Source organism: Gossypium arboreum, chromosome 10 (assembly GCF_025698485.1).
Source record: "Gossypium arboreum isolate Shixiya-1 chromosome 10, ASM2569848v2, whole genome shotgun sequence".
NCBI lineage: Eukaryota > Viridiplantae > Streptophyta > Magnoliopsida > Malvales > Malvaceae > Gossypium > Gossypium arboreum.
In genome coordinates, this window is record NC_069079.1 from 51214758 (window position 1) to 51286846 (window position 72089).

The 72089-nt window shown below is 34.2% G+C and overlaps 1 protein-coding gene and 1 non-coding gene across 6 annotated transcripts; one reads left to right on the forward strand and one right to left on the reverse strand.

Annotated features, from left to right (window-relative positions):
* Window positions 1-20597: 20597 nt before the first annotated feature.
* Window positions 20598-28001, reverse strand: LOC108489536 (transcriptional corepressor LEUNIG_HOMOLOG-like). 5 transcript variants are annotated; one of them, XM_053019971.1, is made up of 20 exons: window positions 27707-28001; window positions 27512-27602; window positions 27324-27383; window positions 27143-27240; window positions 26664-26773; window positions 26287-26570; window positions 26139-26193; window positions 25904-26012; window positions 25316-25365; window positions 24958-25230; window positions 24563-24631; window positions 24154-24381; window positions 22938-23079; window positions 22750-22859; window positions 22381-22530; window positions 21924-22079; window positions 21705-21821; window positions 21394-21591; window positions 21050-21213; window positions 20598-20906 (listed from the first exon to the last, which is right to left on the reverse strand). In XM_053019971.1, the coding sequence occupies exons 3-19, from the start codon at window positions 27353-27355 to the stop codon at window positions 21070-21072; spliced, it is 2325 nt and encodes a 774-aa protein (XP_052875931.1). In that variant the 5' UTR covers window positions 27356-27383; window positions 27512-27602; window positions 27707-28001; the 3' UTR covers window positions 20598-20906; window positions 21050-21069. The 5 variants fall into 5 exon arrangements, with proteins under 5 accessions (XP_052875931.1, XP_052875930.1, XP_052875929.1 ...); XM_053019970.1 differs by having other exon boundaries at window positions 20598-20961; XM_053019969.1 differs by having other exon boundaries at window positions 24563-24634.
* Window positions 28002-54020: 26019 nt separating this feature from the next.
* LOC128282947 (small nucleolar RNA R71) lies at window positions 54021-54127 on the forward strand. The gene has a single exon (XR_008273296.1). It is a non-coding gene; the product is annotated as a small nucleolar RNA R71 (small nucleolar RNA).
* The last annotated feature ends 17962 nt before the right edge of the window (window positions 54128-72089 follow it).

Sequence of the window (72089 nt, forward strand, 5' to 3'; positions counted from 1 at the left end):
CTGTAGTTGTCAAGGGTGAGTGGTAAGTGTTGGTTTAAGATAAAGTATTTATGAACCCTTTCGATTAGGAAATTGACAAGTATGCATCGATGGATTGTATGTTGATCGCACGTGGGTTAATCTGCTTCTCGCTAAACAGATGTGTAACCGTATACCATGTTCGCTAATCGGCTGAAAAGCCAAAATTGTGTGTGTAATCACACCCTTCCCTACTGTAGGTCGGCAAAAGCCCAAAAGCTGAAACTTCGGCATTCGAGGCCTCACGAGCGTCCGAACGCTCGTATGGTGAACCAGGCCTACAAAGCATGGGCGATAGGCTGTAGAAGCCGCCACAAGCGCTCTCGTGGACTTGAGCCTCAATGGGCCGAATGGGCCCGATGGGCCCTTGGGCCCGCATGTGTAAATCTAACTGTAGGTGGGAAATAGTTGGGCTTGTCATGCCATGTACATGGCATAGGCCATTCTGGACCATGTTGGGCCAAAATAGGCCATATGGGCCCATTGGGCTCGTGGGCCCCACACAGAGTAAATCCATGGTAGGTGATAAATATTGGACTGGGCTATGTGGGTCACATAGCCGTAACTGAGTTTAGGCTAAACGGGCTATACGAGCGTGTGAGCCCACTTGGACTGAGTAATGGGCCTTGGGCCCATATACACCGTTATGATCATTTAGGTTATCTATGTCACTCGAAACGACTGTAGACCTTCAAAGAGGTCGTTATCTGAGCTGGAACCCCAAAATAGGTAAAATGACCGTTATACCCTCGAAGGGCAAAATGGCTAAAATGCCCCCACATGTTATATGATTGTTAATGTATGCCATTTATGATGTGTTTGCATTCATGTGATATTATGCTGCATGGGGGACCGGATCATTGATTTGGAGGAAGTATATGATTTGTTAGGGTCGCATGGTTGCTTGACGACTGTGGATCCACCGACGGCTTAAAGCCATTATGTGATTGGCAGCTTTGCTGCGAAATTGGTTAGTGTCGCAACCGATGCTACATCAGGAGTGTAGGGTGGGTGGGTCGATTAAATCCCCATAGGAGTGTAGGGTTGGACGGGATACGGAGTGCAGGGTTGGTTTGGTAATTGTCCATTGCATAATCCGGTTCTGATTGTGACATGGGCTCATGCCCAACTGAGGCTACTATGGGCTAAAGCCCAAGTGCCACCGTTATTGTAATGGGCTTAGGCCCAAGTTGATTTGATTCATGCTTTATGATCGATGAGGGTTGTTTACACTGAGTTTTCGTAAACTCACCTCCTTCTTTTAAATTTTCAGGTAATCCTCAGTAGGTGGTTCGACGTATGGGAGCACTCGGTGGTGGCCACACTACGAACAGCTTTAAATTTTTGCATTTTCTTTTACATTACTTAAATTACTTTCTCTTTGGGTTTTTGATGTAATAAGGCCTTTTCTCTAATTTTCTAGCTTTTAATTTAGGGGTTTTAACTATTATGATTTATTTCTATTAAAAGTAGAACGCAATTTTCCAAAATGATATCTATTTTTATAACATCACATTTTCGCAACATTGTTGAAATGCTTCCGCAACAAACATGTTTTTTAAAAGTAAGGCTGGTTTAAAATGGTTAACAAATAATTAAGTTGACTTCAAAATTAAACAAGGGGCTTTTCCCTTTCAAGTGAGATTTATTAAAAAGATAAAGTTTTTTGAAAAAGCATTTTAATGTGACACACCAGATTCGGTCATAATGTTTTGGCCGGATTTGGGGTGTTACACCTTTGGTTAGTGGAAATTTAATATTAAGCATTAAGGGTATTTTAGTAAATGTGAAATTAAGGTTAATTAAAACAAATAAACAAAATTTGATTCATCATTTTTGTGTTCTTCCACCACCAAATATTAGAGAAAGAATAGGGTTTTGAGCTTTCATTCATTCAGCCCTTGTTCATCTTGATTGAGGTATGAAATTTGTTTGATTTTTGATGATTTCTATGTTTTTTGTAATCAATGCTTTGAGTACTAGCTAGCCCATACCCTAAATTTTGAGTTTGTTGGTGATTTTGTAAAATGCCATTGATGAATCCATGAGTTTTGTGATAGTTAATGATGAAAAATGAATATTTATTGATAGTTATACAAGTTTTGTAAAGTGATTTTTGACAAAAATGTCAAATAGGGATTTATTTGAGAAAATTTGAAAATGTGTGGTTAAATGTGTGAATAAATGATAAATATGGGCTGATATGTGTACTAGGAAAATTCGAGTAGCTTGGGAAGGTATTAAATTGCATGAATTTTTTGTATATGTGAAATAGGGACTAAATTGAATAAATGTGAAACTTTAGGGGCTAAAGTGTAAAAATGCCAAAATAGGTATGTTTCAATGAAATTGAATGAATAGGTGATTAAATGAGCTAAATTTGATTTCATATAGATCAAGAAAGAAAGAAATTGGATTTAGATCGGGGAAAATCGAAAGTTGTCGAGAAGTCGATCCAATCCGTTCATAGTATATACGAGGGAAGTTCATATGCAAATAAATACCTTTAAATTGATTTATAAATGTTTATTTGTCATTGAATTCCTATGAATGTTGAACGAGCAAATACAAGCAAGAATCGACGAAGTTATGATATCCGAAAGTCCCATATGAACCCTAGGAATAGCATAGGATACGAATGTCATGACATTAGGATTACCGAGATGTGATTACATGTAAGACCATGTCTGGGACATTGGCTTTGTAGTGTGATTGCGTGTAAGACCATGTTTGGGACGTTGGCATCGTTATATGAATTCGTATGTAACAGCCCGATTTAGAGCCTATTCGGAACAGTGGTTTCGGGACCACGAATCCAAGTCAGAAAAATATTTAAAAATTATTTTTTGTGTTTCTTATGTGTGAATTTATATGTGTTAATTTTTCGTGTTTTAATTTTACTGTTCGGATGCCCGATTTAATAAAATGGCTTAATCGCGTAAAATGAAAAAGTTTGTAGTTAAATGTGAAAGTGCCTAATTGTTGTTGTCTTTATAATATGAAGTATTTATGTTGCAATTAGACCATAATTATAAATGATGGACGGTTAAGGACATGAATATAATGTTTGTATAATTATTTCATTAAGGTTATATTAGTAATTAAAGTAATAACATATGATTTCATAAAAAATAAAATAAATAAAAGCCATGCATTCATATTCTCAAATGGTCGAATGTTGTAAGAAAGAAAAGAAATAAAGAGTTAAGGGTTCAGTCATATGCATGCTTAATTAAGGTATGTAATTTAGCTCGGTTTTTTATAATTTTTAGGTTTTTGAGATCGTTGTAGTGTAATGTACAAAGCCCATGCTTGAATTTCTGATTTTGATGAATATTTTGAGTTATGCCATTGATGACTAATTGATTTTTGTGATGTTAGTTGATGAATTATGAAATATATGTTTTGGATTAATATGTTTTGTAGGGGTGAGCAAAACTCGATTCGACTCGAAAAAATCGAAAAAAATTCGAATTTCGAGTTAAACGAATCGAGTTATTCGAGTCAACTCAATTTTTTTTTGAATTTTGAGTTTGAATCGAGTTGAGTTTTTGAATTCGAATAACTCGAATAATTTGAATAATTCGAATATCAAACTATAATATTTTACATTTTTACCCCAAACTCCCAAACCTTTTTACTTTTCCCTCAAAACTTTTACTTTTTCCCACTTTCCCCCCAAAACTTTTACTCCCCTTCCATCCCAACCCCTAATCTACCCAAAATCCATTTCCCACAAAAAATTTACTCTCTCATATACTTTTTCTCAAAATTTTACTCCCAAAAACCCTCAAAACTTTTTATTTTCTCCCAAAATTTTTACTCCCTCCCACTTTCCCCCTAAAATTTTTACTTCCTTCTCATCCACCTCTCATCTACCCCAAACCCATTCCCCCCCCCCCAATTTTTTTAATATTTTCCCTTCAAAATTTTACTCCCTCTATTTACTTTCCCTTAAACTATTCCCCAAAACTTTTTATTTTCCCCATAAACTTTTACCTCTCACCCTTTACTCTCAAATAAAAAATCAAAATTATCCAAAAAAATCACTAAACATCAATAGAAATAGTTTTATTTATATCTACTATTTATATTATTAAATTAAATTTCAAATTTTATATTATTTATACTATTGAATTGTTTAGTCATATTGAATATTTATATTAAAATTGATTTATTAATTATGCCATTAAATATTCATGTTAAAATTTTATATTGGTAACAATTTCAAATTTTATCTTTAAAATAACTTTTATTAAAAATCACATTTTACATTTAATATATTTTTAATTCCAAAATACATAGTGACAAGAATCAAGATAATTGAAACAACTAAGCAAGCAAAGAAGCTAACCCGTATATAAAAGATTAATAAATAAATTATGAGGTGATGAAAGTTAATAAAAATTTTGATTAAGGTAGACAAATTTTATTACGATGGGTGACAGTGGTTATAAGGACCTAAAATTATTTTTTAAAATTTAACTCGAATAAATATATTCGATTCGATTCGATTCGATTCGAATTCCATCTCACTCGACTCGATTCGAGAAAATTTCAAATCAAATTAGGATGATAAAATATGATTCGTGAACTTGATTAACTCAAAATTTTTTCATTTGATTCGATCAAACGCTCACCCCTAATGTTTTGTATTGGAATTTTCGATGATTTTGAGTAATTAGGGCTAAATTGAAAAAATAATAAATTGAGGGACTAAAATGTGAAATAAATGAAATGTATGGACTTGCATGAACATGGGTAGCATTCAGCCTAAGCATGGTGTGTGTAAATTTTGCATGTTTTGTGTTTTGTGCAATTTGGACTAAATTGTAAAAAGTGTAAAATGTCAGGGGTAAAATGGTAATTTGTGCATTTATGTATTTTTGGACTAAATTGAATGAATTATGTTTGAATGAGTTAATTTGAATATTTTTAGATCAAGAACCAAAGAAATCGGACTTGGATCAGGGAAAAACTAAAGTTGTCGAATAATCGTTCTGTTCCGATTACTATTGTCCGAGGTAAGTTTATAGGCAAATAGATGTTGTAAATTTCAATATATGTATATTAAAAATGCTGAATTGAATTGTTATAATTGTTTTGAGAATGTGCCAAAATGATATATGTTTGAGAGCAATGGTTACGAGTTCGATTCGATCGAGTTACGACATCCGAAAGCCCCGTAGAAGCCTTAGGAATAGATAGGATATATATGTCATGACATAGGATTCCGATATGTGATGTGCTGATAAAATTTAAAAATATAATGATATAGAATATAATATAAATGAAATGGAATTACTGATAAAAGTTCTATATCTCTGTAGAAAAGTTGGATATATCTATATAATCAATCTATATAATAATAATAAAATTTAGAATCTATATATCTATGGATTAATAATACTCTATGTAGATAAATAATAATTTATATAACATAATCTATATAACAAAGTAAAAAAGGCTTTTTCAAGCCTTTCTTTTTATGTCTTTGTAACATAGTAATTATCTTTTCTCAATTAGGAGAGATGGTGAGTGGACTAAAGCGTCGGATTGCTAATCACAGTGCGAGTTATTCGTAACGAGGGTTCGAATCCTCTTTTCCGTTTCGATTTTTGGTAGTGGAATAGATCAAATCCTAATACCATTTCTAAAATGAAGGAAGGAACTCTCCTTTTTATTCTTCGCGTCGAGATTACGTCCGGATCATTAGATAGGAATCAAGATGAAGAGAGAAACAAAGAATATTACTACGGTATAAACAAAGAGTTTAAGAGTAAGCATTACACAATCTCCAAGAGCATTTTTTGGAAAAAGAAAAGAATAGATTCCCCGTTTTTATACCACATATGCTATTTTGTTTTGATTTTGACACCAAGAAATAAAGTGATTTCTAGAATTTCCAGAAATCCAAAAGAATTTTCAGAAATTCACTTGTAATAAGAGTTGAGTTTTTCATTACAAAAAAAATTCTTTCATACCAACAATTATATATTGTGGCGGACTCTAATCTAAATAGGGTTCTTTGGCGAAAAGGGTCAAAATGAGGAAATGGGATGATCCCAATTTATCAGGGCTATCCAAGAATTTCAATCTTCGAATTGAGGGTTCGTTCATAGTGTAAGACTTATCTGATCTTTTCAATTGTTATAATTTTTTTCTTGAATCACTTATGAATTTTTCTAGGACAAGATATTAAGGATCTCATCGAAAACTTACAGCAGACTTGCCAAACAAAGGCTAAGAGAAAAAGAGAACAGTATTATCGAATAAAATCTACGATTGGATTCAAAAAGCATAGGCCTCGGGCAATTTGGCGAATAAAAACTACTTGAAAAAAGGGCAGAATTAAAACAGATACAGATCAAATTAAAGATATTAAGCATAACAAAGAGTAAGACCATGGCATCGATATATGTGTGCGAGTAAGACCACGTTTAATATGCTGGCATCGATATTTGATTCCAATATATGTGTGCAAGTAAGACCATGTTTAATACGTTGGCATTGATATGTGATTTCGATTTATGTGTGCGAGTAAAACCCTGCCTGGGAAGTGGCATCGATATGTGATTACATGTAAGACCATGTCTGGGACGTTAGCATTGTACGATATGTGTGATTATCCGAGTACCCTATTCAATTCTAAATGGTTCAACGGGCAATGATAAGTAGTGATCGAATGTGTAAAATGACCTAAGTGATCAGGTATGAAATAGTTGATTACTTACTTGAAAATAAGGTAAGTTGGGTATTTGAAATGTGATGCAAATTATACATTATGCTAATGTAAATATATATTTGTATTTGTGAAGTATATTTGGCGACAAGATAAGTATAAGTATGAGATATTAAAGTTTGATTCATACTTTATGCTTGTGAGTGTGTATATTCGGTTATATAATGGTACTATGGTTTAGAAATTGAATATTACTTTGATAATAGGTACATGTAAATTCGGCCAAAATAAAATTATATATGGAAGTATATGTTATATATGAAATTGTGTATTTGAAATTAAATGTGACTATGAAAGCATAAATTGATTTAGTTAAATTGAGTTGATTTCTCATTGAGATATTTATTTGCTTATGGCTTACTAAGCTATGATAAGTGTATTTATGTTTACCTCTGTTTTGTAGACTAGTTACAAGCTCGAGGATCGTCAGCGAAGTTTATTGCACTATCTACTGTTTTAGTATTTTTATAAAGTTGAACTTAAACCTATGGCATGTATAGGCTAGCTTATGTTTATACTTGATTTTGGGTTATGTAAATATGAGCCATGCGAAAATGGCTTATTATTTTGTTAAGTTTGGATTTTATGTCTTGATCAAATTATGGTTATGTTTGGTTGTGGTTTTGATGATTCGGTTATGGTTTATACATAGATAAATATATGTGAATTTGATTGATATGCTTTGCTAAGGTTTTGCTATGTGAGTTGGTATTTGGCTATATGGTTTGGCTTGATTGTAACATCCTGAATTTGGGGCCTAGAAGAGTTGGGTTTTGAGTCTGGGATCCGGATAGAAGAAAACCTGAATAATTAAGAAGTTTTAATTATTATCGTTTAAGAAAGAATTTTTACTACTAGGAAATTCTTACTATATTTATTATTACGGATATTTTAAATTTTTATGAAATTTTAATTAGTATTATGAGATAAAATTATTATTATTAGAAAATTTTACTGTATCTATTTTTATTGATTTATGGAAATTATAATTATTATTAGGAAAAAAAATATATATATTATCGTATTTGAAATTTTCATTATTATGGTTATTATTATTATTATTGTTTTAGTTTTAAATAAATTACAATGGATTTAAAGTGTGGGAAAAATTCAGACGAAGACTCTAGCAAAAAAATTATTATTTTTGCTTCTTTAGGGGATCTGGACATTAAGGTTTATTAATAAGTTAGGCTAAAATTAGACATAAAGAGGAGTCTGGCCCAGTGGTTAGGAGTGTTGGGCAGCAGAAAGGGAACTGAGGTTCGATACCCAGCGTGCCCAAATTGGGTTTTTTTTTAGTATACAGGTTGCGGTTGGAATAGGCCTTAAAGGAAGTTACGAATGAAGTTTGACATAAAGAGAGCCTGTGGTGCAGTGACAAGCAACGTATGTGTGTGTTAAAGAGGTCGCAGGTTCGATTCCGTACGTGAGCGAATCCTGTTTTATTTTTAAAGTGGGCCAGAACTGAAGCAGGTAAGGTTTATAATTTATTGTGACCATATATTAGCAAGGAAGGAAGCCTGGTGCAGTGGCCAGCAGCATGGGCGTGGGCGCTAGGCGGACGGAGGTCTGGGGTTCGAGTCCAGGCGAAGGTATGTTTTAATGTTATATTTTTAAAATGAACGGGACTTCAGCAGGTAACCTTTAAGATAAAAGGTGACGGTATATTATTGAAAACAAATGCCCGTCCCAGTGGCCAGCAGCGTGCTGGGCAACCTGGGGGTCCTAAGTTCGATCAGCGCTATGCGCAAAAGGGTGATTCTTTTTGCTGAACATGCGTGGGAAGGACCGTATGGAATTGAAACGGTACCAGCTGCAGGAGGAGTCGGCTGAGTGGGGGACTGCTGCTCAGTAGTGGGAGTTTGAATTAAATTCAAACTTTGATTATGGCCATGAATTAAGGAGATAAGGAAGGAATTAAAATTGGAAAAGGATTTTATTTTATTCTAATCTTAATCTTATTTCTTTTTGCTCTTATTCTTTTCTATTTTTCCCAAAAGCTGAACAATTTTCTCATTTTTTTTTTAATTATTTTCTTTCCTTCTCTCATCTATTCCCCTCTTTTCTTTTCTTTCTCCTCTTGCCAATTGTTCTTAAGCTAATCCCTCTATTTTCTCTTTCGTTATTTCTTCCACAAACTCTCTACCTCTCATTCTTCCTCTCTTTCATTTATAGTAAAATCTGAACCGATATTCTTTTCATTGCTAACTGAATATCAACAAGCCGAAATCCTAGATACCTGACAGCAATTCTACTTCAAGGTTATAGCCCCACATTATCGTCTTCTTCACCACCCAAAAGCCGAAAGTACCACGGGTTTAGGGGCTTGTAGCGGAACTTCTTCAAACTCCGGATTCGGTTTTACCATTGTTCTAAGGATAAATCTGCACCGGATTGTGAGGAAATCAAGTAGGAGTAAAGGGTAAGTACTTATCATCTCGGATCTGTTCTTATTTTTCAAAGTTAAGAAAAGTCGAAATCCCTAAAATATAGGGAGGCTGTCGAATTGGGCATGTGGCTCTAAGGGTTTTTAACTGACGTTTTCATCAATGATTAGTGTCTTCTTAAGTGTTGGATTGAAAGCGTGAATCATTGGAACAATCGAATTGAGCTAGCTATCGATTGTGGCAAAAGGTAACGTTTCAAAGGCTTTTAGGGACATGGTTCGATCATGAGTGAGTAAGTTTTGGAATTTAGTGATTATGGTTTGTAAATAATAATTGTGCTAATCAATTGTAGGATATCGAAAGAGATCTCAGTAGCAGTCGTCGCGAATCAGGTGTGTACCGAACACCCTTTCTTAGTTCAATTCGGCAAAAGCCGAAATGCCAAAATTCTGGCATTTCATGGTCATGTAAGTATGCATATGCTCTCAAGTCAAAGAGTAATTGTTAGATCTGGCACCGCAAGGTGGTAAGCACGTTCGCGTGACATTTTAGCGTATTTCGGAAAAAGGGGCTCGATGGGCCAAAACTGGGCTCAATGGGCTTACGGACCAACATGGGTAAGAGATGGGCAAATTAGCCTGTTAGGTAGATGGTGGAGTCAAATTGCATAAAACCGATAAAAATTACTGAATTAGCTTGTGTAGTAGCATAGATCACGTAATTACCCTAAAGAACAAAATTACCAATATACCCCTAGGGTTTAAATTGGTGAATCGCATGATTGATTACTCTTGTATTTTGCATGATATGCATTTATTAATATCTGTTGCATGGGATTGGGGTATTAATGGAGGAAATCTCGAAAGTGGTTCATCCACGTCTTGGAGGCTTTGCCTCAACCGACTGAAATTTGAGTGCCGTTCTTTTAACTGTGTGTGTGTAAATTTGGGTGGGTTGAGATATTCCCACATGGTGTGTAGGGTTGGTGTGCAGGCGATGTAGCGGTTGGTGGGTTGAGTAGTCTCCCGGATGGGCTTGCATTCATTATTACTGTTGATACTCATGTTCTTGAACGGGCCTATGGGCCACACTGTTATGTAAAAAGGGCTAAGGCCTTGCTCAGATTCGAAAAGGGCTTGACCTCTGTGTCTTGTTATCTGAATAGGGCTTAGGCCCAATGGGCTCGAGCTGAATTGGGCTTTGGATGGGTTTCAGTATACACGAGTTTTCCCAAACTCACCCCCTTCCTCTTCCATCCTTGCGGTGAGCCCTAGAATTGGTGGACTTGGAGTGGGCGGGATTCAGAGTGGCCATGAAGATTGATTGCCAATTTTAAATAAGTTTAATATTTATTTTGGATTATTTTATTATGCTTAAAGTTGTAATAAGGTCGCTCTTTTTAATTACTTATATTTTGGGGATTATTAAACCTGCTAGCACTAGGGTTCGTTTTATAAAATCTACTTGTTTTTAAAAAGATCACGATGACGCAAAAGTTTCCATAAAGTAAATGTTTTCCCAAGAAAATAAATATTTTAAGCAAACGATTTGCAACCTTAATCATTTTCTTAAGTGGTCATAATCAAACGGTTTTCTCAAAATTATACGAGATGTTAGAGTGTGGCAATGGCGGTGTGCATGTCTAGGATTGGATCCAAGAGAGAGCTTGGTACTTAAGCGGTCCGACGGACTCACCTCCTCTTCTTCCCGGTTTCCTACAGTGCGCAGCTTCCATTCACTTTAACCTACTTTTAAAAGTGTCTTTTACAACACCAACTCAGCTTTTCCAAACTAAGTAATACGGAATGTTTTGAACGCATCAATGTGGCGCATCAGATCCGGTCATAACGTCCAGACCAGGTTTGGGGTGTTACATTTAGTGGTATCAGAGCCTAGGTTGCAACAACTCGGCTGTGGATCGGGTCCGAAAATCTTTTCAAAAACTTGGGCCTAAGAAGGGTATTTTTGGAAATGGTAAGATTTTCGAAGATGTTCAAGTTTTTCTATTTGTTAAACGGGGTTAAATCAATAGTTTTAAAATAAAAGTATCTTCAAAGCAAATCTTTTTTCGGAAAGCATGGGGTTTTTATGGACTGATCAGGAAGTGGCACACTGAATCCCCGGCACCAAGTCTGTAAGTATTTCTGTTCCTCATATTACACTGTATTAAGATATTATTGTAGATAGAACTGAGACCATATCATGACATTATAACTAGGGCAACCCTAAAAACTCTAGAATCCGAGGTCAGTAGCTAGGCTATGATTCTGTGAAAATAGAAACTTGAAAATACTATCTCTGCATAAGACATGTGAATAAATAGTAAAATATTTGAGACCTTTGTAGTTATTTGATATGTGTACTGGTAATGTAGAGCATTGATATGGATTCTGCGGGTAAGCAAAGTCGCCAACTTTGGGTAGCGGTAACTCGAGCTTAGTCTTGAGGCACTGGCCGAGTTAGTAAGGAAAGTGGTAGAGGAAGTATTGGATACAAAAATTAAGGAAATTAGGGAAGCGCTTCAAGCAGGGTGCTTGGAGTGTAAGAAAAGGAAGGGTTCTAGTTCTCAGAAAACCAAGCCTCGTTCTGTGAAACATGTTAAGGCACGACCAAACTATCCAATCTGCAAAGACTGCAATGGACGTCATCCGGGTGAATGCCATAGGAAGACAAGAGCATGTCGTAGATGTGGGTCCAAGGAGCATCGAGCTCAGGATTGCCAAGTTTATTTTATTTAAATATATGTTACGAGTTGTATGCGTGCACGATAAACGTTTCTTTATTTGATAATTGGATGTTCGGGTCGTACTAAGAATTATTTTTAATCGAGTCTTGTGTGAAAGCATAGTGGTTTGACTTGAGTAATACGGTTAGTTGATAGTTTGAAATTTCGAGGACGAAATTTTTTTAAGGAGGGTAGAGTTGTAACATCCTGAATTTGGGGCCTAGAAGAGTTGGGTTTTGAGTCTGGGATCCGGATAGAAGAAAACCTGAATAATTAAGAAGTTTTAATTATTATCGTTTAAGAAAGAATTTTTACTACTAGGAAATTCTTACTATATTTATTATTACGGATATTTTAAATTTTTATGAAATTTTAATTAGTATTATGAGATAAAATTATTATTATTAGAAAATTTTACTGTATCTATTTTTATTGATTTATGGAAATTATAATTATTATTAGGAAAAATATATATATATATTATCGTATTTGAAATTTTCATTATTATGGTTATTATTATTATTATTGTTTTAGTTTTTAAATAAATTACAATGGATTTAAAGTGTGGGAAAAAATTCAGACCAAGACTCTAGCAAAAAAATTATTATTTTTGCTTCTTTAGGGGATCTGGACATTAAGGTTTATTAATAAGTTAGGCTAAAATTAGACATAAGGAGGAGTTTGGCCCAGTGGTTAGGAGTGTTGGGCAGCAGAAAGGGAATTGAGGTTCGATACCCAGCGTGCCCAAATTGGGTTTTTTTTTAGTATACAGGTTGCGGTTGGAATAGGCCTTAAAGGAAGTTACGAATGAAGTTTGACATAAAGAGAGCCTGTGGTGCAGTGACAAGTAACGTATGTGTGTGTTAAAGAGGTCGCAGGTTCGATTCCGTACGTGAACGAATCCTGTTTTATTTTTAAAGTGGGCCAGAACTGAAGCAGGTAAGGTTTATAATTTATTGTGACCATATATTAGCAAGGAAGGAAGCCTGGTGCAGTGGCCAGCAGCATGGGCGTGGGCGCTAGGCGGACGGAGGTCTGGGGTTCGAGTCTAGGCGAAGGTATGTTTTAATGTTATATTTTTAAAATGAACGGGACTTCAGCAGGTAACATTTAAGAAAAAAGGTGACGGTATATTATTGAAAACAAATGCCCGTCCCAGTGGCCAGCAGCGTGCTGGGCAACCTGGGGGTCCTAAGTTCGATCAGCGCTATGCGCAAAAGGGTGATTCTTTTTGCTGAGCGTGCGTGGGAAGGACCGTATGGAATTGAAACGGTACCAGCTGCAGGAGGAGTCAGCTGAGTGGGGGACTGCTGCTCAGCAGTGGGAGTTTGAATTAAATTCAAACTTTGATTATGGCCATGAATTAAGGAGATAAGGAAGGAATTAAAATTGGAAAAGGATTTTATTTTATTCTAATCTTAATCTTATTTCTTTTTGCTCTTATTCTTTTCTATTTTTCCCAAAACCTGAACAATTTTCTCATTTTTTTTTTAATTATTTTCTTTCCTTCTCTTATCTATTCCCCTCTTTTCTTTTCTTTCTCCTCTTGCCAATTGTTCTTAAGCTAATCCCTCTATTTTCTCTTTTGTTATTTCTTCCACAAACTCTCTACCTCTCATTCTTCCTCTCGTTCATTTATAGTAAAAGCTGAACCAATATTCTTTTCATTGCTAACCGAATATCAACAAGCCGAAATCCTGTGATCACTGCTTGTGCCGATTTCTTCAAAGCCAGGTTCTCCTATGTTCTTTTGTTTTTATTTACAATTATCTTTTCTTAATCCTAGATACCTGACAGCAATTCTACTTCAAGGTTATAGCCCCACATTATCATCTTCTTCACCACCCAAAAGCCGAAAGTACCACGGGTTTAGGGGCTTGTAGCCGGAACTTCTTCAAACTCCTGGATTCGGGTTTTACCATTGTTCTAAGGATAAATCTGCACCGGATTGTGAGGAAATCAAGTAGGAGTAAAGGGTAAGTACTTATCATCTCAGATCTGTTCTTATTTTTCAAAGTTAAGAAAAGTCGAAATCCCTAAAATATAGGGAGGCTGTCGAATTGGGCATGTGGCTCTAAGGGTTTTTAACTGACGTTTTCTGTCAATGATTAGTGTCTTCTTAAGTGTTGGATTGAAAGCGTGAATCATTGGAACAATCGAATTCGGAGCTAGCTATCGACTGTGGCAAAAAGGTAACGTTTCAAAGGCTTTTAGGGACATGGTTCGATCATGGGTGAGTAAGTTTTGGAATTTAGTGATTATGGTTTGTAAATAAGAATTGTGCTAATCAATTGTAGGATATCGAAAGAGATCTCGATGCGATCGTCATGAATCGGTGTGTCTGAACACCCTTTCTTAGTTCAATTCGGCAAAAGCCGAAATGCCGAAATTCCGGCATTTCATGGTCATGTGAGTATGCGTATGCTCTCAAGTCATAGAGTAATTGTTAGATCTGGCACCGCAAGGTGGTAAGCACGTTCGCGTGACGTTTTAGCGTATTTCGGAAAAAGGGGCTCGATGGGCCAAAACTGGGCCCAATGGGCTTACTGGACCAACATGGGTAAGAGATGGGCAAATTAGCTCATTAGGTAGATGGTGGAGTCAAATTGCATAAAACCGATAAAATTACTGAATTAGCTTGTGTAGTAGCATAGATCACGTAATTACCCTAAAGAACAAAATTACCAATATACCCCTAGGGTTTAAATTGGTGAACGCATGATTGATTACTCATGTATTTTGCATGATATGCATTTATTAATATCTGTTGCATGGGATTGGGGTATTAATGGAGGAAATCTTGAAAGTGGTTCATCCACGTCTTGGAGGCTTTGCCTCAATGACTGAATTTGAGCAACATTCTTTATGCAATCTGTGGTGTGTGAAATTTGGGTGGGTTGAGATATTCCCCACATGGTGTGTAGGGTTGGTCTTGGGCGGTGTAGCGGTTGGTGGGTTGAGTAGTCTCCCGGATGGGCTTGCATTCATTATTACTGTTGATACTCATGTTCTTGAACGGGCCTATGGGCCACACTGTTATGTAAAAGGGGCTAAGGCCTTGCTCTCATATTCGAAAAGGGCTTGACCTCTGTGTCTTATTATCTGAATAGAGCTTAGGCCCAATGGGCTCGAGCTGAATTGGGCTTTGGATGGGTTTCAGATACACCGAGTTTTCCCAAACTCACCCCCTTCCTCTTCCATCCTTGCGGTGAGCCCTAGAATTGGTGGACTTGGAGTGGGCGGGATTCAGAGTGGCCATGAAGATTGATTGCCAATTTTAAATAAGTTTAATATTTATTTTGGATTATTTTATTATGCTTAAAGTTGTAATAAGGTCGCTCTTTTTAATTACTTATATTTTGGGGATTATTAAACTGGCTAGCACTAGGGTTCGTTTTATAAAATCTACTTGTTTTTAAAAGATCACGATGACGCAAAAGTTTCCTCAAAGTAAATGTTTTCCCAAGAAAAATAAATATTTTAAGCAAACGATTTGCAACCTTAATCATTTTCTTAAGTGGTCATAATCAAACGGTTTTCTCAAAATTATACGAGATGTTAGAGTGTGGCAATGGCGGTGTGCATGTCTAGGATTGGATCCAAGAGAGAGCTTGGTACTTAAGGTCAAGCAGTCTCACCTCCTCTTCTTCTGGTTTCCTACCAGTGCGCAGCTTCCATTCACTTTAACCTACTTTTAAAAGTGTCTTTTACAACACCAACTCAGCTTTTCCAAACTAAGTAATCTGGAATGTTTTGAACGCATCAATGTGGCGCATCAGATCCGGTCATAACGTCCAGGCCGGGTTTGGGGTGTTACATTGATTATTAGGTTAATTATTGATTTAGTAATTTGACATGGGAAAAGCATATTTTGGTAAGTATATTCTTGGTAAATATGTTTGTGATGTTTAGTTAAATGATTCGGCAATGAGAAGTGGTAATTATAATATATAATATTTCTAATAATTAGCTCATATTGGTAAGTTTGTTTGATGGCATAGTTTGCATTTGTGGATAGTTATGAATCGGTTTGTGTGATGTTAATGTAATGATGGATGTGGTTTCGATTGTGGCAAGTTTATATAAGTTATATTATGAATATATTATTTCTTTTGTAATTGGTCTTTTTGGTACGGTCTGTGATAGTAAAATATGACTATGTTCTATGGATGATGAGTCGGTCATTTGAGCAAGTATAATGTATCTAGTTAATAATGTTAATTAACTACGAAATGATATACTTAGTTGAGATTTCGTTGTGATAATAGTATGATCTATTGAGGTTAAATTTGATGACCAAATATATATATGGCTAATTGATTGGTTGAGTATATGTATTTTGGTATGAAAAAAATTAACATGCGATTTAGATGTTCTTTGATTTGTTATTTATGTTCCAAAATGTTAATGTTGCTATAGTGCAATAAGTATAACTTGGTAATAATGATAATTATATTTGACCATTTGTTGATGTTTGATAATGACTCTTAATTGGATAATTAATAAGTTGTATAATATGGCTTATTTTTTATTTGATATGCAGTGTTCATAAGCATGCAAAATAAATGTACTTTTAGTTGATATTTGTACTCAAAATGGTTCATTTTGTTTGGTAATATGGTATAATATACAAATGTATATTGATTATATTTTTAAAACCAATGTCGCATATGTTAATATTAAATAAACTTTGGTTATATGATATGCTTGGTTATTAAACACATGTTTATAAATGAGTTGTAAAATACTGAAATTCTTTAAGGTATTAGGTTTCTTTAATGATAATAATAACACATGAATTTTGTATGTATTTGAAAGTAGATTATATATATGACTTTGGGTTTTCATTGATAATTGTGTTATGATTTAAATTATGTATTTAATGTTTAAACGGATTTATGTTTTAGTTATGTGAATATAACATATGTGTATATGTAAATGTTTAGAATTTGTGTCTCGTCCGGTAATGCCTCGTAACCCCTTTCTGGCGACGATACGGGTTAGGGGTGTTACATCGTATAAGACCCTGTCAGGGACGATGGCATCAATATGTGATAACATGTAAGACCATATCTGGGATATGCATTGTATGAGCTTTATGTATGTGATAACATGTAAGACCATATCTGGGATATGGCATTGTATGAGCTTTATGTAATTTTCGAGTATCCTTAACGATTCCAAACGGTTCAACAGGCAAAGCCAAGTCGAGAAAGAATATGTGAATGAGTTAAGTGACTTAGGTATGTACAAGATTCATACAAGTATTGAAAAGGGAAGTATTTGATGAATACAATTATGATATTGAATATGTGTAAAATGAGAAAGGTTTGTGAACTTATATGGGTTTACTTATAGTTGCCTATTGATGGAAATGATATTGATTCATGTGGTAATTTTATTAGTATATGGTTTAGTAAGCTTTTAAAGCTTACTTTGTGTGTTCTTTCCCTTGTTTTATAGATAATCGAGGCTAACTCGGACATCGGGGATCATCAGGAACCGTCATCACACTATCGACTACTTGTTGGTACTTTTGATGCTTTGTAAATATGGTATATGGCATGTATAGGCTAGTGATATGATAATATATTTTGAGTTATGGTATTATCCATAAGATTTGGCTTGTAAATGTTGATGTGTATTTGGCCATATAAATTGGCTTAAACCATAAGTTTGATAAGTGATATATGATGTATATATATTGCCTTGTGTTTTGGCATGTTTGGTATGGTTGTTGTGATGGTTATATGGTTGCTCAATTAGCAAATTATCAATTGGTGTATTATTTCTTGAAAAATGACACGTTGTGGTATAGTTTTAAGATGATGATTTGGTATGTTTTATGACATGAAATAGTTAATAAGATGGTGAGAAAATGCATATGGAAGTTAAGGTTATAGCATATTGATTTGGCATGATTTTGGTTGTGGATTTGAGTAGTGAAATGGACGAAATTTTAATGGCATGAAATGTACATGAAATGTTCATTTTTGGTTGTCTATTGTATGTGAAAATGATGCCACATGAATGCTTTTAGATACATGAAAGATAGGTGGGAAAAATGGCTTAAATCAAGCCTATTTTCATGCCACACGGATGAGCACACGGGCATGTGACTCGACCGTGTGACCCCTGAATCCTAGTTAAAACAAGTCAAAGAGTTACATGGCTTAGACACACGGACGTGTCTATTGGCCGTGTGTGGCACAGGGCTGGCACATGGGCGTGTGACCAAGTCAGTATACCCTTTAGATTTTACACTGCCGTGGCACACGGGCGTGTCTCCGGCCGTGTGATACAAGTCAGCATGTATGCCCTATTTCCACATGGCCTGTGACACGAGTGTGTCTAGTGGCTGTGTGAGGCACACAACCTATTCACACGGGCATGTGAACCCTATATGTATGAAATTTTTTAAGTTTCCCAATGATTTCAAACGTTATCGGTTTAGTCCCGAACCTTTTACAAGCATGTTTTAAGGTCCCATAGAGCCTTGTAAGGGATAATGTGATTATGTCTGATTGATGATTATGTGATATTGGATTCATGTATGAGAAATGTATGTTGTATGTTGTAATTGATCGGTAATGCCTCGTAGCTTTATTCCAGCGATGGCTACAAGTTAGGGGTGTTACAAATAGATTGAGAACTGATCGATATAACGGCTCAATCAAAAGGGCTAAATCGATTGACTCAAAAACTACTAGAAATAGGTAAAAATAAAAAATTGAGACAAAAATTAACAGTGAACATGTTGAACCGGTTTAATAATTTTATTTTTTTTGAAAATTTTTACGATTATTTATTTATTTATTTTTTGTCTAATGATTGAACTAGTCGAATTTTGAGTTGAGTATCGATGGTCTGAATTGTTCAACTACCGGTTCGGTTATTGAAACACTGAATGTGATCATGTGGCACAATCTTAGAGTGTCATATCATCAAACTTTTATATCTTTGAGTAAACTACACCACAGGTCACCCAACTATGGGCCCATTTCCTTTTTGGACACCAACTATTAAGTTTTTAAAAAAAAAAATTAGTCCCTCAACTAATGAAGATTTTTCTTTGTCCATTTTCATCAAGTGTTGTTAAGTGTCTAACGAGAGGGTAATGTGGTAATCAAAAAATGATATAATAACAAATTTAACTCTCAACTTTTACATATTATATCGATTTAATTATAATTTTAAAAAAGTTATTCCTCAAAATTTACAAATAATCTCAATTTTATCCTAACTCTAAAAAATTTAAAATATATATAATACATAAATATTTTCAAAAAATATAAAAAACCAAACAAAATTCATAACCCAGATCTGCAAAGGTTTCAAGTAGCTACAGAGGTGACAGTTTAGTAGTAGATCCAATAGTAGATGAAATGGTGGCTGTGGAGGGAAACTTAGTTCCAGACGCATGTTGTGGTTTCATTTTGGCGGATGGGAGATTTTTAAGAGGCCTACATAGTAATTTTTTCATTTCAGGTTCAAGATCCTTACTTGCTCTCTTTAAATTCGTCTTTGGTGGAGGCAAAGATGGTAGTGGGGTGGAAGAAACGGAGGAAGAAGGTAAATGTTTAATATTTTTATATATTTTGAAATATACGTGTATTTTATATATTTTTAATTTTTAAATATTGTTCTTTTTTTCAAAACCTTTTCTTAAAACTTTTGTATATTCTTTGAATTTATTATATTTAAAAAAAACTATTTATGTATTTTTATAGTTAGAATTAGGATCAAATTAAAATTATTTGTAAATTTTGAGAATTAATTTTATTTAAAATTATGACTAAATTGATATAATAAGTAAAAATTGAAGATTGAATTTATTATTATACCAATTTTTTAACTGCCATGTCACCCTTTGCCACATTTATCGACACGTAATGAAATGGACAAAACAATCTTGATTAATTGGATAACCAATTTAAAAAATTCATAATAGGATGACTAAGTTTAAGCAGCAAAATGAATAAAAAAAGAGTACTAAAGTAAAATTAATTACTAAGTTCAGAGACAAAATTATATTATCGTTTATATTTTTTATTTTTATTTTTATTTTAACATTTGTAATAGCTTTTGCAAAACCTAACTTTTGGCATAACTTTAATAGTATTTAGAAGTATTGATTTTTTTTACTGACCTTTTACATAATTTTGATGTGCATTTACTTGGTATTTCGGAGATGTATTTTATTATTTCACAAATATCCTTAAAAATTAATAAATATTTTTCTAATATTTATTTTTAAATATTTTACTATATCCTTATAAGATATTGTCAACCCTAACTCTACTTATTTAGTCTAACAATGTATCAAATAATTTTTAAATTTTAATACCCTCCATATAATTTTGGTAAACCTTATAACCTTTTGTATAACTTTGCAGACCTTAGATATTTTTCACATGGTTTTATTAAACGTTGATATAACTTTGGTACCATGCCTAAAAGTTCTAATAACATTTAATATATAATATAATACCAAAATAAAAATCATCTAAATATATAGATAAACCAACAGGTAAATAATGAATTAAATATATGAAATTAAATGACAGTGGCATTTGTCATCCACAGGCAAAACATGAAATAACAAAAGGCAATTAATAAAAAGAAATTCTATAAAAAAATTTAATAAATAGATAGGGTTACTTTGAATTATCGAAAGGGTACAAACAGCAAATACTAAAAACAGAAAAGAAAGAAATGCAAGGGATTATGGATATAAATGTAATCCACAATTGATAATAATGCCTTAAGCTGATGTCTCTCTGTGTGTATAAAGTGCCAAAGCCAACCATTTTGTCTATCATTTAACACAATATTTTCATTTCTCAAATTAAGTCACACTTTGAAAGATTTTATTCTTCGATAATAAGTAAACTCTATCGCCTAAATAAATGTACATATTAAAATGTCCCAAAACCTCTTCTATATCAGAGCAATCCCCAAGCCACAACAAAAATTACCTGTGTCTCTGATGTTTGAACAAATTCAGAATATATAGCACTCCCACAATGCAACACTGCAAACCCGCCATTGATGAGTTACGAAAAACTAACAATCCACCTTATTAAAACCTTGTGAAAGAAATTAGCCCAAAATAAATCAACTGAAAATATCAAACTAAAAGAAATGGAAGAGTTGCTAATGGAAGATTGGATCCACCTAAAAGCTGGCTGACACAGTTATTTCCATATTTTGACGGATTTGTCGTAACTGGCAGAGGCAACCATCCCTGTAACTTGAGACTGAGTCAGGGCTGATATGACACAGTCATGGGCCGGAATTGTCATACACTTGTTCTCAGCTGTGTTCCAAAGCTCCAGTGACTGCAAAAGATAGAAGCTTAGGAGATAGTCACAGAATAATCAAGGTAAAAAATACCGTATCCGAAATAATACAGACAGCTATCCATGAAATGGAAATAGAGCCATCAATCATCAACTGCAAGGAGTCGAAGAGTGGGTGAAACAAATGGCAAATGATAACTTAAGAATACGAAACGGCACCTGATAACCACCAACAACCAAGAGAGCAGGAAAGCTAGGATGAAAAACACAAGAATGAAACTTGTTCCCACTAGAATTGAGCTCATGAATGCACTCTCCCGAAGCCAGCGACCACACTCTAACAGAATCCTGACTGACAGATGCTAAAAAGTCTCCATTTGTGTCCCAACAAATAGAGTGAACCTCTGTATTGTGCCCCTGAGTAAATAAAATTCTCCAGATGAAACCATACTGTGTCGAAATTGGTTTCACTATAAATGAGGTAATATACTCTTCCTTTAAAAAATTTACATATTTAATAATATTTCTACCTGCAATAACTGTGTTCTTCTGTCAGTCTCAACATCCACAATAGACACTACAGTCTCCGCTGCCGCAGCTAGAAATTGTCCTATTCTTGGTTGAAATCTGACATTACTGCAGCCTCCCTGCTTCAATCAGTGGAAGTAACTTAGATCAAAAACATCGGATCCAAAAGAACCTGCTGCACTATTAAAATATAACAAAGCTTAAGGATCTAGAAGGCTAGCCTTGGAGATACGAGTGCAAGAATACTGATTGATGTTCCAAAAGCGAATCTCACTGTTACCATCACAAGAGCAGAAAAGATCATTCTTCTTAGGGTGAAAATCAAGGGACATAACTTGTGCCGTATGCCCTGTATATTTCCACATGCAATAACTTGGCTGCAAAAATAACAGAAAACAAGCATCCCTGATATGAAAACCATAAAATTCACCAGCATTGAACAAATTAGAATTGGTAAGTCTTTTCTGTGACTATAACAACTTTGTGTTTTGTCTTCAATCAAACAATGTCAGAACTAATGGTGTAAGCGTTAATTCAGCATAGACAATAGCAGAATGTGTAGTAGTCTAAAATCTAAATGTGAAACCGGAAGGAAGACTACCACAAAAGAAACGGGCGAAAGGGGCCAGAAGAGAGAATTACACACAAATGCAAAAAGAAAGGAGCTAGAGGATATACTTGTGCAGCATCCCAAACTCGCACTGTTGTATCAAAAGAAGATGTTGCCAGCTGAGTGGAATTTGGTCTGAAGCGAATATCAGTAATAATATGAGTGTGTTCCTCAGGTGTGCATTCAGTTTCCAGAGTTTCCGTGTTCCAAAGAACAGCCTACTGACAGGAAATTGACAAGCATGAACATCATTATTCCACACTATCATTTAAGTAAATATTCCCATAAATATTCTGCAAGGATCCAAGAAGTTTAGCATCACATAGCTACATCATTTATGGAAATAAAACAGTCAATGACAAAATAATTGATAATCCTAACTTATGCTGCATGCTACATATGAAACTTCGTTCCTTATATGCTACAATGCTTTATACCTTCTTGTCATGCCCAGCACTGGCCAATAGCTTTCCATCAGAAGAGAAATGACAACAGGTGACTTTGCCATTGCTTTTACGTATTGAACCAACTTCATTGAAGCCAAAACCTGAAATGTATAAAACAAGCCATTGCTGTGGTCAATTTGAAGAATAAAGAGTGCTGAAAGCATGAACTCATTTGTTACCCTTTGAAGTCTCAGTAGCATGTTCAGAAGGATTTCGTTTTAGGGTGCCAAACAAATTTCCCCCATCTCCATCATCATGTGAGAGAAAAGACTCCACATTGTCGTCTAAGGAGCCAACATCTCCAAAGTGTTCCATGTCGTCCTGCAATTGCAAATTACATCATAAGCAGGCTTTTGAAATGACTTGTTCAAGGCTAGGTTTGAAATCTGTACTTACATAACAAAGGATTAGGAAACAAAACCCTAATGAAAACAGGCTAAGAACAAAGTTTCATGTAGATATGTTCAATCTTGCCACATTCTTCAAAGAGAGTGTATCAAGATCTCTCAATAGCCTCAAAAGTCAAAACCATTAAGAAATCAAAATATTCACTTAGGAACAAAATATAGCCTTCCGTTAAGCCATAACCAGAGTCCAACCGAAAGGATAGAGAAACCCTGATATTTTCTATACTACAGAATGAGCAGCACCAGAATAAACTCTGGCATGAATAACATAAAAATGCTGTACTACAATAACAATATTCATCCTTAGTCATGTAAATAAAAACAAAAAATTAAGAGAACTAAAAAGAAGAAAGTTATGCAAGATTCTGAACAAGTTCCGTATTGCTAAAGGATGATGTGTCTCCAATGTCACAGCTATGGCATCAATATTTTAGTCAAGAAACATAAGGAATACTTAAACATTGAAAGCAAAATAAACCACATCAGTCTCAAGATATTCACAAAACTTAATGGTGACCAACATTACGGGCCAAAATTTTCAGTTGTAGGGCCCTAAATGCAATGAAAGGGCATCATAGATCCAAGTTTCGGTTATTGGAACCAGAAATGTATTCCAGCTTATATTATCCAAACCACAAACAGTTAAGAAGTTTTTTATCACGTATTTGTTATTTTTGGAAAAGTGGGTTGGTGGTTATTTAACTTCGACAAAAAGAACTAGATGAGAACGGTCATGCCTGGTACATTGACAAGAACGCACATAATCATGGTCATAAGATGGGAACTATCAATTTTAGAACTTCATGACTATTCAAGGCCAAATGACAATTTGCCAACATGCTACAACACCGAATACTCCATACCAATTTTGCATTCAAAAGTTTTCAGCAAGCTACATAAATGTTGGAATGCTTTGTGGTTCATACTATTGCAGGTTCAAAGCATTTACTACAAACCCTTAGGTTGGAAATAAATTAGGATTACATACCAGCTGGTTGGTTGATGATGCAATACCACCTGTTCCATCAGATCCATACATCATCAAATTTTTGGACATGCTACTACCGTGCTGCATATTGCTAACTGCAGCTACTGCATCACCAGGTGTATGGGTTGATGGGGTTGATGGCTGAGAGTTAGAAGGACCCACAGTGTTTCCAGTACCGGTGCTATTAGCAGCACCAGAAGATGAGGCCCCTTTTCTTTTCCGGTTATTCTAACACACCATACAAGTAATAGTTGTCAATCTAAGCAACAAGAAAAAATAGAGGATAGTGTTGAGAAATGTTCCCATTACAAATTCATGAAATTCATAAGACTACCAGCTTGCAGCCTACTGTATGTCTTTAACGACAAACATTGTGATAACCAAGAAACAAGACAGAAGCAATCTCAACCTGTTGCACATGTTGCGACTGCAATGGGTCTTGTTGAGAGGAAGATTGTCTCATCGGTGGCATGTTCATCTGCTGAAACGCCACAAAGAGGTTCAGATGAAATTAAGCAAAAAGTTGACCACTTCTAATCAATTTTATAATAATTAGAACTTGTTAAGAACAACTGAACTAGTACAACCACCATTACCAAATAATAATGTTAGCCGTAAATTTAACGAGAAAGTATAAGATATATAAAGCAGATGGTATGACAACTGTAACAAGCATATATAGAGACAATTTAGTTATTTATTTCTCTTAAACAAGAATTTGAAAGACAAATGAAAACTATAAAGGTATATTTGACAATAGGAAATAATACAACAGTTATAACTAATTCTGAAGGGAAACCTTACTTTTGATGAAGTTGATTGCATTGGAGAACCTATAGATCCATCATTGACAATTGGCTGGCCTTCTTTTGCATTTAAGGCACCTCGAGATAGTCCTGAAAATCTTTGAGGATCCATATCTCCATACATAGGGGAACTACCCATATTTCCTTGTGTCTGGACTTGTGCTAAGACCTGCTGTTGCTGCTGCTGTGGCAGAAGCTGAAACTGGTTTGCATTCTGTATGAATGGCTTTTGCACTTGAGCACCTAAATTTGGCCGAATTTGATCGATGCCCTGTAAATAGGACAAAATCAGTTAAGGACAATAACCCAGATATGGAAAATAAAAATTAAGGACACAAGTTTAGTTTAAAGCTTACGGTTAATGGCCAACCCTTCAACGGAAGGCTACCAACTCCAGGGTTCAAACCTTAAAGAAGAAAAGTAAGCATGGAAGTATAAGAATATATACAGGAATGCCTCGATTTAATAAACTACAGAACCAAAAGTTATTATATATGGTGCCTTCATTTCAAAAGAGAAATGAACCAGACAAAATAGAAACAGCTACTTCATGCAGTATTTTTTTAGAGTAGCTAGATTTAGCAAACGACAGTGCCAAACTAGAGAATCACCCAATTATCTTAAGTTACAGCACACTAAGCATATTTTGCAGTAGCCCACAAGCAAACACCTAACCTACTAGCTTTTCTTTTGAAACTTTTGGGATCATATTGGCCAAATTTAGAAGCACGTGAGTTGAATAAGGTAGGAAAGATAAGATGGACTGTGATGAAACCACATATAAAAATTTTTGTAGAGGCTGAATGGAAATGACATAATGTTATATTAAATCAATAAATCCATGACAAGATAACTAGAAGTTAGGTTATGGAAATGAAACTCATTAGTATGCAGCAAGGTGAATAGTGCAAAGTGAATATAACACCAGTAGTTACAAAGAGTACCTGTATTTCCCATTCCAGGTTTTGACTGCATGATTCCCTGTCCATAAATTGAGGGATCCATGGGCATGGCTCTCTGTGGACCGCCCAAATTCACGTCACCTTTAATGTCCTGCAAGGATATATATATATATATATATTAGTTCAAGAAAACAGAAAGAGATTGATTGCAATATGTTGCGGCAAATACAGAAAGAACTTTTTCCAAGTAGCAAAAAAAAGTTAGTAGAATCAATGCCTGAATTTGTTGCAATGCTGCAGTTACACTTCCTTGATTTCCTTGAACCAACTGACTGCATCAGAGACAATTTTGATTTGTCATTAACCAGAAAAATGTTAATCGCAATAGACAAAATACCTTACCTAAAATGTACAAGTATATTTACCCAGGATGATTTGTAGCTGATTTTAAGAGGGCCATCCTAGCATCAAGAAGTGGCTGGGATGTCTCTGAATTCATCGCATTTGGGTGTTTCATGCGCTCTTCATACATTTTTGCTGCCAATGCACTTGCATTTGACTGCCCTAGCATTCCTTCAGAGCCAGTTGCATTTACAGGACCACCTAAAGAAGGATGATTAGGATCCCTGCGTTGCATCTGAGCTTGACGCATCAGTTGCAACTGCTGCATCTGCAACTGTTGTTGCTCCTTTGCCTTGATTTGTTGTGCCTGTAAGTAAATCCATAATGGTTCAAATCATTCGGTATAAATTGAAGAAATGACAAGGTACTTACAATAATACTTGCTAAAGTTGTAAGTCACCTCTATGTATGCTGCAGCAGCCTCTGAATGCTTGTCATTAGTTCTCGATATAAATATGTCCCAAAAGACAGACCACCACTCAAAAAGAAACCCACCGGGAGCATCAATCGCTGGGTAAACAAGCAAGTCCTCAATAAATCACTTGTAAAACCAGATTCCCTCAACCAACAATATGCTACACAATTACAACATAACCAAGCAAAGTATAACCTTTAATTCCAAAGAAAAATTAACCCCTCCATTACGACCATTAATTTGGCATTTCTTATATTAATGTTAAGAATCTAAATGGCATACCCATTTAAATTTAAAATGCCCAAGAAAAAGTAAGACAAGGTACTTTTAGGTAAATTCAAAAGTCAATGTAACTTAGGTACAAAAAGATTCATATAAGAACTCCATTTCTGCATAAAATCTTCAGTCACACAATGTCATGAATTAACTAACAGAAATTGTACATAGTCAAACCCAATTCTTACCTACTGGATCCGGGGCGACTTTCCCTTCTGTCATGAAGGACTTTGCAGTGACATGCAGTTTTTTCTTTACCAAATAATCATATATATAAACATCAAGCCTGCCAACCAAAAATTAAATAGAAGTAAAGGAATCAAATTAAACTAAAAATAATATTCATTTTCTGAAATATCATATAGATACATCTTATCTGCTTCCCAATTACTCTGCGCCATCGTTTCAGCTCAAAAACAAATTAATTAACTGTTCAAAACAAAGCAAAGCAAAATTGATGTAGAGTTAAATTAGAAATTCGATTTACCAAAAAAGTTACAAATTTAGTACAAGATATTATAATTGTAAAACATGAAACAACGTTGATCAAAATTAACCTTAAAGGGAGCAATTCAAGGGATCAAGTCAATGGATCAAAGCCTGCATTACCACTCTTGACCTTGTGAAGAAGCGATCTAATATTGGTTTCTGCATTCAATAAGAAACAATTTAAAAAAAAAAAATCATAAATTTCCATAAAGCATCTTAATAAAAGATGAGATTAAATTAAAGTAAAAGGAAAAAGGTTAGACCTTATGAACTCAGAAAAGGAAGCTATAAATGGAAAGAATGACTGAATTAGGGTTTTCCTTTTAATAAGTTGATTTGATATCTTTGAAGCTTCGAAGCTCAGGTTTATTTATGTAGTTAACATAAGTGAAAATGGCCAAAAGGGAGAGTTTGAATAAGATCCAAACCAGAGATTCGGGTACTCGGGATCTGACTCAACAAACCTCAGGTTTGGAGTCCTTGAAGTTCAGAATAGTTAGTTCGGACTTTCTCAGCTCTCACACACCACGTCAGCTAAAGGACCCCCCACATGCTTTTATATATGCTTCTAAGTTTTTTCTTTTCATTTTCTTGTTTTATATAAATAGGTAATTTAATATGAAAAAGAATTCCTAATCTCACTACACTTCCCTAATTTCTTAGACTGCATTTCGAGAAAAATTTTAAATTTTAGAATATTTTTAAAATGTTTGTATTTGTGATTATTATGAATGAATAAATTTTAAAAGAAAATTTAGATTAATGAATTTTAATAAATTAAAAATAATTATAAAAAATTAATGATATAAAAATAAATAAGATAAACCTTAAAAAATAACTAATATAAAAATATGCACGATTTATAAAAATATATAAACATTTTTAGGGTAAATTACGTCAATAATCTTCAAATTTATTTAAAATTATATTTCAATCACCTAATTTTTAAAAATTACATAATATTTACTAATGTTATCAATTTGTTATATTTTTGTCACTGATTGCTAACTTTTTTAAAAAAAGTAATGTTGCAAATTAATTCAAAAGTTAATAGTTAATTTAGTTTCTCAGTTATAATTAAAAATAATATTAATATTTTTAAAATTTTCTTGTAAACAAATTTTAAAAAATATTAGACTAAAAATAATTAAAAATCATAATTTTAAAAAATAAAAAATATTTTTAAATTTGTATAAATCTAAAATTTCTTAAAATTAAAACTAAAAAAAAGTAAACTAATAATTCTTCTAAGTTTTTATTTTATAAAAATCTAAAAATTTTCAAACTAAAACTCTTTTGTTTTTCACCTTTAATGAATACCTTTAATCACATCAACAACTTCATGTTGTTTTATACTAAATTTTGTTTGCAAATTTTTTTTTTTGAAATTTTAAGAACCATTTTTGTTATTGTGACTAATTCTTTTTGAGGGTACTTTTGAATAAATTAATGACTAATCATAAAATGTACTTAATTTTTATGGACGGAGATCAAACCGTTAACATTATAATTAAGAAATAAAGTGAAAAATTACCACATCATACTTCATAATTTAAAATTTTAAAATCTCACTAAAATAAAAATTTTCTTCCAAATCTCTCATCTAAACTTATATGCATATTCATTTTACGGTTTATGTTTAGGGTTTTAATTATCCTTTCAATAATATTATTTTAAAATTCAAACTTAAATTCTCTTTTAAAAATATAATGTGACTTACCATTATACTCAATACTTGTTGATGTCTTTCTAACTTTTTATACAGTAATAAAATCAAAGGAAAATCAACTGACAACAGAAAACGTATCGACATGGAAACTAAATTACAAAACCTTACACTGACATTTTCAATGACAGTTCAAATTAAAGAAAAAATAGGAACTACAGTATATTTAATACATTAGATAATAAATTCCATATATTATAATCATCCTCAGTCCATAAATTTCAATCCGGGACATAACCTCAAATCAAAACTCAGGAATTTCATCGGTAAGAGATTATTGAAAGTATGAGTTGAATGTCAATTTCTTTTTATTTGTAAAATACTACCTTTTTAACTTTTTTAACATCTATTCTAAATAGGGGTGAGTATTCGATCGAGTCGAGTCGGATCGAGTCAAAAAATTTCGAGTTAGTCGAGTTGACAAATCCTATTTTAGCAACCGAACTCAATTTGAATTTTTTTCGAATCGGATCGAATCGAGTCAAAAAAATTTCGAGTCAAGTCGAGTCGAGTTAACGAATCCTATTATCTGTACTCAATGTTGCGCTTACATGAACCGATTATTTAACTAGAAAACGAAGTATAAAATTATTTAACAACATAAACAATATAATTATTTAACAACATAAACAATATAATGGTTTTGCCTTTTAACTTAATCAGTAAACATTTATCAAAACAACATAGTTTTACCTTTTAACTTAATGGTTTTGACTTTTAGCTTTTGAAAAGGTAAACATTTATCAAAATGACGTAGTTTTGCCTTTTCTTATTCATATTTTCGGATAACTCGAATTATGTAATTCACATTCGAGTTAAACCGAAAAACTTATTTTTTTATTCGAGTTGACCCAAATAACTTGATTAACTCAAATAACTTGAACTATTTAATTCAAAATTTGAAAATTTTATCGAGTTTTTAGAATCGAATTAGATTTTGTTCACCTCTAATTCTAAATACACTAAAAATGTTCCTGCTATTTTTAAGTTTTTTTTGGGGGAAAGTAATGTAATTTATTTATGAAAAATTAGCATAGACTACTAGACTCCTATACGTAACTTTAACACCCTTCACTTATTTTGGTCGTTGGATTCGAGTTATAAGATACTACAATAATGGATCAAATCACGTATAATTCCAGGTTTAGACAATCAATTAAACAATAAAAACATTTCATAATCAATGCATAATATGATTTACAAACAAATCTGAGTCTCAATCGAGCTTATGAAAGCTCTTAAGTTGACCTAAGAACAAATAAAGATCATATTGAAAACTTTTCAAAAGATACAGAAAATCTTCAAAATAGGGGTCACACAGCCGTGTGCCCTAGCCGTGTTACAAATGGTGACCGTGCGGATTTGGGGTCACATGGCCATGTAACTCATTAAAGCCATGTGGACCTAAATGCATAAATTCATAAAAAGTCACACAGCCGTGTGGTTGGGCCTTGTAACAAACTAAGACTGTGAAAAACTAAATGACCAAATCTACAGTACTCACATGGGCGTATGGCCAGCCCGTGTGGCAATCGAGAACCATGTGATACCTATACTTCTTTTAAAGAGCACACGGTTGTGTCACTAGCCGGTGTGTAACACACGACCTTGTGTTGCAAAAATAGGTAATTATATGCATAGCACAAACCAACCATTAAAAGGGACTAAATATGCACATTTTAGCCAACATATACATGTTCAAAACATGCACATTTCATGTCAAAATACAACTTATAACATCTCCCTAAACATTTAACCAATATGTCACATATAGCACCACCTTACAACAAAATTAATTCAAGCCATTCACTTTCAATCATGCCACAACATCAATTACATATACATTCACTATTCCAATGCCATTTCAAGGTGTTATAACTTAGCAATTAAAGCATGCTAAATTATCAAAGGCATATATGCATCTTCATGATTCAAATAACCAAAACAACATCAATACTTATAGACATTACACATATATTCACATCAAGAGTAACCAATTCAAGTTTCAATCTCACATATGCATATGACCATTTACACCTATTTACATGCCACTTATAACTGGGCCAAAATGTTCAAAAGTCTACCAAATTGATAGGTGGATAGTGTGAGCTCTGATTTGATCCAACCGATAGCACGATTCCCAATAATCTACAAAGAAGAAAATGGAATAAATGTAAGCATACTTAATGCTTAGTAAGTTCGTACGAAAATTAACACAACTTATCTGACATTTCATAACTTAGTAATTTAATATAAATATACAAAACATGGTATTCATTGACACCTTACACAATTCATGCCATAACCAAGTTGGTTATTACATTATCACATCATAGGCATAACATGTATATAAGTAACATAATAAACATAATAACCATACTCAATTCATGAATAACATCTATACACATATGAGCTTTCCTTTCAATTCATATTTATAACGTAACTTTGCCCAGAGAATTATAGCAAATTAACCTTGGATGCTCGGGATAGAATTGCTCACACGACTGTGGACAATCCACAGAACATCTAGGATCTTGGACATCAGTAAGGTATCCAATACCAGTACAAGGTGCCTCATACTTTTTATACACTAGTACAAAGTACTTGTTATTTTTTAAACCCTAATGACATGTCATTTGTATCCTAGTATTTCACTAAGTTCACATGGGCCTCAATTTCATATTTGTTCTATTTCAATTCTTTAATATCTTCATATACATATAATATAACCATTTGCATTCACCTATTTACTTGCATTTATCAATTAAACCTAATTTTACAATTCAGTCCTTCAATATCAAACTCATTATTTTATATAACTCAATCACAAATAACACACACATATATATATACAAGACACATATATCAAATACTAATCTTAATAAATATCATACAAACTTACCTAATCAAAACAATAAGTACAACATTGAGGACTCTTTTGCAATTTTCTCTTTTCTTTGATTTTATTCAACTTGCTCCAAATCTTGATCTATATAATAATTAATTTCAAATTATCAATTCCAAATACCTTATAGTGTTTAAGTATATGCATATATTTTACAAAATTCCCAAAACTTTTACATTTTATTCAGTTCAATTCCTAAAATCGAAACATCATATCTTTTACATTTAAGCCCAATTTTTCAATCCAATTTCAATTCTATCCTTTTATAACACTCTAGAATCAAAAATTATAGAAACTTCATGTCAAATTTGACATAATCACAATTTGGTCCTCAAACTCAAAACTAACAAAATCCACTTTACAAATTAGTTCTACTTAACATCTAAGCTTAACTTGCAACCATTTATCACTAAAAACTTCAAAAATCATCAATGAAAACATTTCAAAACTTTAACAGTTTCGTGAAATAGTCCCTTGACTAGCTAAATCAAGCTCTTGGGATTCTAAAAAATAAAAATTACAAGAAACGAGTAAAAATCAACTTACCAATTGAAGGACCAAGCTTGGATGTGAGCTTGGCATACTGTGTACCTCTATTCTCAGCAATCTTCTACTGAAACAAAGAAAAATTGCTTACAGTTCTTCTAAACTTTTTTAGCAAATGAAGTGCCAAAAATGATTCCTAAAAGTAAATGTTTCTAAATATTTCAGCAATTAAAACTATAGCAGATTTCTTCTGAATATACTTAAGTTATCTCTCTCCTAAACTCAATTTTTATTTTATTTTTTAAACATTTATTCAATTTCCAACATACAATTTTTATAGGGAATTCATATTGTCATAAGATTTTATACTTGACAACCTCAATGGAGTATACACTAGAGTGCCATGTATTATATCATGTCACAATTTGAATATAAATCACTCATGAAGCAAAAGCTTTTAACTAAAAAGATAGATGGAGCAAACAACTACCTTCTTAGAATTTAGCCCCAAGATTTAGTGGAGTGTCCCTAAAGTATATACAGACAAATACTCATATATAAACTCATTTTTCTAATCAACAATATAATGGAGCAAACAAAATATTATTGACCTACTCAACAGATTCAAACATTGGAGTGTTATTATCATTTTACCATGACATGAATTACTCACTATTACTGTTCTTAGGTCAAGAATTCCTAAATTTATACAAGGAATGCTACTATAGCCTAATTGCATTTATATTTCAATTATTCTACGTTTAGATATCTCGTTTCAGCAATTGTCCCAAGCTAAACATGCTCAAACAACCATTAAAATGTTTTCTAACTTTACAAAAAAGAGTTATCATCCTCATTGAACATCATTAATAACCATATACTCACACTGTAACACCCCTAACCCGTCTCTATCATCAGATTAGGGTTACATAGTATTACTTTCAAATTCCAAACAATTAATATCAAAATATATATCAATAATGTCATTCAATAATAATTAACAAAAACTCATTAAAAACCTATCAAAAATATGCATTTGGGCCAAGTCGTGTGACATAGCCCAGGCCATGTAACAATCGAACAAAGGGACACACAGCTATGTCTCAGCTCGCGTCTCCACCCGTGTAACTCATTGAGTTGGGTCACTCAGCCGTGTTGCAGGCTGTGTAACACATTGACTTGGTACACACGGCCGTGTCTTAGGTCGTGTGAAATTTACACCAAAATAACATGCGACACACGACCGTGTAGTTAGGCCGTATGTATCACACGGCCGTGTGACAGCCTATGTCCCAAGTCGTGTGCTCCAAATTTTAACCCTAAAATCAAGCCATTTTAAGACTAAAACATACCTATTCAACCACTTCATTTATGCAAACATTCAATAGACCTAAGCATCATTCCAACACATCCAGACATACTAATTCAACCAACCTATTTCATCTAAGCAATATGCCATTGAAAGGCACCACATATATACCAAGCATTTAGTCTCAAAAACAATCAAAAGATCTCCTTTATATGTCATTATGCAATAATGTATTACACTATGACTATAACCACTTTATTCAAAAACTACACATCAAGGTGTCCATCTATGTATTATATATGTATACTTGTTTCATCAATACAAAACATACTCTAAGCAAAACACAAATCTCACTTAAGAACTACATATATCAACATTTATAAACCACATATTTATCTATATATACATGCCACTACCCAAATAGATACAAGAACTACCAACTTAGATGGATAGTGTGAACTGGTTGGCTGATCCTTCCAAAATGTCAGCAACGATTATCTACAAAACAACCCACAAAAACCCATAAGCTTACATAGCTTAGTAATTACACAGTATAACATTTAATCTAAATATAATTAGACACGAATTACATATTATTTAATTACTAAAATTTTCAAGAACATAGATGATGAAATGCTGAGACGATATAATGTTCTTAGAGGTACCATAGTACAATCAAGAGCATGTATATGCATTCAGGGGTACCGAAGTACAAACAGGGTCATGTATGTGCATTCAGAGGCACTGAAGTACAATCAGGGGTACGTTTGTGTATTCGAGGGTACCGAAGTACAACCAGGGGCACATTTGTGCATTCAGGGGTACCGAAGTACAATCAGGGGCACATTTGTGCATTCAAGGGTATTGAAGTACAATCAGGGGCACGTATGTGCATTCAAAGGTACCAAAGTACAAACAAGGGCACGCATGTGCATTCAGGGGTGCTGAAGTACAAATAGGGGCAAGTATGGGCATTCACACAATAATTATATATAAATATATTAACAAACAATAATATAAAGTTACAATTAAAATTTCATTTACATATTGAAATACTATGAACTTACCTCTCAAGCACTTCTGATTTAAACATAGAGACTACACCGTAATTTTTCCTTTTCCTCGGCTATTATCTTTTTCAATCAAATCTTGATCTATACGTAAATTAAATACAATCTATTAATTTCACATTCAATTAAATACATATGACCCTTAACTTTTCATTAATTACTCATTCTCCTTAAACTTTTACATTTTTCACAATTTAGTCCCTAACTTAAAATATCAATTTTTAGCAAAATTTGTTATTCAATCATGCTAGCTTAATATCTATCCCTTTTTTTTAGCCCCAATATATTCTAAATTCAACACATTTACCCATGAATTCTAGCATTTACCCAATTCAACCCTTTAATCAAAACTAACAAAAATCATATTACAAAACAATCCAAAATCACAAGCAAGACTTCAAACTCTTCATTATCATCAAGAATAATCAATATTTATAAATGACATCATTCAAAAATTTTAACAATTTCAAAAACGAAGGTTCGGGTTAGCTGGACCTAGTTGTAACAATTTAAAAACATAAAAATTACAAGAAACGAGCTTACATGCAAGGTAAGCAATGGCCGAACCATTCAAGCTCCAAAAATGGAAAATCGCTTTCTAATTTTTCGATGGAAATCCTCCAAGATGATGATACATAATTTTGTTTTTATTATTTTACCATTTTACCCTTTATTATAACTTAAAATTTTTCACTAATAATAGGCCATAACCATCCACTCAATTTTCTTATAGACTAATTACATTATAAATCCTCTTTCATCTAAAAGTTAGACTATCAAGTCAATACAATTCAATAATCACTCAATTTTTCATCTTTCACAATTAAGTCCTTTTTATTTAATTAACCAACTAAATGTTAAAATTTCTTCACCAAAACTTAATACGACATTAATGTAACTCCATAAACATTGACTAAACCATAAAACACGACTTTACAAATTAGAATTTGTGGTTCCAAAACCACTGTTCTGTTACCACTAAAAAACAAGATATTATAACTCTTCCCCTCTAAAGGAATTTTCGTCCCCGAAATTCTTACCAGAGTAATTATTTGGATATTGAGACTTCATATTTTATTTTGTTTCCGACGTCGCCTCTTCAAGCCCACGACGTTGCCATAATACTTTAACTAATGGTACAGACTTATTTCTCAACTCTTTTGTTTCCCAAGCTAAGATTCTTACAGGTTCTTCATTGTAAGTTAAATCTGTCTGTATATCAATTTCTTTTGTAGATAAAATATGCGATGGATCAGATCGATATTGTCGAAACATAGAAACATGAAAAACATTGTGAATTCTGTCAAGTTATGGTGGTAAATCCAAACAATATGCTACCAATCCTATTCTTTCAAGAACTTCATACGGCCCGATGAATCTAGGACTGAGCTTCCCTTTTCTGCCAAATAATAACATTTTCTTCCAGGGCAAGACTTTCAAAAATATTTTTTCGCCAACAAATAACTCAATATTTCTCCTTTTTAGATCAACATAAGACTTCTGACGGTCAGGTGCAGCTTTCAAGTTATCTCGAATAATTCTAACTTTTTCTTCGATTTCTCGAAGAAAATCAACCCTAGTTAACTTCTCCTTATTGAATTCAGACCAATATAATGGACTTCTACATTTATGTCCGTACAAAGCTTCGTAAGGAGCCATCTTTATACTTGCTTGATAACTATTATTATACACGGATTCAGCAAATGGCAAATACTTTTCCCAGCTACCTTTGAATTCAATGATACAACACCACAACATATTTTCTAAAACCTAAATGACTCGCTTCGACTGGCCATCTATTTACAAATTGAAAACGGTACTAAAATTTAACTTCAAGCCTAAAGCTTCGTGCAACTTACCCTAAAATCTAGAAGTAAATCTTGAATCATGATTTGATATAATCGATAAGGGTAAGCCGTGTAATTTCACTATTTCTGAAACATATAATTCTGCTAATTTCTTAACTGAATAATTTGTAACACCCCTATCCCGTAACCGTCGCTAGAATAGGACGAGACGTTACCAGAAATTAGGAATCAGATCAGAACAGTAAAATTTTGAACCTTTTCTTAAATAAAAGATCATTTATTTATATAACTAATAGACACAAACAAGGATCGAATTTAAAACTTATAAAAGTAAACTTCCATAAGATGCCATATTCGCATGGCTTATATACAATAGTCAAAATATCATTCTATTTATAGTCTATCCTATACATGCCATAAGCTAAGTCCAAATCACATGATTACTACAATAGTAGATAGTGTGACAAAGTGTTGACGATTCCCAAGCTAATAGTAAGAGTCAACGATCTACAAAAATAAACAGAGAAACATAACATTCAAAGTAAGCTTTCATAGGCTTAGTAAGTCTTAAGCAATTTAAACAGTTGAACTTAAAAACAAATCAAATGTTCGTAAGCACATAACACTTTCTGAGTACAATACTATTTGGCTGATTATGCACAAACACATATCATTTTACTCCGTTTATACTCAAACTCATATAAACATAGTATTTACAAGCTTCTGGATTTACTTTAATTCTTTCAAATTTCACTAGTGTATCATTTCTTACCCACACTTATTTTCAACATTCATAGATAAATAGCATATCGAAAACTATCTTGTAACTTTGCATAATAACTGAATGCACACATATACAAATATACATATGAATTTACAACATCTTTTCATATGCTTCTCATTACACATTCTTAATTCCGTCAGATCAATCTCACATATAATATATATATATATATATATATATATCACATACTGAATCACTTAATGTGTAATATGAGTTGAATTTATCATCTTAGCATAGGATCTCGTAGTCATATACTTTATCAAATTCACTAACACTTGGCTGCGGTATAAAACCCAAACATAACACCAAACGAAGCCTACGGGACTTTAAACTCGGATATAATACCAAGACTAGGCTGCGGGATTTAACCGGATATATTACCAAAGACGAAGCTGCATGGATTTAACCCGGATATAATTCCAAAGATATAGCTGCGGGTCTTTAAGCCCGGATACACATCAAATATCATGCATATTTAATCATATATTAACACATCTCATTCAACATATCACATTAGTAGCCATTTGCTACATTCGGATATAAGCTCCATATGAACACTATCATTTAAATTTCGGTTCAAAAGTCATACATAAATATCACATATCCATTTCACCATTCAAACTTAACCCATAGTGACCATTCGACTATAAGTCATATACATAAATTATTTATCGCACAACTTAATTCAAGTAGAACCAAAAGGTCACAATTCACCTAATATATACATATTGCTCACCGATTCATACACAACCTTTCAAATTAGCAATTATAAGTTGATTCCGCACATAGCCCATCCTTATCGATAATTTACGATGGTTTTACCCTTACTCACATATATGACATAGGCATTTTTACCTATGCTTCTCAATTCACATTCATGATTCAATTCCAATCAATTTAACATGCATAAGTACATATCGCATACCTGACCAACTTAATGTATTGAACGAAATCGATTGTCGATTTAAAACAACATGAAACCATTTCTTATATGTTCGATTCACATCAATCATCAAATTCATTTAATTCACATATACTTAATTAGGTTATTCATACCTGAATAATTTACTTTACGGAACGAATCCACATATCGTATTAGCCCATAGTCTTAAAGCACCACACTTTTAATAGTTTACCTCATCGAAGTTCACATTTAATCACTTTAGTGCCAAGCCATATTTGGCTACCACAAAGGACTAATAATAATAATTTTATACACATCATGGTGTCCTTTAGATATTTAATAATCACAAATCGTGATATCTCTACTGTTAGAATTAAGTGACCCAAATTCTTATTTAAATAAAATACGATGGAAAATAAAATAAAAGTAAAATCCATATAGAACTAGACTTCTTTATTTTATTTTAGAATAAGGTTTTAAACCTTATTAAACTCCATCTATTTTATATTGATTAGAATAAGGTGTTTCAATCCTACTAGAATATGGCTTTGCAAGCCTATAAATAGACATAGTCTATTCCTCTTGTATTTGAGTAAAAATTTTTCGACATAGTGAATTTTCTTCTCCTCTGCCTGTGGTTTTTTCCGAAAGGGTTTCCACGTAAAATTTATGTGTTCTTTATTTTTATTTATTTTATTCTATTTTATTTTTCACAAATTGGTATCGAGCTTAGGGTTATTCATCTCGATCACGGTAATGGCGTCTTTGAAGTATGAAATTCATTGTTGGATCGCAACACCGAGTTTGCGTTGTGGCAAATTAAGATGCAAGCGGTTCTTGCAGATGGATCTAGAGGATGCCCTGCTAGGATAGATAAGATGCCTTCGACATTAACAGATGAAGAGAAGAAGCGTAAGGATCGAAAGGCATTAACACAATTACATCTGCATTTGTCCAACGAAATTTTGCAGGATGTGATGAAAGAGAAAACGCCATTGCATTATGGAAGAGGCTAGAACAAATATGTATGTCGAAAACTCTAACAAGCAAGTTGCATATGAAGCGGCGTCTTTATGCTCATCGTTTGGAGGAAGGTGCGTCATACACGAACACTTAATGTGTTTAAAGAAATTCTCTCAAACTTGGAGGCCATGGAGATTCAAGATGATAAGGAAGATCTAGGGTTGATTCTACTTTGTTCGTTGCCCCCGTCTTATTCAACATTTAGAGACACGATTTTATATAGCCGCGAGTCTCTCACAGTTGATGAGGTTTATGATTCTTTAACCTCGTATGATAAGATGAAGCATCTTGTGGTTAAACCCAACTCTCAGGGAGAGGGTCTCATTGTTCGTGGGAGACAAGACCGGAATGTTGATGATGATCGTGGTAGAACACAGGAACGGAATCCTCGTGGTAAATCTAAGGGTAGATCGAAATCTTCAAGCAGAGGTAAAACTTGCAACTTCGCAAGAAGAAAGGGCACATTAAATCTGAGTGCTATAAGCTACAAAATAAGATTAAAAGGGAGGTGCGAATCAAAAGGAAAACAACCGAAAAATTCGGTGAAGGCGATGTTGTAGAAGACTACAGCGATGGTGAACTTCTAGTTGCTTCATCAATGATTCTAAAGTGGCGAGGAGTGGATACTTGATTCAGTTGCACCTTCCACATGAGTCCCAATCGGGATTGGTTTACAACTTATAAACGATGTCTGAAGGTGTTGTTTTGATGGGAAATAATGCTTCATGTAAAATCGCGGTGTTGGAACAATTAAAGTTAAGATGTTTGATGGAGTTGTCGAACACTTAGTGACGTCGGCATGTTCCGAATTGAAAAGAAATTTAATTTCGTTGAGTACTCTTGATTCAAAAGGGCAGATACACAATGAAAGTGGGGTTTTAAAGATTTCAAAGGGTCCCTTGTTGTGATGAAAGGGCAAAGAAAGATTGCCAAGTTATATGTTTCTGAGGTTCTCTTTATTCTTGGTGATGCAATTGTCGCTTCCTCTTCCTTGTCGATGATGATATTACTAAACTTTGGCATATGCGCCTAGGGCATATGAGTGAGAATGGCATGGCGAATTAAGCAAAGAGGACTTCTTAATGGGCAAGGAATTTGCAAACCGAATTTCGTGAGCACCGTGTTTTGGGAAGCAAAAGAGAGTTCGATTCACTAGAGGAATCCATAACACGAAGGAAACGTTGGAGTATATCCATTACGATCGTGGGGCCGTCCAGAGTGCCTTCGAGAGGTGGAGCTAATTATATGCTAACCTTTATTGATGATTTTTCCGAAAAAGTTTGGGCGTTCTTCCAAGCGAAAAGCGATGTGTTTTCCACATTTAAGTCTTGGAAAATTATGATTGAAAAACAGACGGAAAAGCAGATAAAATACCTCCGTGCACAATGGCTTAGAGTTCATTACGATGAGTTTAATAGATTGTGCAAGTCGAAGGATCATGAGACACTTGACGATTCGTCATACTCCACAGCAAAACGGCGTTGCAGAACGAATGAACAGAACGATCATGGAGAAGGTTCGATGTATGTTGTCAAATGCCAACTTACCAAAGTCATTTTGGGCAGAAGCAGCCTCTACTGCATGTTTTTTGATCAACCGATCTCCATCCGTTGCCATTGAGAAAAAGACTCCACAAGAGGTATGGTCTGGTAATCCTGCTAATTATTCTGATTTAAAGATTTTTGGGTGTCCTGCGTATGCTCATATTGATAATGGAAAATTGGAACCGAGATCCATTAAATGCGTTTTTCTTGGTTATAAAGCTGGTGTAAAAGGCTATAAGTTATGGTGTCCTGAAAATAGAAAAGTTGTGATTAGCAGAGATGTTGTTTTGATGAAACGCTATGCTACCTAACTTATCTCTTAAAGACTCTTCCAATAAAGAAAACCAAAAGCGGTGGAGCATCAGTTAATACTGAAATCAACTCCTCAAGCCAAGATACAAAATTGAGAATAGAGTTGCTTCTTCACCGCAATACTCTATCGCCAAAAACAGGACAAGAAGAGAAATTAAACCTCCAAAGAAGTATGCCGAGGTTGATCTAGTTGCTTATGCTTTAAATGTGGTGAAGATATAGATGCGAATCAAGAGCCATTTAATTATTCGAGGCGATTAGTGTGAAGACTCGTAAAAGTGGATGTTTGCTATGCAAGAGGAGATGGAATCACTCCACAAAAAGCAAACATGGGATCTTGTAAAACTTCCTAAAGGTGAAAAGGCATTCGTTGTAAATGGGTGTTTAAAAGAAAGAAGGACTCCGGAGTTGAAGAACCCGGATATAAAGCAAGGCTTGTTGCAAAGGGTTACAGATCAAATTCCGGAGTGGACTTCACGATGTGTTCTCTCCGGTTGTTAAGCATAGTTCGATTCGAGCTTTGCTTGGTATTGTTGCCATGCATGATTTGGAGCTTGAGCGTTAGATGTAAAACGCATTTTGCATGGAGAACTTGAGGAAGATATTTACATGCAACAACCGGAGGGTTTTATAGTCTCGAAAAAGAGGACTATGTTTGCTTCTGAAAAAGTCCCTTTACGGTTTGAAACAGTCACCAAGACAGTGGTACAAGAGGTTTGATTCCTTTATGACTTCTCATGATTTCAAAAGAAGTAGTTTTGACAGTTGTGTCTACTTTAAGAAAAATAGTGATGGTTCTTTTGTGTATCTACTTCTTTATGTTGATGACATGTTGATAGCAGCAAAAGATAAAAGAGAGATAAGAAAGGTTAAAGCCCAACTAAGTGAAGAATTTGAGATGAAAGATTTAGGACCAGCAAAGAAGATACTTGGTATGGAGATTCTCGAGATAGAAAAGCAAGTAAATTGTACCTAAGTCGAAGGGTACATTGAGAAAGTTCTTTGCGTGTTCAATATGCAGAGTGCTAAGCCTGTTAGTACTCCTTTAGCACCCATTTCGACTTTCATCGGCCTTATCTCCTCAATCGATAATGAGATTGAGTACATGTCACATGTTCCATACTCTAGTGCAGAGGGATCTCTCATGTATGCTATGGTTTGTTCACGTCCCGATTTATCATATGCGATCGGTGCAGTTAGCGATACATGGCGAATCTCGGTAAAGAACACTGGAAAGCGATTCGATGGATTTTAAGATACTTACGAGGCACTACTAATGTTTGCTTACGCTTTGGAAGAACTAAAGATGGAGTTATAGGGTATGTTGATGCTGATTTTGCTGGAGACCTTGATAGAAGAAGATCTCTCACGAGTTACGTCTTTACAATCGGAGGTTGTGCAATTAGTTGGAAAGCCACTTTGCAAACTACATCGCTTTGTCTACCAATGAAGCTGAGTACATGGCGATTCTTGAGGCTTGTAAAGAAGCTATTTGGTTGAAGGGACTATTTAGTGAACTCAATGAAGACCTTCAAATCAGCACGAGATTTTGTGACGATCAGTGCCATCTTTCTTACAAAAGATCAAATGTTTCATGAGAGAACAAAACACATTGATATTCGGTATCATTTTGTTCGTGATATTATTGCTCGTGGTGATATTGTTGTGAGCAAAATTAGCACTCATGAAAATCCTGCAGATATGATGACTAAGTCACTTCCTATAACCAAGTTTGAGCATTGCTTAGACTTGGTTGGTGTTCATTGTTGAAGTTAAACCCTTAAGGGTTTTTGGAAGAGGTGAAGAACTTGTTTATTGAAAGTTCGCGATGAAGAACTTGTTCATTGAGAATTTATGTCAAGGTGGAGATTGTTAGAATTAAGTGACCCAAATTCTTATTTAAATAAAATACGATGGAAAATAAAATAAAAGTAAAATCCATATAGAACTAGACTTCTTTTATTTTATTTTAGAATAAGGTTTTAAACCTTATTAAACTCCATCTATTTTATATTGATTAGGATAAGGTGTTTCAATCCTACTAGAATATGGCTTTGCAAGCCTATAAATAGACATAGTCTATTCCTCTTGTATTTGAGTAAAAAATTTTTCGACATAGTGAATTTTCTTCTCCTCTGCCCGTGGTTTTTTTCCCGAAAGGGTTTCCACGTAAAATTTATGTGTTCTTTATTTTTATTTATTTTATTCTATTTTATTTTTCACATCTACCAACACATATACGGCATAGTTTACTCATTGTAACACTCATTTAGTGCATCAAATTTCCAAATCCAATTCAACTTAAGCATAATAGCCATAATCGGGTTATAGCATTAAATCATTACATATTCGGCACATTAACTAAATAAAATTTACATTCTCTTTGTCATATTAATTTAACTCTTAGGCATATAAAAAGGAATCAAGCTTAAACACTTAAGAACTTACCTCGAATGTTTCCGAACGATTACAACGGCTATTCGATTACTTTCTCTTTTTCCTTATCCGAATTTGTCCCTCTATGCTCTTGAGCTTAAATTCCAAGATTTTAAACTAGTCATTATTCGACTATTCAAGCATCACTTTATAAATATAATATATATATATTCGACTTTCACACTTACTGATCATAGTAAGCTTATAAGAAATCAATAAGCAACTCATTAACAAATTTTTGTCAATGTTTACCACATGATCATAATTTCACTGCAAGCTGTCTTCCTGAGCAACAGTCACTAAATCATTTATAACTGGAGCTACGAAACTCCAAATCAATTGCCGTAAAATTTCCTTGAAAATAGACTCATATATCTTTTATCCATAAAATTTTAAGAATTTTTAGTTTGGCCAATCAATACCAGAATTTTCTTAAAGTTTCCCCCTGTTTCACTGTTTGACTACTCTGACCACCCTTTATTACGAATCAAATTTCTAATTGTACAGAAGTCAAAATATGTTCTCGTTGATTTTATTTGAAACTAGACTCATTAAGCTTTAAGTACATAGTTTATTCATCTTCTAACTCCACTCTCACAATTTATGGTGATTTTCCAAAATCACATTACAGCTGCTGTCCCAAGCAGATTTATTACAATTTATGCACATGTGGCTAAAACAAATTGAACCATTTTGAACACAAATATCAACTAAAAACACAACCATTTCCATATGTATATTTTTACTCATGCAAAGACCATAACCGAATCAACCATAGATACCACCCAAATCATCAATTATTTTAACGCACATAACACATAAGATTAACTAAAACTTCATTCACTTATAAGATATTAACCCTAATGAGCTCATAGCATGATCATACATAACCGAATTCAAGTAGAGAAATAACCACAACCAAAACACAACTAAAACCAACTTAAGAATTTAGCCATTTTCACATGGCTTGTATATACATTCATTCCCGAAATAACTAACTACAAAACCAGCCTATACATTATACCAAACTTACTAGCACACATAATCTTTGACCGAATGTTATTAACCCAAGCCACCCATATTATTCATTAAGACATCTTCAATGACCACATTCGGCACCCATAAAACACTTACTAACAATTAAGTTAAAATAAAAATTAAACATAACTTCACATTGCTCAACAATAGTCGATTAAGATTTTTGTCCATTTTAACCGTTTATAGAAATTTTTATTTAGTTCATACTCATCTATAACTATTTCTAATCACATACTACAAAACATCATCAATTTAACATATAGGAACATAACCGAATGCTTCATGTATCACAAACTAAAAAAAAATTAACCCATGGGTCACGTTATAAGCATCAAAACAAACTCAACTTCACAAAAATTCCAAAAGAATCACATGATATCATACCTTAATCTATACATTCTCCAGCCGAATGTCTTAGCTCCCTTTTTCTTTTCTTTTCTTTATGGTTTCGGCAAAATGAAAGAAAGGATCATGTAACTTTGTTTTTATCACCATTTACTATAATAAATTCATTATTTCACAATATAAAAATCATTTTATAATAAAATGGTTATTTCTATATTAATTATATATATATAATTCCCACCAATTAAAATAAAAACAATAGAACCCATGATTAGATGCATGTTGGCCGGCCATTTACATTCAAAATTGGTCTATTTGACATGCAAGTCCCCCATAATACTAAAACATAAAATGTTTGGCTACTACACATTTGCCTATCCCATTTTCAAGGTTTCTTAACTAAGTCCTTTCAAGTAAAATTCCCAGTCATAAGACTAAATTAAAACATCAAATTTTTCACACATGCACTATCACACATAGAAGTTATGCAAATAAATTTTAAATAAATTTTTGACTCGGTTTTGTGGTCCCGAAACCACATTCCAACTAGGGTCAAATTAGGGCTGTCACATAATTAGTCCAAATGGGTAGAAAATGAGCTGATTTCGTTAATCTATCAACAACGACCCAAATAGAATCTTTTCTTTTCAGAGTTAAAGATAATCCCGAAACAAAATCCCAAATAAAATCCATGGTGACTCGGTCCCACTTTCACTCAGGAATCATCATTGGTTGCAACAAACCCGATGGTATCTGATGTTCAGCTTTCACCTGTTGGCAAACTAAGCATCGCGACACAAATTCTGCTATTTCTCACTTCATACTAGGCCAAAAAAACTTTGTTTTATGTCATTATACATTTTTGTACTCCAAGGATGAATTGAATAAATGCTATTGTGAGCTTCATTCAAAAACTCTCGTTTTAATCCAAAATCATTCGGTACACACGGTCAATTTCAGAAACACAAAAAATCGTCAATGTTGATACTAAAATTAGTCTTTTGACCATATTTTACTACTTCAAGTCTCGAGTACAAATTTGAATCATCTTTTTGAAGTTCTTGAATTTTCGATAAAAGTACCAGATTTACTAAAAACTTAGCCAAAATAGAACCATCACGCTCCAATGTTAAATTTACATTCATAACCCTTAAAGTAAATAAGGACTTCCGACTTAAAGCATCTGCAACATATTAGCTTTCTCAGGATGATAGTTAATTACCAAATCATAATCTTTTAATAATTCTAGCCACCTATATTAAAGCAAATTCAATTCTTTCTGAGTCATTAAGTATTTCAAAATTTTATGATCAGTAAAAATATGACATTTCTCCCTATACAAATAATGTTACCAGATCTTCAAAGCAAAGACAACTGTAACTAACTCCAAATCGTGCATCAGGTAATTTCGCTCATGAGGCTTCAACTGCCTAAAAGCATAGGCAATTACTTTTCTACTATGTATCAAAACACATCCTAAACCACAAAGAGATGCATCGTTATAAACAATAAATTCTTTCCCAGATTCAGGCTGAATCAAAACAAGAGCTTTAGTTAATATATTCTTCAACTGCTCGAAACATTTCTGGCATTTTTCAGTCCAAACATAACTAACATCTTTTTGCAGTAGTTTAGTCATCAGAGATGCTATAATGGAGAAATTTTTAACAAAACATCGATAGTATCTGGCTAATCCCAAGAAACCTCAAACTTCAGAAACATTCTTCTAAATTTTCTAATCAACAATCGCAAATACTTTATTTGGGTCAACCTTGATTCCACCAGCAGATATAACGTGTCCCAGAAAACCAATTTCCCATAGCCAAAATTCGCCAAAAAATTTTTCACCAACTAAATTTTAAAATTTATTTTTATTTAATTAACCAACTAAATGTTAAATTTTCTTCACCAAAACTTAATACGACCCTAATGTAGCTCCATAAACATTGACTAAGCCATAAAACACAACTTTACAAATCAAAATTTGTGGTCTTAAAACCATTGTTCCATTACCACTAAAAATGGGATATTACACACATAATCGGGCAATTGAATGGCAATTGAACGTTATGGCAGAAGGATTGTTTGAAAAATTAATAATGCAGTATATATGCCCAACACACATTCATACTTAAGGGATGCAATGTCCTTAATGCATGAGCATGACAAGATAAAATGAATAAAAGCTACATGAATATATGTAATATATAAAAATCAAAATTAATGATCATAAAAATATAAAAATCAAAGCTTGGAGGGGAAGGAAATTACTTCACTTGGGTTGTGTGGATTTCCTTGCAGCTCTCTTGTAACGTTGCGGCTTGTCCTGGTCATTACTATTAGCTTGAATGGTTTTACCAGCGGCCTTCTTGAATCTTTTTCTCTTAAGTTGGTTGATGGGTACCTCTTCTTGATCATCGTCGGTATCTGACTTTGTGAGTTCATTAATCATTTGATGAACTATATGTTCCTGGGCAGTCCTAAGGGCTTTAGATTGTAATGTAGGTGTAGTAGTCTGAGTGGTATCTATTCCATCATCATCAGATTTAATATGGACAAATTCTATCCTAGCTTCATCTCCTTCTGGTTCTTGGTTGTGTGTTGGAGCAGTAGTAGCTTCTTCATCTTCTGCATCAGGATTCAATAACAGTTTCTTAGGAAAAAAAATGGTGGCATTAGGCATGAAAAGTTCTTTTGCAAGGATTTATGAATAGTAGCATCACGTTGGCGGACATATTCCTAAAAGTTGGCCATCTCCTCTTGAGCTTTGCCAAAGTCAGTGAAATATATTTTTTGATGCTTTTCCAACACACACAATTTTTGTTCCAAACCCTCTATAGCTTCAATAATTCATCGCTCAAACTCAATGTGAGAAATCGATGGGACAACAGAAGTAGTCCTAGGGGGAGAAGACAGAGGTGTGCCAGTTTGGCTTGGCATTTCCTCGCCAGTCAGTTTCTGTGCAATGAGCTTAGTAATATCCCCTTTGTTCAGAAGGTGGTCTTCATTTGATGATAGGGGAACCTTGACTCTTTGGCATAGTGCAGTAATCAGTGAGGCGAAATTTAAAGTGTCAAGATTCTTTTGGGTACAACGATGAATCTCACGAAAGATAATTTTGCCAACATTAATCTTTTGACCCACCATTATGGAGTGGAGAAGCAATAATCAATCCTTAGAGATTGTAGCATTATGTGTAGAACAAATGTGACGAGTTTTCAAGAAATGGTACCAAATCTTGCATTGAGGCTTCAATGAGACTTTGTCAATAGTGTAACAGTCATTTCTTGAGATTGACCATTGTGTACCTTTCACATGAACATTAGTGAGAACCTGGGCTAAGCGCTCTAGGGACATTGTTTTCATAAAGTCAACATGCCCGTTAGAACCTTCAAACAGTCTATATTAGGCATTGATGGAGTCTTCATCAAATAGAACTGATACGCCACGCACATATATAAATACATTGTCAGGAGAAGTAATATGGGCATAAAACTTTTTCACTACCTTTGAGAAGACATCATCAGGATGGAGACAGAAGATGCCCCATCCATGCTTTTCGAAAATTGTTGATACGGCCTCTGTATACCCCATGAAGGGAGCATCCTAAAAAAAAAATCCCTTTTCCATACAGAATGGTCGTTTGGTAATATTTTTGTGGTATTTTTATTCAGCAAGTTTACTAAAAAAGGTGTGTGGAAAAGCAGAGGTCCAAGTAGAAACTATTTGGGAAGCAATTGAAGAGAAAATAGAAAGCTGAAAAATGAAAAAGGCTAGATTTTATTACGGTTATGAATGAAACAGGGAGTAAAAGTATAAAACAAAGTGGGATGAAAATATGGGAAAAACTGAATGGACAGGTTAAAACATGGGAGAGAAGCAATTATGACGTGTGTGATAAGACTAACCTTAATCATGTGCTGACAAGGCAAAACAATTGACATTTAGCGAGAAAAGAAAAATGGAATTAGCACAAATTTGTGTGAATTAAAAGAATTTGGGCCAACGGCTTTAATCTGAATGTATTCTGGCCTAAGGGAAAACTGTAACAAGAGAAAATAAACAGTTAAATAAATTTCTTAGGTAACAAATAAGAAAAAAATTAAAACAAAGATTTTTTTTTGCAAAAGAACAATTATTAAGTATTTGGAAGAGAAATAATTTTTTTTCGTACATTATAGGAGCTCCAAAATAATGTTTCAGGTGTTGACCATTGACTTTGAAAGTGGATCCTATTTTTTCCATCTTTAACGTCGATAGATCTATGAGGGTATATACGTTCGACTTCGAATGGTCCAGACCATCTCAAGTTTAATTTGCCAGGAAATAGTTTAAGTCTGGATTTGAAGAGTGAGACTTGTTGTCCAGGTACAAATTGTTATGGCAAAACTTTCTTGTCATGCCAATGCTTTGTCTTTTCTTTGTATAGTCTCGCATTCTCAAAAGCTTGAGCTCGAAATTCAACCATCTTATTAAGCTCCAGTAAGTGATGATTGGCAACAACACCCTAGTCCATGTTTATTTTCTTAATTGCCCAAAATGTTTTGTGTTCTAGCTCAATTGACAAATGACATGGTTTACCATAGACAAGCTTGAAAGGTGACATTACCAATGGTGTCTTGAAAGTTATGCCATAAGCCCACAAAGCTTAATCCAACCTTACTGACCAATCCTTGCTGTTGGGATTGACAACTTTCTCCAAAATTTGCTTGATTTCTCTATTGGAAAGTTTTGCTTGTCCATTTGTCTTTGGGTGGTATGACGTGGCAATTTTATGTTTAACCCTATATTTGTTCAAAGCATTGACAACTAATCTGAAGTCAAAATGTGCACCTTTATCACTAATTAAGGCACGAGGGGTACCAAACCTGGTAAAAATATTTGTATGCAGGAATCTCAAGATTGATTTGGCATCATTTGTACGTAAAGTCACAACTTCAACCCATTTAAAGACATAATCCACAGCGACAAGAATGTATATTTTTCCCTAGGATGGTGGAAATGGACTCATGAAATCAATTCCCCATACATCAAATAATTCCACCTCTAAAATATTTTTCAATAGCATTTCGTTTTCCTTGATAAGTTACCAGTTCTTTGATAGCAATCACATATCTGACAAAACTCATGAGCATCTTTAAATATGGAGGGCCAATAGAAACCAGATTGTAGAAACTTTGCAGCAGTTCGCATGCTTCCAAAATATCCACTATGAGGTGTAGAATGACAATGATACATGATACTTTGAAATTCATCATCTGGAATACATCTTTGAATTACTTGATCTACACATTACTTGAATATAAATGACTCATCCCAATAATATTGCTTGACATCGTGAAGGAATTTCCTTTGTCCTTGATTATTGAGCATAGGTAGTAGCAACCTACTGACTAGAAAGTTAACAATATCAACATACCATGGCAATGCAATAGCTAACAATAATTTATTATCAGGGAATTCATCTTTAATTATTTGACTATCACTATAAATATTCCCTGCTTCCAGTCGTGATAAGTGATCAGCCACTTGATTTTCAATGCCTTTCCTAGCTTTGATTTCCAAATCAAATTCCTGCAGCAACAATATCCATCTAATGAGTCTAGGTTTAGCCTCTCTTTTCATCACCAAGTATTTGATGGAAGAATGGTCTGTATAAACTGTGACTTTGGTGCCCACTAAATAAGGTCTGAATTTTTCAAATGCAAACACGACTTCTAACAATTCTTTCTTCGTAGTGGTGTAATTGAGTTGTGAATCTGTCAATGTACAACTAGCATAATATATAGCGTGAAACATCTTGGCTTTTCTTTGCCCTAGCACTGCTCCGATAGCAAAGTCACTTACATCACACATTAGTTTGAATGATAGAGTCCAGTCTAGGGCAGTGACTATAGGTGCTGTAATTAGTTACTCCTTTAACTCATCGAATGCCTTTGAGCATAACTCATCAAAATGAAATGGTCTGTTTTGCTCCAACAATTAACATAGAGGCTTTGCTATATTAGTAAAGTCTTTGATGAAGCGAGGTAAAATCTAGCATGACCTCAGAAGCTTTTGATTCCTTTTACTGAAGTGGGTGGTGGCAACTTTTCAATGACTTCTATGTTTTCTTTGTCAACGACAATTCTTTGCTGTGAAATCTTATGGCCCAAAACAATGCCTTCACAAACCATGAAGTGGCATTTTGTTTCTTGATATCAGAAAAGTACTAACTCTAAATTTTTTAAGCAATCTTCAAAAGTGTCACCAAACATCAAAAAATCATCCATGAATACTTCAAGGAACTTCTCCTCCATATTGGAAAATACTACCATCATGCAACGCTAGAAGGTTGCCGGGGTATTTCATAACTCAAATGACATTCTTTTGAAAGCAAATGTTCCATAAGGACAAGTGAATGTAGTTTTTTCTTAATTAGTAGGAGATATGGTAATTTGATTGTACCCTAAGTAGCCATCTAAAAAATAGTAGAAGGTTTTCCTTGTTGATTTTTCTAGCATCTGATCTATAAAAGGCAAAGGGAAATGGTCATTCTGCATTTGTTTGTTGAGTTTTTGATAATCCATACAAACTCTTTAACCTATAACAGTACGTGTGGGAATGAGTTCGTTGTTATCATTGCTGACTACTGTGACTCCTACTTTCTTGGGTACATACTAAATTGGGCTTACCTAAAAACTATCAGAAATTGGGTATATAATTCTATCATCCAACCATTTGATAATCTCCTTCTTAACTACTTCCTTCATGATAGGATTCAGTCTCCTTTGTTGTTCAATAGATTTGCCATGGCAATCTTCAAGCATTATTTTGTGCATCCAAATTGCTGGGCTAATTCCTTTAATATCTGGAATTGACCATCCTAAAGCTTTCTTGGATTTTTTTAAAGCCTCCAATAATTGCATATCTTGGTCTGTTGTAAGCTCGGTAGAGATAACCACAAGCAGTGTATCGTTATCTCCCAAATAAATGTACTTTAAATGCACTGGTAATGGCTTCAACTCTAGCATCGGTGGATCTTCGATTGACGAACGAGGAGGGTTGAACGATCGACCTGATAAGTCTAATGATTCAAAGCTCCTCTTGAGTCCATTTCCAAATTGCTAAATGTCTATTAGTTCTCTAGATTTTTCAATCAATTCTGTTTCATTTAATTTAACAGAGTTTGCATCAGAATTGTTGTACATATGACCTATAAATTCTTCTTGTACTACAATGTCAACAAATTCAACAGCATGGCATTCTTCATCTATTTCTACATACTTTAAAGCATCAAACACATTAAATGTCAACCATTGATCATTAATGCTTATGGTTAATTCACCTTTTTGCATATCAATCAATGTTTTACCAGTTGCTAAGAAAGGTCGTCCAAGTATTATAGTACCTCTTTATCTGCTTCACATTCCAAAATAATAAAATCTACTATAAATATGAACTTGTCAACTCTTACCAGTACATCTTCAATTTTACCTTCTGGATGGACATATGATCTATCAACTAGTTGTAGTGTGATTGTAGTAGGTCTTACCTTTCCTATCCCAAGTTTCTAGAAAATAAACATAGGTATTAGATTGATACTTGCACCTAAATTGCATAATGCTTTACCTATATAATGGTTTCCAATCAAGTAGGGTATAATGAAACTCCCTAGATCTTTTAATTTTGGTGGCAGTGTTCTTTAGCATTACTGTGCACCCTTCAGTAAGTGCAACGGTTTCGAACTCCCCTAACCTTCTCTTATTGGATAAGATATATTTCATGAATTTCACATAGTTAGGGATTTATTCTAATGCTTCCACCAAAGGTATGTTGACGTGTAATTGCTTCAAGATCTCCATAAATTTCTTAAATTGAACATATTGTTTCGACTTTTGGAAACGCTGGGAAAATGTGGCAGTGGCCTTCCTTCCATTTGTTGAGGTTAATTTTCCATGGCATTTGTAGCTTTTCAAGATGAATTTCCTTCTGTATGCTTTTGTGTACACTCATCTTTTTTTGTTTGTTCCACTATTGACTCAAAATTTGTGCTGTCAGAAATTTTTAAACTTTTCTCCTCAGAAAAGGTATCATTCACAACTCTTGGCAGTTGAGTGCCACTTTGAAGTGTTATGGCCTTATATAGTTCCTTTCCTTGAGATCAAGAACTTTCTGTGTCACTAGGCAATTCTTTTTGTTGTTTGGAACTTAATGCAGTGGCAATTTCTCCCACTTGATTTTCCAGAGCTCTTAAGGAAGTTGTCTGGTCTAAATAATTACATCATTCTTATCCATATACTCCTTTAATAGATCTTCCATAGTTAGTGTTGAAGACAACGAACTTTGTTGCACATTTTGCCGCCGTGTTGGTTGACTATATCCGGGTGGTACACTAACACATTCTGTCAATTAACATTGTTGGCATTTCCCATTCCCTGATTACTCCAGCTGAAATTTGGATGTTGTTTCCACCCTGGATTGTAGGTGTTGGAGTAAAGATTGTTTTTGCTACAATTAAAATTCCCTATGTAATATGCAGAGGCTGGATTGGATGGGAATTCATAAAAAAACATGATTTTCTCCATAGTATATGCATGCTAGTTCTGTAACATTCATCTACTGCACTACTAAGGGTCTTTTAAGAGTTTTAATCATATTTGTTAAAGATGATACCTGAGCTGTTAGTGATGTAATCGTATCAAGTTCCATTGCTCCTGCAACTTTTCTACCAGTACCAACTCTTGTAGTGGGGTATTGATAATCATTATTTACTATTCTTTTTAGAATTTCATATGCTTCATTATAGGATTTGTCAAGCAATGTCCCATTAGCTTATGCATCCACTACCATTCACGTATGAGTATTTAATCCATTGTAGAACATTTCCATTTGTGTCCAATACTGAAAACCATGTATTGGGCATTTTCTAATTAGTTCATTGAAATGCTCCCATGCTTCATATAATGTCTCATCTTCAGATTGCCTGAACGATGTAATATCATTCCTAAGCTTGGCATTCATGTTAGGAGGATTGTACCTAAGTAGAAATCTCTAACACAGTTCATTCCAAGATGCCACCGACCTGATGGTAACGTATTCAATCATGATCTGGCACGATCTTGCAATGAATAAGGGAATAATTTTAATCTAAGGGCATCTTCAAAAGCACCCTATTGCCTGAATGAGTCGCAGACTTCAACTCAAGTACAATCTTAAATCCTCAGTAAGTAGACCACTAAACTGCCCTACCGCCTACAACATCTGAAACATTACTGGTTTTAATTCAAAGTGTTAAGCGTGAATATGTGGCCTAACAACTCCTGGATTTAGCTAATCCAAAATAGGCACTATATGTTCTCTGATGGGTCTGTCTCTGTCATCTATAATTCGAGGAATATCAGCATTCCTTTCATTCTAGAGTACCTAATCTTCTCTGATTGGATCATTTATAATCCTCTCTATTTCTCTTAACTTTTTTCTTCTTCGCCTTAATGTCCTTTTAATTTTAGGATCAAAATAATATTATGTATCCGCTTGAATACTTCTTCTCATGCACTAATACAAATTTGAAAAATCAAATAAAATACAAATCAACTTTTCACCAATGTTGCTAATCCCCGACAACGGCGCCAAAAACTTGTTGCATGTAAAATAACTAATACAATTGTACAAGTTTACAGATCATTCAAGTATCATCTCCACAGGGATCAGAAATTGGTAAGAAATTGAGTATGTTATTATAATAATGTTAATTATACCAAAATATCAAGAAATAATCTTAGAGTGAATAAGAAACTAGAATAATAGAGTACTGAAATTAAATGATAAAGAACAAAGAATTGATATGGCAAATAAAATGACGTGGCAATTCACAGAGAATATCAAGAGTATTTCTGTTATTGAATGAATGTGGTTGGAATTATTAAGGAGAAATGTTCATATCAAGATAATGCCATGGCAAAATATTATCTAATCTATTACCCAAAGATTCACTACTGTGACCTGCCTCTTTCGATAGCTAGATCTTAAGCTAAAAATCTAAGTTCAAGTACGTCTATAGAACTTGGGATTGATAACTGCAATGAACGTCCTCTCTGTACAACTTGCAACATCCATGTCTAGAGTGCTATGAATATTCAATCAAGTATTCACTTGCAACAAACGATTCTAGATCCAATATTCTTAACCTTTTTAGAATTAAAAACACCTAAGAACACAACATACATTCAACTATGTCTAGAGCTTGCATGCATGTATTTAAAATAAGTATGAGTAGAATGTAACAGTGATATAAACAACCTTAAATCCTCGGCATTAAAGATGATAAAACATTCACCCAAACAACTCTAACCCAGAAAAGATTTTGTTCATGGGTGGAAAAGTAAACACCAAAATAGAATTATTCATTAACATTTCTCAATTAATTTTGAACCACAGAAAATTCAATCTAGAAAAATAAAGGCAGAACTACAGGAAGTTAATTCCACACTCTAACTTCTTTTTTTATCTTCCGATTGTACGTGAATCTAGGATAGATTTCTCTTACCCTTCCTCACATTTGCATTCTGCTCTCTTCTAAGCTGCTACCCTTTCTTTCTCTGAAATTCTCCAATGGAGTTCTCTTTTGTTTTGAGAGAGAGAATTGATGTTACCAGTCTCTTTTTCAAGTTGATTCTTCTCTTCTCTTTTTTCTTCTTCTCTCTCTTTATTTTATTGGGTAGATCCGTCACACCTCAACACACATTTTTATTCCTCTTTTGACGTAGGTTTTTTTTGTACACGTTTAGCTGGTTGAGAGTGACGTGGATAGAGTGTTAAGTTATATTCTTAGAATCTCCATGGCAATTCTATTGGTGATCGATCTTACCAATTACCACAATCATGTTTCACTTCCCTTATTTTCTTTTTATATCATCTTCATCAGTTTCTTCTACCTGCACATGTGTTTACACAAAACCACACTTTTCCTTCCTAAGTGATAAAAGTAAGAAATAGTGGCCAACATAGCGCAATCCAAGTTTTGTTAAGCAATGTTCTAAAGTTATCCTAGAAATGTATATGTATTTACTTGATTTCAAACAATTAATTCCATCTAAAGGCCTAAAATATAACTCTTTACAAGAGTTATCACAGGTGCAGGAGTAGTTTTAGCACCAGTAATCCTCTAAAATGCTCCAATCATAGCTTTTATCAGAGGGCCAACACCTTCATCAGGTATGTTCACTCCATGCAATAGCATAGGAAGTGCAGATGAAATGTCATTAACTTGAGTGTTCACATCCACATCCATACATCGACAAGGCACATCAAATCTAATAATCTAACATGTACAAATGAATAAGAGGTGTGAGTGTCAGGAAAATGATCCAAGTCGCATTCTTGGAAGAAAACTTTAGAATAAAAGTAATGTGTTCCCGTTTTTACCCCAATTTTTAAATAAATTCATGCACTTCAATCAAAGATATCTCAAACAATTCAAATATTCAGAGAAATTTGGACACTTGGGTTTTGTAACCCCTGTCCGCACATCAACAACTTAGGTCTGATTATTAGATAACCTAAGCTTTCATACTACCAAATGTAACACCCTAAATCTAACTTGGTCACCAAGCCTGAGTAACAGGATGTTACACTATCGTCACAATATTATACACTACATAACATCTTATTAGCATGTAGACATTATCAAAATTTAAACATTCATAGAGATTCCATGTCAAGAATACCCTAGGAAACATTAAATTATGCTAAACATAAGTTATACAAACATGTGATAGGATATAAGCATACTTTTAAACCACTAAACAAAAATTGTAACATCCCAAAATTTGAGTTTTTATTTCTAAGTCGTATCGACGAATGTGTCTACTTCTGTGGTTGTGTGTTATGATTGCTCACTTGATATCGGAGGTTTGAATCGCTTAAATTCTGGAATTTTGTTAAGTTTCTTACTTGAACATTTAGATTAGGATTCCTAGTTTAAGTTTAATTATGTGCATCTTGTGTCAAGAATGAGTTTGCCAGTTTACTAGTCAAGTATCTGTCTACTTTCTGGTTTCAGGTTTGAATTATTGCATTTGCAACAAGGATTTTTATTTTTGGCATTTTCAGTAAAAACTAATTTGAAAGTTAAATGTCCTTTCTTCTTTTGGTTGACGTTCTTCTTCATTTTTCCCCAATTTTTCTTTTTTTCTTTCTTTTGCGTTCACATTTTCTTAATTCTTTTATATAAATTGCTTTGTTAGATTTCATCATTTCTTGTTTCGGTGTGTTTCAAGGTAAGTTGAGTTGAATGTTTTGTAAAGTGTCTTGTTGTGCGGTTTGGGGTCCTTAAATAGTCTTGACGTCTGATAATTTGTTATGCGTTGTTTCGACACTTTAAAGGAGGATTTTGGAGAAACCTAACACCTATCATTCATTTAGGAATCGAACGAGCACTGAGAATCCGTGATAAGTAATATTTTACCCATTTCGTGTTATGAGTCAAATGTTTCGACGAAGTTGATTGTTGTTGCTTGCGTATGTTGCAAAAGTGTTGTTGAATTGAATGTTTGAAACTTGTTTTAGGCTTGGAATTTGCAATTAGGTGCCTCTACAGCATCGGGTAACAGGTGGGTATCAAAACCCTTACATTTACTGTGTTTTTCTCCATTAGAAATGTGGCTATCAATGGCACACGGGTATGTGTGCAGGCCGTGTGTGTCACGCAGCCAAGTGAGAGTCGTGTGATGAACCGTGTAACTCCCTGAGTTTGAATTTGGGGTCACATAGGTAATGTACACGAACGTGTGCCAAACTGTGTATGGAAAGCAAGGTACAGGGGCCACACGGGCAAGACACATAGGCGTGTGTCCAGGCCATGTAACTCCCTGAGTTAGGATTTGAAGTCACACAGGTGTGTGTTAGGCCATGTGCAGCCACAAGGGCACGTGAGCCTAGACTACTGAATTTTGTTAACGTTAAAATTGACTAGAGAGGCAGAAGTAAGCCATCCCTAGGATGTTTATAAATTAAACTGAATGATATGGGCTAGTTATCATGATTACTAGCGGATTTTGGATTTTGGTACAAGTTAGATACTAATGATATCGACATATTGTTTATTTTAGAAATGTGTGAACATATCTATAACTGCATTATATACATATATATGTTTGTTATCTGTTTACTTTGACATAGGGTGGAAGTTGTGATTTGGGGAGAGTATTCTATAGTGAACTGGTGGTCAAACCACTTATGGTATTATCTGTTCTAGTAGTGAGATTGTAAACATTGCAACATATCATACCGACACAATGAGGTGTGTAGGGATGGATGGGTATTATATACCTATTAGTGTGTAGGGTGGTTGGAGATGGTGTGTAGTGGATGGAATAGGGAAGTGCATCTGTACTAATCTGCTCTGTATGACACATGCATCTAACCATATCTGTGTTACACATACATCTGTACTAATCGGTTATGTATTGGGACTATTTTGTATCTGAATCTGTTTAAGGTTGTTAATCTGATTGAAAAGACTGAATTGAGATCTGATAATTTAATAATATTCAATTTTTGTTTTATACGTAGAGTAGTCTGTTATATTAAACCCTGCGATGCAACTAATTAACTACTTGAATGAATTTCAGGGAACTCATGGGAATAAGCGATCGACAGACGTGGGTCTCGGTCAACTATCATACTTACAAATATATATGTGTGTGAACCTATGTTTTAATTCTATATTTTAAACTTCTAGGATTTGATTATGTTTTGGATAATGGATGTTTTCACAACTTAAAATTAATAAAAGGCTTGCTTTAATTATGATTGTTTTCTAGTGGGATAACGTAATGTTCTAGACTTGGTCTTCCCATCTAAGCTGGGTTTAGGTGTTACAAAAATTACCAAAAGGTCATGTAGGTATCGGTACTAATTCAATGATATCAATAATTCTCAAAGATGGTATAGAAATCGACCAGAAAATTAGTACCAAATCCATATTCTATTATCCTGTAAAAATTAAAGCCATGAATTATCAATACAAATAAAAAAATGTATCAATATTTTTACCGAATATTGATACTTGTAAACTCTAATTTATATAGAGTTTTTATAGTTATTTTGGTACATTTTACTTAAAAATAATGTTAATCTTGAATATTTGATAGCTAATTGGGTGAATTTTGTTCATATTATGATAATGGGCATGATTTAATAAAACATGCAATTTTATGGTTTTTTTGTATTAATTTTGGGCATAACTTAATTAATTCATACTACATATTAATTTCTTATATTTTTTTTTGTAGTGGGACCATGAAGTTGATCATGCATGAAGCTCATTTTAATTCTTGCATGGACATGAGATTATTTCTACCCTAATTGGATGGCAAAAGCATGCAATTTGGGTCATGAAGATGTCACCTTGATCCACTTAAAAATGGTTTACATGATGGACAAATCTGACAACTAATTGGGGCATAAAACTGTCCAAACAAGAGGGAGATAAAACTAATTCAACAAGGGCATATGAGCAGCTCAAAATAAGCTTTTGGGAGATTTAAGTGAAGGACCCTACACTTGGAAATGAATTAAAAATTAGCATACCACTTTTACCCTTGAAACGTCCACCACCTTGCTTGATTCAAGCATGATTTCATGCATGAATCAAGCAACTAAATAACCCCCTATCTCTACAATTTATGATCGGCCATGGGAAAGAGAAACCTAAGGGATTTTAAGCTTTTTTTAGAAACCTTCTTAGCAATCCATCCACTATAAATACCAAACCTCACTTCTTATTCTATCATCCCTCACTCAACATTCATTCTTCATTCTTTCTTCTCACTACATTTTCTTCTTCCTTTTCACGCATAGCCATCCTCATTTTCCCTTTCCCTTAGCTAGTAATTCCCTAGGAAAAAATATTTTCTTGGTCGGCCACCTTGAAGAGCACTTTGCGAAGGAGCAAACATGAAGATTGGAGGAAGCCTCTATAATTGATTCCCAGAGAACTGTCAAATCAATTAGAATTTATACTTCCTTATCTTTTTTTTATTTTGATATTAATCATGTTCACAATTTGTATTGTTGTTTTCTATCAACAATGGTAGCTTACTTTTGTTTAACTAGAATGATTACATTAATTTGATGAAGCTCATTTGATTTATGCTCATAATGTTCCGTGCTTTAATCGACCATGCTTTCAATTAAAATCACGCATGTATTTCATTCATTAAAATGTGATTGAATACATTAGAATTAGTTGAGCGATCCTAGCCAGACAACGATTAACGAACGCAATAATTGAAAGGTGCATGCTTAATTTAGATCCTAGACCAATTAAATTAAAGGTTCGTAATAACTCAAGAGAGCTTTATTACCTTGCATAGCTTTTAGATTTGTGTGATTAAATTGTTTCAAACCTAATTCATCCCTGTTACTTCACATGAATTCTTAGAAACCCTCGGTTAAATATGATCAAGGTCGTATGCATGTTTTTCTAAGTAAAAGATTATGAAAGGACTTAATATTGATTTCTAAAAAGTTCATAAAAGGTCGAGTTGCCATGGAATATTTTTCGGAATATTATGAGCATGATAAAAATGAATTAAGTCAATTGATGTGATTATTCTAGCCTATTCAAGTTATTGTTGTTGAAATCTTGTGAATTCTGCTGCTAAATCCATCTCATTCATTTTATTGTATACATTGCATTTAGGTTAATTTTCATTAGGGATCACTTTGCATCTAGATTATTTAATTTAATCATCAATCACCACAGGAATATTGTGTTTCTCTTACTAAATTGTTAATATTAAATTTGCAAAATATTGATTAACATATACAGTCCCTGTTGAGACAATAACTCTTTTACTTACTTATTACTTGATAATGGTTGTATACACTTACACAAACCCCATGTTACAATACTTGGGAAATGGTATCGATACCAAATTGAGCTACTAACTTCCTGAACATCCAAAATATCATGGAGATATCAATACTATTACCTGATTATCGATACCTCTACATTAGACAGCAAAAATTACACCGAAACAGGGCATTAAAACAATCATACATATTCCAAAACATTAAGCAATTATAAATTCTAAATTTTAACATCAAAAATATTAGAATTTGCAGTTCCATGCAACATAAATAATAAGCTAAAAAACCTAATGAACTATTAGCAAACATCTATAATTTCTACGAACAATAATACCAACCAAACATCTGAAACATCATGGAAATAAACAACCAAAAATTCTACCATATTGCCTTATTCCCATAGTGTAAAATAACAGCTATAAATCACCTACTCAAATGCTAACTTTATTTGGATCACTCCCTTGGAAATTTTTCATACCACTCACACCACAACCCTAACAGTCTACAAAGGCTTAAAAAGGAGCGAGTGAGCTTAAACAAGCTCAGTGAATGATTAAACTATCCACCAAATAGACATGCATTCATACATTAACTGAAAACGGTTAAAGCTCAACTACATACGCACTATGTTAAGGGACCATATTAACATATTCAAATATTACCAAACAACACATTTAGCTTATTTTCCACATGTTCATGCATACATCACATATCATAATATCACATATTATGAAATCATATTTAATGATAGTTTGACACATGAGGCTATGAAACATAAAAGTGGGCTCTATCACCATTCATCGGAGACACAGATCTCCAACACACCAAATGACTCGTAGTGTCGAACATATCTCAAAAGCGTAGCATATAACTAGCACTCTCCAACACACCAAACATGTCCCAGTGAATGGAGCGTAGCTCACATTTCCTTATCTCTCCAAAACTGTCTCGGGCCTTAACACCCCAAAAACACAACATAATTACTTATAATCCTATGGCATTTCAACATAATTACTTATCGTTTTTTGCACATTCTCTCTGCATATTCACATTATAAGCACAACATAATCACTGTCATTCGACATGTACAACACGCTCGCAATTAACACTTTCATAACAACTGTCGAAACCATTTCTTTAAAAGAGAGAATTTTGAAAACGGGAGTCGCCACCAATCTTTTTAGGTGTGATTGGATCACCTTATAAAACATTTTGGTCTACGAAGAATGTGAGAAAACAGGTTCGGGAGTCGGTTACGCACGAGGAAGGATTAGCACCCTCGCAATGCCCAAAATTGGTACCAAATTGAATAGTTCTTTGTCTTGATGTCAAAAGTTTGAAAGAATTTAAAAGTAGGATCCCTTTTTGAAACTGGAATATTTTGAGTTGAAAATCAAGATTCCTTCACTCCAAAAGAATACAAATATCACATCCTGCATGATTGGACACGATATTCTTAAACTTTCGTAACTGAAATCATCTTGTGATTTACAAAATCTATTTAAAAGGATACTTTAGACATTTAGACAAACAGGAAATCGCAACCCAGCATGTTAGGGCACTACTTCCCGAATTCCTAAATACAAAAACATTGCCTCATTTTTTAAAAAAAATCTTTTGGATTAAATGAAGTATAAATTTTTAAAACAATGATGCATTTAACATATTACAAGATATCAATATTAAATAATATAAACTACATGATGCATACTTCAACATTACATGCAAATATAGTATAGAAAATGATAAATAACGACATAAATTACACAATATACATTAACATTTCATGCATATATAATCATAAATAACATAAATATACATACATTACCATTTCATGCAAAATACAACATAGAGAATAATGAATATAACAATATAAATTACATAATATATACAATAATATTTCATGCGAAACAATCAATTTTCATGCAAATACATAAAAAACAATAAATAAAATAACAAATAATTTATGAGATAAAATTAACATATTAAAACAATACTAAATAAATATAAAAAGGATACAAAAATAAACAAACAAATTATGAACATATAAAAAAGGATAAAAATCTAAATACAATAAAAAAATAAATGAGGTAAAAATATTTAAAACAATATATAAATAATAAAGGAGAATTTTTTTAAAAATGGTTAATATATAAAAATATATTATATGATATAATAACTTAATATATATATTTATAAAAATATAAATATATTAAATAGTAACAAAATTTTATATTAAATTTTAGAATATTACATACTAAACACTAAATAATGATATATAAAATGTAATTTTCAATAATAATTTACAAATTTTAAAATTATACATAATAAATAATTAATAATAAAATGATATAGTAAAATAAAAATAATATAATGACTAATAAAAGATATAATATATAATAATTTTTACACATATAAATAATGTTGATAGTGAAGATAAATAATATATAAAGTATTTAATAAATAAATTATATAAAAATATTTAAAAGGATTAAAATTAAATAAAAATAAAGCTCTAGGGTTAATTTTAAGATAAAAAAAATTTTGGACCTAATTGAAACGTGCGCTAAAATCTGAGGGACTCACTGAGCAATTAACCCTAATCCCAAAACAGCGTTGTTCTCAAAATAAGTCTTATAATAGCAACTAGGACTAAATTAAAACAAAAATAAAAGGTCAAGGCCAAATTAAAATAAAAATAAAATGAAATTATAAATATTAAAAATGCGGAAGGATCAATTGGGCAATTAGCCCTTTAAAAAAAAACACGCGGATCCTACCCGGGTCACAGGTCAACGCGAGGATCCTAAGCTTTGAAACGACGCCGTTTTGAAACTTATCATTTTAAGCAAAACGACGCCATTTCCATGAGGCTATATAAGCCAAATTTTGGCCCCAAAAATTCATTTTAAACCTGTTTTAAAAAAAACAAAAGAAACCTCTGAAAGGAGGCAGAGAGCAGGCCCTCGGAGCTCCGTCGAGCCTCCGTCATCGGGCTCCCACGCGCCCAAGCCCCGTCATTAGCCTTGCCAGATACAGCAACCGGAAGCTGAAAAGCTTCGATTTTTAGCGCAAATCCTACGGTAAGCCTCTCATTGCTTCATTTTTAGTGATATTTAAATGTATTCATAAAGAAAAATAAAGTAAAAAGAACAAATCACCTCTGTTTCTTCAATCAACTGTTGGTATTTTATTGTATATGTGTATATATCAACCATAGTTTTACATCGTTTCGATTCAGGCTTTTATAGCCACTGAAAATCATTATAAAATAATATTTACAATGTTTGATTTTATTTCTTGCTATATTTGCCTCTGCTGTTCTTCTTTCTTTTTTTTTTGCAGGTACCAGCGAGAAATCCGGCGACGATGGGGTGTTGATGGTGACTTACTGGCGCGCTGATTGAGGCGATGATGGCACGAATCTGTCGGTGATGGGATTAGAACACTGATTGCGGCCGAGTTTGGGGCCTTCATCTGGTGCTTGTGGCGCCTAGGGTTTCAAAAACCCTAGGCTTTCTGTCTTCTATTAATGGTTTGGGCCCTTTGGGCCGTGTTTATTTGTTGGGTTGTGTGTAACCGGGTATTTGGGTTTTAGACTAATTGGGCTGTAACCAAATTTTGGGTTATCAGTCCTTTAAGTCTGTTTATTGTAATTTGGACATTTAACAGGAACATTTTATTTATTTAGTTTATAAATTTTTGTTTATTTTATTTCACGGGCTCGGGCAAAAATGGGTTCCTACAGCTACACCTTTTTGCTCATTGCCGTATAACGAGAATAGAGCAAAGACTATAAAAAAGGACCTAATTTTGCCTGGCCTAGCCAAGTCTCGAAATCTTGATCCTCATCTTCTTCAAAGATATTCTGATAACTTCGAACTGCTTCATTGTAACTCAAGAATGTCAAATTTGCTATCTTCAACCTGCTCTCTACAAACTCAAGGACGTCATGCTGAAATCTTTGATCTGCTCCCCGCCTAATACAGAGACGCCAAATCTATCATCTTTGATCTGCTTCGATGTAAACACACAAATGTCAGATTTGCTCTTTGATCTGCTTCGATGTAAACACACAAATGTCAGATTTGCTATCCTCGATTTGCTCCCCGTCTAATACAAAGATTCCAAATCTGTCATCTTCGATCTGCTTCGATGTAAACACACGAATGTCAGATCTACTATCTTCGATCTGCTCCCTGTCTAATACAGAGAGGCCAAATCTGTCATCTTCAATCTGCTTCGATGTAAGCATACGAATGTCAGATCTGCTATCTTTGATCTCCTCCCTGTTTAATACAGAGACGCCAAATCTGTTATCTTCGATCTGCTTCGAATGTCAGATCTACTATCTTTGATCTGCTCCCTGTTTAATACAGAGACGCCAAATCTGTTATCTTCGATCAGCTTTGATGTAAACACACGAATGTCAGATCTGCTATTTTTGATCTACTCCTCGTCTAATACAGAGACACCAAATCTGTCATCTTCAATCTGTTTCGATATAAACACACGAATGTCAGATCTGCTATCTTCGATCTGCTCGCTGTCTAATACAGAGACGCCAAATCTGTCATCTTCGATCTGATTCAATGTAAACACATGAATGTCAGATCTGCTATCTTCGATCTACTCCCCGTCTAATACAGGACGCCAAATCTATTATCTTCGATCTGTTTCGATGTAAACACACGAATGTCAAATCTGGTATCTTCGATCTGCTCCCCGTCTAATACAGAGATGCCAAATCTGTCATTTTTGATCTACTTCGATGTAAACACATGAATGTCAGATCTGCTATCTTCGATCTGCTCCCCGTCTAATACTGTGACAGCCCAAAATTGACCCTAGTCGGGATGTGGTTTCGGGACCACAAAACCGAGGCATAAAAATAATTTAAAATTTATTTTGATGCCTATGATATGTGTTAGTTTGTGTGTGACATTTCTGATGTTTCGATTTAGAGTTATAAAGGTGAATTTCACTAGAAAGGACCTAGTAGTAAACTTTGAAAGTGTGATGGGGAAATGTGTGATGACTTGTTGATAATGCATGCAAAAATAAGGATTTGCATGTCAAATTTCCCCAACATGTAGTGGCCGCCATGACAAGGGTGTATGGGTTAAACATGTCATGAAACATGTTTTGTTGATGCATTAAGGAGAAATGATAAAATAAAGAGTATGGGTAAGTAAAGAATGAAAAAAAATGTGTGTGAGTGTGGTATCTTCTCCCCATTGCCGTGAGTTGTAGAGGAGGAAAGGAAAAAATTTTGTTCATCCATTTTTCTCTTCTTTGGCCGAAAATACTAAGGAAAAAGGAAGGATTTTTGCTTCATGCTTGGTTTAGAAGAGAACTAGAAGGAGATTCGGCTATGATTGCATCAAGATTAAGGTATGTTTGAGGTTGTGTCATGAGGTTCATGCTTGTTTTGGTTGCTAACTTGATGTGCATGTTAGCCATGGTTCAAATCCTTGTTATGCCATGAAAATGGTATTTGGCCAAGGTTGATATTGTGTTAAAGCCATTGCATGCTAAATGTGAAGCTTGTTGATGATGCATGTAATGATGGATTGACTACTCTTGAAATTTCTTTTTAGTATTCTTGAGTAGGACATTGAATTCTTTGTTTAACCATGACCAAAGTTAAAAGGGTATGGTTGTGATGTATTCATGAGCATGATTTATGCTTGTTACTTGATTGGTAAAAATTTGTGTTTGGATGGGTATGAACCCCTTGAGATTCGGCCATGCACCTATATGTATATATATGTTTGCACATGATGTGTTGGAATGACATATATACTACCTCAAAGTATGTATTTTCATGTGATTGTGTTTTGATTATGAAGCAAATGATAGATGTGTATTGAGCTACAATATGTAAAGTATTAGCTAGTAAAATGTGTGCCATGCATGTGTGGTATTAAACATGTAATTGGCCTCAACATCAACATGCATAATCGGCCCATGAATGAGTACCTAAGAGGTTGTGTTGTTCGGCCATGAGTAAGCATGTTGAAGGCTTTGTGTGTTGAGTCGATTCATGAATTCCGTACTTATGTGACTTTAATGTCTAGTGAATATATGTGGGCTAAGTGCCTTGAGTTCCTCTTTTTGATACTCAAATGATTGAATCAATTTATTTGCTAAATTAAGCTCAAGAGCAAAGAGGGACCAAATCCGATAAAGGGAAGGAAAAAGTAGTCGAATAGCCATCGGAATCATTCGACAACATCCGAGGTAAGTTTTCGAGTATCGGAACTTAGATTTTGATTCGATTGGATGAAGTAATAAGCAATCGAAATTGTGCCCTTGTATATGGCCATTGAGCCGAAATGATATTTTTGATTAAGTAAAATGTGCATAAAAGTTTGTTATGAAATTGAAACAAAGATGTGAATGAATGTGCGAATTGTGATATCCGGGCTAAGCCCGAAGGCAATTGTGCGAATTGTGATATCCGGGCTAAGCCCGAAGGCAATTGTGCGAGCTATGATATCCGGGCTAAGCCCAAGGCAATGTCGCGAGCTATGATATCCGGCTAAGCCCAAGGCAATTAGTGCGAGTTGTGATATCCGGGTTAAGTCCCAAGGCATTTGAGCGGGTTACCATAACCGACTCGTCCGAAGGTGTTTTGAGCAGTAGCTATATCCGGATAAACTCCGAAGGTATGTGATTTGAAATTTATAAGCTGCTGGAAAATTTTCAGTTAATGCACTTGTGAAATTCCCAACAACAAGGTATGTTTTGTGTGTGCTTTGCACACTATGAGTAAGTGCGTATGAATATTCGCTCCAATGATAAACGAGCTATCGGCCTTAACTAAGCCGTTGTTTGTGTATGAAAATAAGAGTTGGGATTTTGAAGTAAGCATGTCTTTGAGAAATTGTGCATATGAATTATTGTTTAGCTACTTGAATGCTATGCTTTGGTTGTGTGTATATTATGGCTCGAAACTTACTAAGCATAAATTGCTTACTCCGTTTCTTTGTTTCTCTGTTTATAGATTTTGCTCGTTAGCGATCGGATTCGGGATCATAGAAGTTGAAGTCAACCACACTATCAAAGCCCCTTTTTGGTACTCCTTTAGTTGAGTTCGGATATGGCATGTATAGGACTACCCTCGGTTGTCTTTAAGTACTTGTGTTGTATATGTGTACGGCCATGCGAAAATGGTTCGTAATAGTGGAGTATGGAAATAGACCATTTGTGGTTTGTAATTATATATGGTTTCATGATGTGATTATGGATTGGAATGGGAGTGTTGGTCACATGATCAGCCATTGGAATGGCTAAATATGATCATATGTGGACCCATGTATGGCAAGACCATAGTTGGCCCATGGAGACTACAAATTAGGTAAAGCCTACCTTAAAAACAGATGCTGCCAGCTGCAGTGACGTGGTTTTGAAAAATCACCAAAATTTGTAGGAATGGTATTAAATGGTGAATAAATTATGAAATCGAACCTTGACGAGTCTATTTTCGTATGAAAGTAACGAAACGATCATATGAATAGTATACCAAGAGATATTAAAATTCTCGTGAGACAGGGCCAGAACGGTTTCTGGGTCCCCTTTCGCGACTTTGAAAATTTACCATAAATTATCCAGAATGAATTAGAAGTCATGCCTTATATGTGCAGATTCCTTTTTGAGTATAGTTTCATTAGAAACAAACGGCATCAGTATTGAAACCCTGTACAGAGAGATATTCAAGTTGTAACGCGCGAAGGTCAGTGTAGTCGACCCCTGTAACATGGGTGACTTTAACTAATAAACTGTACCAATTGGCCTGACCAAAAATTCTAGAAATAAATACATGGATGGATATATGAGTCTAAATTCAGGGAAAATTTACGGAATCAGTTTCCGAGTTGTGAAACTCGAGATATGATTTTTAAGACGACAGCGATGCAGTTTTCCAGCTTGCCTGGGAATGTCAAATTGGTCGGTGCCATAAGTGGTTTTGGCTTGTTAACCCCTCGTGTCCGATACCGGTAACGGTCTCGGGTTCGGGGTGTTACAAATACAGAGATGCCAAATCTGTCATCTTCGATCTACTTCAATGTAAACACACGAATGTCAGATCTGCTATCTTCGATCTGCTCCCCGTCTAATCCAGAGACGCCAAATTTGTCATCTTCGATCTGCTTCGATGTAAACACATGAATGTCAGATCTGCTATCTTTGATCTGCTCCCCGTCTAATACAGAGACGCCAAATCTGCTATCAACGATCTACATTGTCCCCTAAAGGACATAACCTGTAGAATACGTATGTGCTCATGCCTAATGATTAGGATGCCATGATTGAAATGAGCCAAATGCTCCTTATTAGACATATTATGATGCAAAATGTTATGAGAATGACTCATATTTCGAACATCTTTCCTCATTCATCCATCAAAGTTTCATCTTTATTTTACTCGAAGTATCAATCATACTCTGCTCATATACTTTGAATCAAATTGGTCTTATTATACCATTCTTTGAATGTTTTGACCTACTGGAGATGATCCTTTCCTACGATTGAATCATTTGAATTGTTTACTTATCCTTTAGACTGAAAAAGAAATTTTTTCGAGTACTTCCGACCCTCACTCATGGGAATTCTTCAAACAATTGTTCTATTTTAGTTTCTCGTATTCTCTGGAGATTTCCAGAGTAATATGCAAAACTTCATTTGTAAAAAATATTTAGTTCATCAATCATTATTTCAATGCAACACACTTTATAAATTATGGAAGAAGAATAATTGATCTTGAGAATAGTTAGATAAATCATCAAAAGTACAAAAGGAAATTAATCTGAAAACATATCTTTGAGAAGAAAAAGAATCCAAAGATAGTAAACAGGACAAAAATCAGATGCCCTACATATCACAGCTTGGGCTTCTGTATACAAATTCCATGAAGACTGTTTTGAGTTTAACATGTGTTTAGAAGATCCAAAGTATTTTATTGATGCCCCGGTATGTAACATATTCCACTTATTGTCAAATCCGATATAGCAAGGTCACTGCATGCCTTTCAAAATTTGAGCTGCCCTTTGGTCTGCCTTTCAAAATTTGAGCTACCTTTCGAGTTTTTAACTCAAAACCCCTTTAGTCTCAAGGCGCCCTTTGCGTGTTTTCACCTTGGCCTCTCTGTTTTTTTTTTTTAGAAAACAAAGCGCCCTTTGCGGGTTTTCACCCTGGCTTCCCTTCTCTTTAGACAAAGTACTTCTTGACTGAGTCTAAATTCACTAGATTGGGTAAACTCTTTCATCCATTTCTGTCAAAATCAATGCACCACCAGAGAAAGCCTTCTTCACAACATACGGCCCTTCCCAATTTGGCATCCATTTTCCTCTAATGTCCTTCTGTATGGGAAGAATCTTTTTCAGTACAAGGTCTCCTTCGTGAAATTATCTTGGACGAACTTTCTTATCATGAGCTCGCATCATTCGCTTCTGATACATCCGACCATGACGAATAGCCCTTAGCCTCTTTTCTTCAATCAAGTTCAATTGGTCATACCGCGATTGAATCCATTCTGCTTCATCCAGCTTTATCTCTGACAAAATTCAAAGAGAATGTATTTCCACTTCAATGGGTAACACTGCCTCCATCCCATAAACCAACGAGAAAGGAGTTGCCCCAGTAGAGGTTCTGATGGACGTTTGATAAGCAAAGAGTGCAAATGGTTTGGCATTGGAATGGCTAAATATGATCATATGTGGACCCATGTATGGCAAGACCATAGTTGGCCCATGGAGACTACAAATTAGGTAAAGCCTACCTTAAAAACAGATGCTGCCAGCTGCAGTGACGTGGTTTTGAAAAATCACCAAAATTTTTAGGAATGGTATTAAATGGTGAATAAATTATGAAATCGAACCTTGATGAGTCTATTTTCGTATGAAAGTAACGAAACGATCATATGAATAGTATACCGAGAGATATTAAAATTCTCGTGAGACAGGGCCAGAATGGTTTCTGGGTCCCCTGTCGCGACTTTGAAAATTTACCATAAATTATCCAGAATGAATTAGAAGTCATGCCTTATATGTGAAGATTCCTTTTTGAGTATAGTTTCATTAGAAACAAACGGCATCAGTATTGAAACCCTGTACAGAGAGATATTCAAGTTGTAACGCGCGAAGGTCAGTGTAGTCGACCCCTGTAACATGGGTGACTTTAACTAATAAACTGTACCAATTGGCCCGACCAAAAATTCTAGAAATAAATCAATGGATGGATATATGAGTCTAAATTCAGGGAAAATTTACGGAATCAGTTTCCGAGTTGTGAAACTCGAGATATGCTTTTTAAGGCGACAGCGATGCAGTTTTCCAGCTTGCCTGGGAATGTCAAATTGGTCGGTGCCATAAGTGGTTTTGGCTTGTTAACCCTCGTGTCCGACACCGTAACGGTCTCGGGTTCGGGTGTTACAATTTATTGGTATCGAGCTACGGTTTAGTCGATCCTAGGACTACCGTGATATGTTTGGGGTCTAGCTATACATGCCATTAAGTGATAAATTGATAGTGTGGTGATTTCTGACAATTTGAGTTTGTGTTTGTTTATAGCAATGGATCCCGATCCCAACCGAGCAATAGCTGATGGTGTGGAGAGTGTGGCGCCTGCTCCCGACAAGGGACAGCGCCATGGACTCTCAACCTATTGCCAAGAATCCGAATGATGAGGCTAAGCAAGCCTTTTATAGTGTGATGAATGATTGGTTTAACCAATACATTCGAACTAACACTACTGTTCCACAACCTCCATTCCCGACTAATGCAACCCCAAGACCTACAATACCTCCGTGAATCGACCAAGTAAGGTCAAGTAAGCCCCAAATGACGAGTTCAAAATATGGGCTACTGAATTTAAAGCTACGGATAGCGACGATGCCGAACAAGCTGAATTTTGGTTGGACAACACTATCCGGTGCTCGATGAGTTATCATGTACACCGATGAATGCTTAAAGTGTACTATCTCCTTGCTACGCGATTCCGCCTACTATTGGTGGAGTACTCGACTTCGTGGTGTCTAGAGAGCAAGTAACTTGGGAGTTCTTCCGGTGAATTCAAAGAAGTATATCATCGAGAT

Coding starts and splice junctions, on each gene's coding strand:
- LOC108489536 (XM_053019969.1), bottom strand. CDS start 27,355: ATGGCGCAGAGTAATTGGGAAGCAGATAAGAT. Junction 25,366..25,903: donor ACCTGGAATGGGAAATACAG/GTACTCTTTGTA, acceptor TTCTTCTTTAAG/GTTTGAACCCTGGAGTTGGT. Junction 23,080..24,153: donor CATCATCAACCAACCAGCTG/GTATGTAATCCT, acceptor TTGCAATTGCAG/GACGACATGGAACACTTTGG.